General features: G+C 37.9%; 1 protein-coding gene and 2 long non-coding RNA genes across 6 annotated transcripts in view; 1 reads left to right on the top strand and 2 right to left on the bottom strand.

Moving 5' to 3' along the window:
• Positions 1 to 12,364, bottom strand: part of l(3)80Fj (lethal (3) 80Fj) — a 58,572-nt gene extending 46,208 nt beyond the window's left edge. The window contains exons 1-3 of one of the 3 annotated variants that reach the window (XM_022842321.2): positions 12,096 to 12,364; positions 11,129 to 11,288; positions 7,318 to 7,559 (exon numbers count right to left, since the gene is read on the bottom strand). In XM_022842321.2, the coding sequence (XP_022698056.1) occupies positions 7,318 to 7,559; positions 11,129 to 11,288; positions 12,096 to 12,134 (441 nt within the window). In that variant the 5' untranslated portion in view covers positions 12,135 to 12,364. The remainder of the gene's footprint in view (positions 1 to 7,317; positions 7,560 to 11,128; positions 11,289 to 12,095) is intronic. The other 2 variants (XM_022842318.2, XM_022842317.2) reach the window with 2 other exon arrangements.
• Positions 12,365 to 29,044: 16,680 nt separating this feature from the next.
• LOC111265550 (uncharacterized) lies at positions 29,045 to 71,895 on the top strand. Of its 2 annotated transcripts, XR_002683518.2 has the most exons (5): positions 29,045 to 29,462; positions 39,384 to 39,694; positions 51,159 to 51,258; positions 69,092 to 69,156; positions 69,650 to 71,895. It is a non-coding gene; the product is annotated as an uncharacterized LOC111265550 (long non-coding RNA). The 2 variants fall into 2 exon arrangements; XR_002683519.2 differs by lacking the exon at positions 51,159 to 51,258.
• LOC147752792 (uncharacterized) lies at positions 38,379 to 39,446 on the bottom strand. Its single transcript, XR_015313099.1, has 2 exons — positions 39,312 to 39,446; positions 38,379 to 38,803 (listed from the first exon to the last, which is right to left on the bottom strand). It is a non-coding gene; the product is annotated as an uncharacterized LOC147752792 (long non-coding RNA).
• Positions 71,896 to 72,089: the final 194 nt, after the last annotated feature.

Below are 72,089 nucleotides of genomic sequence, written 5' to 3'. Positions count from 1 at the left end.
ACGAACCGCCGCCACGCAACCTCTGTGGGATGCCCATTCCGCGGCCATTGTCTCTTCATGTGTTGAGCAATTTGTTGACCATTCGCTCAAACCAACACACTCCAAGCTCTTGTGGGACACGTTATTTAGCTGAATTCCCCGCGCTGAGTCTTTTGAATAGTCAGCGATACCCATCTTGGACAAACTCTCGTACCTTGGATACATCCCAGCTAAGTGCCTTCATATAGTGTAATTCAGGAACCTAATGTCCTACAAAATATGCGTTTAGCTTGTCGTAATGGTTGACGGCCGGTTCGACGGGGTTCCAGTCAGCTTACTTTCATTTTTACATGCAGCCAGCGGGAAAATACGGCAACTGTCGACCTCGGAGCAAGATTCCTCTTTCTGTACTACACTGTGTTTCGCAAAAAGCCTAAGAGTTACTCAGATTAACCTTATTAAAGTCTGAGAACGCCAGTGGCTTGGCCTGCAGGAAAAGCAACCCCTGTTTTCTGCTGCTGATTTTACACAGGCACACTTTCCAACATGTGAGCATACTTATTACCGTCAACCAATGCGAATACACCATTCCGTGTTGTCAAGAGTAGCTTTTCAACAAAGACTACCGGTTTACAAATGACACTTCCAACTTACGATTGGACTAGACACGATAAAGAGCTGGAATAATTTTTCGAACTTCCAGAAGTTGCCTTTGAGGACACAATGTTCTGAGCATCTACCTCACATTTTTAGCGTGAAGTGAATGCGAAGCCTATTAATCACGTCGGTTCTTTCTGGCAGCTAATCTCAAACCAAATAGATTAATTGCGCATGCAAATTAAGCCATGCTGTTGCGATAAAACTAATAAAGGTAAGTCGCATGTTTGCTATAAACACGAATTTTAGCCCCACCTCATCAAGCAATACTCCCTTGGCCTGCACAAAATTCGCAAATATTTCTCTTCTGGTCTAATCAGGGTTGAAGAATTTCTCTGGAGACCCGAGCTTTTGCTCCGGAAAGCGATCTGTAGGCTTGTCCTTCATTTTTTGCGACGCATTTGTCCAGCGCGGCTCTGACGTACCTTTTGATTTTTCGCACTGCTTGGTCTTCAGATTATTGTTCTTGGGCTCTTGCAGGTGAAGCTTGTTATGTACAAACGTAAAATAATAAATTGCCCGCTCATTTGCTCCTAAAAAAATTTTCTCACAAGTGTTTATATCAATCCGTTCATTTATCATCTTCGTTTACCTTCACTAGCCAGCATCGGTGTTATTTGAAAACTGATATCCGATGGAAGTGCAAATGCCAAAATTGCTGAAAAGCCTTTAAATTCAGATTTAGGGTAAGGCTTGAAAGTAAGTTTTGAAGATGAATGAACTTCCGCAAGAATTCGCTATGTTTTGCAATAAAGGCACAAGCGCTACCTATGCCAATTAAAAATTTGTGCTCTTCATTGTCAAGATACGTTCTTACAAGAAATGGCCTGAAGATGGTTCTATTGTTTTCCTTTTTGGGAATAATGGAAAAAATGCTTTGTGTAGTTACTGCAAAAGGTTGATAACGTATCGCGGAAGTTAAGCAAAATCGACACGTGAATAACCATGACATTGCCAAAAAACTGAACATCCGCCATTTTAAGAAAGCCGCCTACAGAAAAGGCTTTTCATCTGTCGATTATTTTCATCTGCAAAACCGCAACTAAATTGAACTATTTCTATTGATCACTGCTGATGAAAAGTGGGTCACAAATTACAATCATGTGCAAACAAAAACATAATCTCTGGGAAAGTTCAAACTAACCCCAAATGAAGTGATGTTATGTGTTTGGTGAGTCTGGAAAACAAGAGTGCAATTTTTGTTGTGTGAGTTGCTGTTATTTGGTAACACGATCTAGTCGGACATCTAGTGTCAATAGTCTACAGTATTGAAACAAACCGTTAAAAAAATCGACCGGACCGAGTAACCAGAAAAGGCGTGGTCTTCTACCGTGACAATGCATGGCAATTAAGCTGTCCAATAAGATACTGAGAAAAACTGAATATGAAATTTTAATCTATCCGCCGTATAGCCCAGATCATCTCACGTTTCTGTAGAATAAAGTGGTGTTAAATTAGTTTCAATAGAGGGATGCAAAAATAATTTGTTACAATTTTTCGCCCGGAAACTACAGTTTCTAACGGTACAGTGATGGAATTATGGTGTTATCGGAAAAATTGTAGTAGGTCATTGATCAAAATGGCACATGTTTAGTAATATTGTTATACTTTGGTATAGATTACTTGTATTGTGGCTGATCTTGAGCTCCTCCAACTCGCTCTCGAGTACTACAACCTCTCGTATTTGCCGCAATGAAAAGCCGCACTAGTGTTTTTCTGCCCTCAAGTATTACTCTGTCCGTTTTCTGAAGTAATAACGCCCCAATAACGTTTTTGTCTTGTGTTTCCTTTGAGTTTTTAAGCGTCTTTACTTCTTCGAAACTTCAGCAAGACCACGGCTTTGTGGATGATATGATGATGAAAGAATGCGTTTTCTTCGAATACTTGTAATGCTGGATGGCTGTCGGAGACTAAAAGGTTACGGTTTCCAATCCCCAAAATAAATCAAGTACCTTTAGCTACTAAGGTGTTAGGAGCTAACCAAATTAATTTTGAGATCTTTCAAAATATGCATTAATCAATAAGAGAGATTCATATTTCAATGGTCTTACGAAATCCTATGAAGGCTATCAAGTTTTTTCGCCGGAAAGGTTGTGATAGGGTCCAAATTTAATGCAAGGTTGACATGGTTTAATTATCTATACCTGTATCAACCCAGCGCTAATGTACACTTCATCAGTCTAGTCCTTTCATTACAGCATATCCTAGACCCCCTTTTTGCAATACTTGTGGTATCAGAATCGGCTACTCCATACAGATAGGCCAGCAATTATATCTAGTAGCATTGCACCTTGTAACAGATTTTCTGGCTTTTTTACGTCCTCTGCGGCATTGGGTAAGATGTTCGTTGCTTGTCGTAAGCGTGTATAAACTTCTACTTTAACACTAAATAAGTTCATCTTCAGAAATTTTTCAGCTGCCATAACCCTAGACAGCGCACGTGCTTATTTAGAATCGAAGTTTTTATATACCGAATATCGAAGTTACACTCAGAAGGTAACTCAACGTTGTAATCATGCTGCTACGCAAGCTGGTGTACCCACTGATAATCAAAAAGTATTAGTAGAGCCTTATGGTAGGTCAGGAGGGTAAATTTTCAACCGTGTATACCAGTAAGTTTTACTAAGCAAATAGTGTGTGCATCATTACTGCACCAAATTCATATTAACTTGCATCTGTAGCAATTGTAGTAGATCACGGAAAGTAAGCGACGAAAGGTTTGTATTCCCTCACATTCTTAGCAGAAAAAAGTGGTAGTAGCAATTTAATAGTTCTGGAGACTTGATCATTTCTGATATGCCTATGAATCTTTTACACTGAGTTCACCGCAGTTAAGCTTTTTGACATGCCTTTTGCAATTGAATTTTACAACGCAGGTTCAATAATCGTTATTTCAGAACCGCTATTTAAGCTCATTGATATTGAATGATCATGGTCGGGGGCAAACAATATCAGACAAACGTGTCCATAGTAATCTCCAAATCCTAGACCAAACCCACATAGAGGGGAATATCTTAAATTTACTGAAGAATGCTTATAATCTTCAACATAACTGCCCGCTTGATCAACGTGCGGGATAAACATTCCGGAATGGCATACACTAATGAGTAATAATACACTAATAATAATGTCACCGTAGTATGCACTACGTGTAACGTCTGGGTGGTCTCTTACCATTGTATTTATTGTCTTTGTAACATGTACTTAGTGAATGTGGTTCTGAATATTGGCACATGTGTTTTGTTGCAGTATCATGTCACCCTTTCGGGGTGAATAAAAATGTGTGACTGCGTATTTTGTATGATCGCATCGGTCTTGACTTCGCTGTGAAGAGTCTTTTTTTTGCAAGAGCGCAAATGTGCAAGCAATTTCACTTATCCCATCGTACTCGAGCATTTAAAACCCATAGGTATCGCGTTAGTCAGTTCAGCCATTTAGTGTAGACGATTTACATCACCCATATAATAATCAGATGTTCCGTCCTTGTTGTTTTTGCATAATATGCGTAAATATCTTGTCATTAGACAAACTCCAGACCAACAAATCATCTAGCATTCACACGATTCTGTGTTGTTAACTTCAGATGTTTTTGGGAGGAAAATATGGGTATATATGGGAAGGAAATATTTAGAATACCGACGCATCGAACTTTCGAACTAAAAACCGCAACTCCCCCTTCTCGTTTAGAATTATTCTACTGGATATCATATCCCTACACTTTGTTATCCAATTCTCGAATATTAATTCGTGATATGAAGTTCAAAGTCGTCTTATTGTAGTATTCGTTACGTACGTACATACCGGTGTGCCATTTTCAAGTAATTGAATCAGTCTTGTAATCTGATATTTTCTGCTGCTGACTCTTATTCCGTATCATTGCCGTACCTGGATTTAATACAGGATTCAAGAAGTACTGTAATTGATTTAGGTCGATCTCTCATCGCAAAATGTTATGCATTTTGTGACCCAGTAATCACGGAAATGTAATTAAATGACACAGCTCCATTGCATTTGGGACACAATTTAGAAGGGGAATGAATAATTGTATATTGTCACAGGCTTATGTGTGGGACTACACAGGTGGTGTTTACTATTTGCACAAACAGTTATATAAAATCTCTTACCAGCTTTTGGCATGCGCTTCAATATGCTACCAGCTACTTCACTCGTGCCTCTTCGTGTTTGCAAGAACGATAAGAAAAATCAAATATCACTGTTTTTTAATATGCAACATTTAAGTAATTATAAAACAAAAAGTTTTAGTCCACTTGGAAGCTCGATTAGTTTACAGGTCGGCTAAGTTACACCCTTGCAGTAATTTTCTTGTTCTTGCAAGTTTTGCAAAATTTTGTACGTAATGTGAATACACCACATAATGCGAAATATCGCACTTCGCGGTATGATTTTGGATCGCTTAGCTATTTCAAGTTAATTCAACCACGAAACTTTCTAACTTCCAACTTCTATACCAATGCATAAAATCTCTACGAAATGTAGAACCATATTCTAAAGATTGAAGGCTGAATGTCACTAGTTTGTACATGACAGCTTGTGATACCTGGATTAATGGGTTAGAAGAATATTAAAAGAGTATGCAAGGTTCCTTAAGAAATGGATACACCGAATGGATGAACCTTTTTTTCTATTCAGGATATATATTAATCGGAAATAAAAAGTAGATTAAATTAATTTTTAAAAATTTATTTTGAAATGCTACTGAAAATATGAATATATAACAGAAGTATAAAAGCAATACACACAATACTCACGGAACTTCAGATAGATCTACTTACGCTTAATTAGTCGAATAAAAGATAAGTTTTAAACCGTTCAGGAGGTTTATAGACAATGTTCTGGAAGGTTATGGTGAAACATCCTAAATATATGTATGAGAATTAAATAGACAAATTAATCCATCGAATGTGGAAAATTAGAAAATTACGTTTATATATGTTATTAAGGAAGATTATTTAGATCGCGGAAACAACTTTGCTAACAATTTTTGCAAAAACAAATTTGCTAAGTATTTAGCAAAATGTGAATAAAATGCATTGTTTTTGTGGAAGATTATTTGAACCGATGAAGCAATTGGAGACACATAATTGCACTTATAGGACGGCCATAAATTCACGTGTTACGCAAAAACACCATATAAATTTACCAGGAGCTGAGAGTAATGCGGTTTTTTTTGCAAAAAATTGAGCCACTTTTATATTACAGCGATAGGTGCCAATTACCTAAATTTACTGTAAAAATCAGTTTTACAAGGCATTCGAGAAACTTTAATAATGGCAAATTCAATTTTTAACAGAGCAAAGCACCTGCACACTATATTCATGACGACCACCTTGATCGTAAGAACTACCTTAATGAGAATTTTTCAAATGGGTGAGTTCGACAAGGTCTCATATAATGCACTGGCCATTTCCCCAAGCTTGACGTCAATGGATTTTTCTTGTGGACGTACCGTATAAAGCATACGCCAGACAGTTGACGACACTGGAAGATTTAAAACCCGCAATTACGCAAGAATATGTTACAATACCAAATGAATCATTTGTTGAAGTTTATGAATCAATAAATCCCCGATATCCGCAATATTATCGGTTATAATTGTGCATATCTGCAGTAGAAGGAAAAGTTATGCAATTTATGTAGATTCTTTTCCAATTTAAATATCATATTCCTTATGCTCAAATGAAAACTGATAATGCCTTGTAAATTTTCAAGTGTTTATGCGTTTTTGATTTCGCTCACAGGTCAGATAGTATCACATACGTAAGATTTTATCTAAATTACTTGTTACAAAACAAGTAAAGGTCGACCCATAACTTCTTGCATAATCCTCTCTTATCTCTATCCCCCGTTATATTCTTATTTTTTTCAATTGGATGAGGCACACTTCAAGTAGCTGGCAGCATATGAAAGCTCCCTCGACGAGCTATCAAAAAAGCATATACTGTAAATTTGATACGATAAAAAACATAATACATGCTGAACTTCTTACCTTTGGAAAATACCGCTTTGTGGCTTAAAGCCCTCAGTAACCCTATCCACGTATTTTTATAAATACAAATACTACTAAAATGTAACGCCTAAATGGGAGCAAAGTAAAAGTTGTAGATGTAATACTTAAAAGGATTTAAGAAGTCTTATAAACCCGAAGAAAGTGCAAATTTAGCGCAAAATGGAAATATAAAAATCCCTTTTTCGAATCTTTATCTTAATGGCCGAGTAGTTGGGTAGTGGAAGTTTGCTGCGGAGTAGCCTATATATGGACTACGTAACCAAAAAAATTAACCTGGGGATTGAATAATTATCTCGCGGAAAACAAATTTTGACCTTACCAATTTTCAGTGTTTAAAACAACCAAGCTTTAAATGGCTAGTACCCTCGTGAAGAAGGCTGTTTCTTCTTTTCAAAGTGGAATCTGCTGGTTTTATTTAGCTGAATCCAGCAGGATGCTCTAATCAGTAAAATTAACCCTTCTCTGACAACGGCTCCCAATATTAGCTGATGACAGCTAACTTTTGAGGAGATTTTTTAAACTCTTACTTGGCAAAAATAAAAAATCGTATCATCACACGTGCTCCCCGATACTTCCTCTATCACAGATACTAATTGAGTTATTTATAAATGTAAGCACATAATTTGTCGATTAGCGGTGCGCATTCTACCGACGAGTGGTTCTGCAGCCTCGTGATCCTCGCCGATAGCTTCTAATGTCACAATGGTGAGACGGACGGCGAAAACTCCAATTTTTGCAAATTTGGGTGCAACATGGCATTGACTCTTGCCGATCCCAGTGGCTGCTAATGCCTGACCTATATATGTAGCACCTTTGTCTGTTTCACGCGCACACACTCCGACTGTGTCGATCAGCCTGTCGCGGGAGCCTCCATCGAAGTAAGTAAACAGGGCACCTGTACACCACAAAATAAAGCTGCGATGAGAACTTTACAATCGTTAATCAAACATTTCAGTTAGTAATATGTTTACTTTGCAAATTCACGCATCAAAACTGACTTGTGACACCTCTATAGCAAACCGTTAGGTAAATATTTTCCAAGTATGCGTGTTCTGCCGCACGAACTGACCGTTCATTAGAAGTATAGATATTTGGGATTTACAATAGTTTAGATAAGACTTTTAGTGTTTATCGTAAGAGTCTAGAAGAACCCACATTGAAGTTACATAAGTTTTTGCAGCTTCTCCTGCAACCGGCAGTTATCCATAACGAAAGCAACAGGTTTAAAAAAATTAGCTCAGATATCGAGCTAACCATATTCAAAGCGTCCGAAAGCGGCTAGACTGCAGAACACCAAAAAAGAACTAACACGAAATATTTCTTTCAGGGAGACAAATAGAAATCGTCTGGCCATTACCATAGAATAAATGCTCTATTTTATACAAACACGTGAATAAAAGAGAGAACATTTTTTAAAAAGAGTGCAGGGCATTACAGGCGTTCAGTGTATACCAAAAGAAGTTCTGGTTCGTGTTTTAAGTTCAATCCGAATTTATTTTTTGTCTAGATTCGACCCTACGTAGAATCCAGTTTTATCTGATTTTTTCACCGCGACTGATTTTTATAACTTCAGCGACCTGTTTTTGACTAAGCTATAGAAGCCCGCTTATTGCAATGAAAATTGGAAAGGCGACTAGAAGGACTGCAATCAATGTTTTTTTTTTTTGGTATCGCTGTATGATAAACCGCGCCTACATTGGCAAAGATAGGAGTAGTATTTAAAACTACTACGCTGGACTTTTGCTAACTTTCAAAGCCCCATTTCTTCAAAACAAAGTTAAATTAAGGCAAATGCTTTATAATTTGCGGTGAAACCCTGTGCATCGCCCTTTTCATTAAGTTGAAATAATTTTAGTTTTGCAATAACTAAACAACAATTAAAAAAATACCCCAGTTTTATTGAAACATGCGCGTTGATAAAAAAAAACGAGCCGCTTTTTTCGTTAAATTGCTTTAAACGTTTCAGTTTTACTTTCTTTACAACTTTACTTTGAACAGAGAACGGTTATTGAATATTAAACGTGATGAATGGAGAAGATGTTGTAAGAAGGACATGTTATTTTTAGTGAAAGGCAAAACGTAGGCCAGTCTGTTGTTATTGCTGAGAAACAATGAGAGGCAATCTAAGTCTGCGACCTATTGCGCCGTTTGCACTTCAATAATCTTCTCCAATTTTTTTGGAGATACCCTGTCTTAATCGCAGAATTATGTGAAAAAATGAGAGTATTCCGATATTGCATTAATAATCATTCATTTAACGCTTTCCCCTTCTAATGTCTCCCGGAACTACATGTCTGTCTTTCAGATCTAACCATATTTTTCAAAACTAAGCCTTTACTTGCAATTTCCCGCTATACTTTTTATATTATAAAGTGTTTCAAAATTATATAATTCTTATAACTATCTTATAAAGTTATAAACATGGCGTAGACTTTGATCTCATTATCAGAGTGCTGAAAGCTTCTATAGAAAACATTTAGACCTAGAACACCCATGCCGACGTTGAAAGCAGAAAATAGGTGTATTTTGCCACTACTACTGTCTTAACCTTAATACTACTCTACTCTATAGTGCAAATACAAATTCAATGTTTGACATCATAGATTTATGGTTTTTGGTGTGAGCAAATCTCGTTTTAATTCCCATCGTGTTGAATCAAGCGTTCGAATTATCGAAGAGAACTGAATGAATTCTCGGAATTGACAAGTCTTCGAAACTAGATGTAACTAACATTATCTGATGTGTGATCTAGCCGCACATAAAGGCGTGCATACATAAGCGAGTTTGGAGAAAAGTTTGATCAGTCGATACCTGCACTCATTGTGCTACATTGTCATTCCTCGAAATCCACTGGCTTTACCCTTCAAATAGGTTTCGCAAGCAGCTATCAGAAGTAACAATGGCGACAACGTGGTCCCTCTACTACCTCTTTATACTGTCAATCTTTCTGCTTGCTCTCATCATACCAGCTACGCCCAGCTATATTAGTAAGTGTAGACACAAAGTTAATCTGTCATTCAACAATCAACAAGGAACTCCGAACAATGCGCAGGTCTGCTAGCGCCTACGTGTTCTTTTAACGGACAAAGTATTCGTATTTTATCAGGAAGCAAAGGTACCTTAACATGCCTATTTTTAAAACTTTTATCGAGAAGACGGCCAAGTCGAACATGGATTTTGCGCCCCCAGTATAACCAAAATTGATGGAAACTGTTTATGGAAAATTATTTATAATTTTGTAACGAGGCACATTATGCTTAACTTTGTGTGTAAGCTATATATCATGTATATTAGTTTCGAAACATTGAATTCCGTTCTTTAAAAAATTATAGATTTGATCAATAAAAAAATTGGAATCTACGCGGTCCAAGTGCAAACTTTTTCATGAAAATAAAACGAAACGCACCTAAATTATGTAGCCTGGCGACATTATCAGAACTTCTAGAATTCATAGACTGGCTCCTGTAGTGCCTCGTCCCTCTCATTTCGCGCATGAAAGCCCGAGACAACCAAAGCTGAAGATGTGTTTGTCTTACTTGAGGAGATAAACTCTGACCAATTCACTATTGAAGTAAGGGCTTTCTTTTACACGAAGATCTTGATACTATAGCAACGTCTTGGACAAAAAGAAACAATGACGTAAAACCGAGTTCTAAAGTGAGCCTGTTCAATAGCATTAAAAGCATTCGACTGATTGAATCGTTAAGAAGATTTATCCGTTAAAACTAGGTCTTCAGTTCTTTAAATGACAGTAATACTTCAGTTTTACCCTACGGGTATCTCTGATTCGAAGCTTGCCTAGGCAACGGCTGTTCAACCATGTCAACAATTGGAAGCAGCTAAGTACCTAACAATCTTTGTCATTCTATGAACCTAATTGCTAAAAATTAACCTTCTTAGCTTCATTCCAACCATAAATAATGTTACAAATTGCTTTGCAGGAAATATTTATCAAAAGTTATGCTACAATAACAAGAACTTTTCTCTTAAAAATTGATGAATATACCCAAGACTATGAAGTATTTTACGAACATTTACTAAACCCTGTGAGTCTCTGTTTAGGGCATAATTATTTAGATATTATAACTTCAGGCATGGGAGGACAGGAAATTGACTGCTTCCTAAATTACTAAACAGAATAAAGTACAACTAAAAATCAGAGTGCGGAATGCCGGTCGCTGAAGAGAGGCGCAGCTTTGAAAAGACACAAAAGAACCAGCTGTTGGAATTTTGCCAAGGTAATCTAAATTCTGTAACGGTAAACGGCCATGTTATCACGTCACTGTCCATATACGTTTAGTCGTTCTCAAATCATATTAAAACTATCACATATGCTATACCTATGTATGTTCAACTTTTTTCTCAATCCTAACTAAAATATGTAATGTCTCTGGCATTCTACTTCCTAATAATTACGCCGCATCTCCACATCATATATAAATCTTGTGTACAGAGTCAAGTTACCCTTCACAAAAAGCCCAAAGAGAACGAGTTTACTCTCTTCGATTAGCTTTCCATGTTTGGTAAAAAAATCCCGAAGTGATATCAGCGCCTCCTTGCGTTGTCGTTCAGATGAAGATCCTGCCAGCCGGATCCATTCAGAAAACATAGCGTCCATCTGTAACTAATACCGTATAATACACATAAGAATCTAATTTAAATAGGAAGCTTTTACTTCTTACCCTCCTTGACACGTTAATATTAATAATATTCACGTTGTTTACAATATTTACCTCATTATCTTTCTCTCCCTTTCTGAGATAAAGATCCAAATCTTGGTTGCCATTCTTTTCCAGATTCCTCTAATTGAACACCTCTGTCCTATATTAACTGTTCATATATTCTCAGTAAAAATTCCTTCATATATTTTAGAGTTTACTGATTTAGTAAGAACTTTTCCGGTCACGAATAAATAAAAAATTCTGAAGCATATCATTCACTAATTAATTTGTTCTAATAGGTTGGATCTCACGCTTTTTCGTAACTGAACACAATCTTACAAAAAGCAAGCTATAAGGTATACATATATACAATTATCTATCTGTCAGCGAACATATAGAATAAATAATTTTATATCTTCCTACAGAAATGACATCTGTTGACGCAATGAGGTAGAGAAAGCCACCACGAAGGTGTCACCGTAAAGGATTAGTTGTAATTATTTAAAGTACTCAATGAATTATTTTACATTTTTTCGTAGGTATACCGCTGATTGGTAGGGCATTTTCTAACCGATTTTCATATCAAAATTCTTTTATATAATTACTACAAAGCATAAAACGTAGTTAATATGCTACTGAAGGTAGAAAGAGAGGATCCACCAAACAGATAGCTTTAAGGTAAACTTATTTCACACCCTGTTGTTTTTCTTATGGCTGGTTCTCAACTAGAAATATTTACCTATGATGGCTATACATCAAGCGAACCTTACCCCGGAATGGTCTCCACCCATGTTCTCCTCGATCAACATGGCAATATCTTTTTTAACACCAGCACAGCTATATTCACCATGAGCAGTAGAAGCAAGAACCGGTACGCTTACGCAGACCGCAGAACGTGTGACAAGATGAATGCATTTGTTTTGTTTGTGCCCTCACTGGCGCAAGATTTTGGTGAGACGCAATGTTCTTTCCTGTTTTTGAAATTCAGCCCGCCTACTGCCTTTGTTGATATTTAAAGTGATTGTTTATCATATAGAAACGTATTTTTCTAATACATAATTACATAATCTTTGGGACCAGCGATGAATTCTGAGCAAAAGACTTGAACTTTCACAATCTATAAAATGTTGAGCGGTGTGGGTCGATTCAAGCAAAAAAGACTTCTATAATTTTTCCTTCATTCATTTGATTTTCAAAACTATGCGTTTTATAGGCGTCTACTTCGTACTATTCTTAATTTACACGATTTGGTTTGTGTTGAAGAAATGTGTATCACAACATATCTTTTCGACAGAGAATATTTTTTAAGTACAATATATAACTTAGAAAAAGAAAGGGCGATGCGCTAACCATAAATATAAGGGAACTAGAGTTGCCTTGACAGGCTAACGTTGGTAGATACGTTTTGTCTGATCTGTATAGTCTACAGTGCAGTCACTACAGTGGTAACGTGTTTAAGCTTAGGAACACGTAGTAGTTCAAGGGCGGGTATAAACAGGCTTCGTTTTGTGCTTAGGGTCAGTCGCCTGAAACACACGTCACGTCAGTACCGGGCGTAAAACACCAGTGTACCAGTATGCATTTGCATAAAATCTTTATCTACCTAATTCCACAGCGTGATGACAAGGCTTGCATGTCCAATGCTTCTTCCCAGTTGCATTATATCTATCACCGGTCTCTGCGATTGATGGCATGAACGACCCCCCTTTACGTAGATTTCTACGGAAGGGATGCCATTTGATCAGGAGGATATACACATGGGTACAAATTAAGAGATACTAAGAGTTCGCTTTCCAAGGTCAGCGTTAGTTTATCTGCAATCAAATTATTACATATTGTCGTTGGTAGTATCCGTCCGACCAATTGAGGTGTATTTCCCAAAAATTTTCCCAAATGTTTTTCCCAAACAATTTTTCAGCAGACTAACGCAATGAATAGCGACCTACCATAAAACTACATATGCACGACGCATATATACAAAGCATGACAAGTATTTGATATATCTTAGTTGGCATATTAATTCTGTTTTTGAGACGACACCAACAGAGTTTAGCAATTTTTGCTTAAAAGTTTTTTTTTACTTTCATTAAAAGTGTTTTTAGTAGTAAACATTTTTTAAGTATTCATAAGTTTCATTATTGTATTTTTATTCTTGTTCCTTGGAATCTATCGATTGACGCCAAGAAAATTAAAAAAAAACGCGAAAAAAACGCCAAGCAAACACATAATATCGAGTTTTCAGTGTCCAAACAGTTTTATGGACTGAAAAATTGAGCACCCAATATACGAATGTATACTGCACATTGATTCGCCTCATCTAGAGCCCTCCATTGTTACCAAATTATATTTTCCTTACATTAATTTCCATGTAAATATGTCCATCTTAGCATCACATAAAGGAAAAGCATATTTAATTGTTGGCCTTCGTTGCGCAAGAATGTTCATTTTAGCAATAGATAGATGTCTTGCATTTTACTCCGCTCGTGGAGATCGGCAGATTAATATAAAGTATTGGTGTCAAGTAAAATCGAAGAATTTTTTCGAAAAAAACTTATCATTTTAACTACTACAGAAAATTAGAAATTTCTCAGAGAAGTTGCCAAAAGTAGCTCGAAACACATTTTTGCATAATCTACTTATTGATATTTTCACCCTCACCAAAGCTTTAGAATTTTTTAAAATGTATTTTTTTTTCATAAGAAATATTTATGCATACTATTTATATCAAGTGAAGATTAATGCCGCCGCCATGACGTCGTCATCAAGGCTTAAAGATCTTTGATTTTTTTTATTTATTGAAAAATAGTTGCTCATATTCAATTAAATGGAAATATAATGCGCGTTGATAATTTTATGTTTTGGTTGAAGCATTGACCCTGTCCCTTAAACGCCATCAAGTATTTTTGATAATTAATAGCTACATATATTAAATGCAACTATTCGGTATGTACCGTTTGGCACACTGATTCTGTTTCTGAAACGTCACTAGTTTCGACGATTTTTCGTATTTTTAATACATTTTTCTATAAAAGTGAATTAAAAGTCAACTTTATTTGCTGTTTCAAGTCTTAAATTGACATTAGAAATTCGCTTAAATAACCATTCAAAACGCATTCTAACTTTGTTACATAGGGAAATAATTAAGAAAGGAAAATGTGTTTAAACCTACGTATATGTATTGCATTTTGATTAAGCTGATGGGGAGATTTCGGTTAGTACCAATAAATGTCTCCTCTGCAATTTTCGTGCAAAAAATGTTTGTCCCACTGTCATATTTATGAGAAAGCATATTAAATTTTTGGCTTTTTTCACGCCGAACTGTCCATTTGAGTTACAAAAAGCTGTATTTCATTTTTACTTAGACTTAAAAATTTATTCAAAAAGCCCATGAAAATAGCTCGAGATGCATTTTCAGCTTGTTGATACACAGGCTACGCAAACCTCGTAATGAGTTTTTGACTATTTTTACTTTTTTTTTTTTGATTATTTTGTATAAAGATACGCATAGTATTTTAATTTACCCCAGCGAAATCTATCAATTGGTGTCATTAAAAAGTCCACTCATATAGAACATCTCTTTTACCCCAGTTTTCATTTCTTAGGCGAATATTTTCAAGTTAAAGGTGAGGTTTAGGTATAATGCCATATATAATATATTGATCCAGTTCGCTGAGATCTTTCAGTTGGTATCAAGAACAACTTCTACATAAACTTCCATATAAAGGTCCGACTTTTTGCTAGTAGAAACAATTTTTTATAAAAACCCCATCAAAACCTTAGCTACTACGACATTTTCCAAAAACGCCCAAAACGGGCACATATTGCAAACACGAACAATTTTCGTAAATTACCGTTACGCTTTATGGAATGAAAAAAAAGAATTCCTTCTAGGTTCTACTTTATGCGTAGTTCCCTACAATATAAAGCCAGTTGCAAAATAACTCTGACCGCGTTTGATTTGACCAAGCAGATAGTCTTAGTAGTAGTAGTAGTAGTAGTAGCAGAACTTTGGTAGTAGTATAGCAGTGGACTAGAGAGACCGCTGGCTTTGCCTTGGGCCTGTTTTATGTGTATTGTGTTAATACGGTTCGTTTATCTAGGCTAACGAAAAGGTTGAACACAGAATTAGAATTAAAGTTACAACAAAAGGAACGATTCGAACCACCTTGTTCCGTCTCATCGGTTATCCCTCTGTAGATATTTCTACAACCCGTCCTAAAATGTTCCTCAGGAGGCTCAGGCAACCCCAGCTAACTTCCTCGCTCATGGTAAGTTGGCTTCTACAATAGTTCTACAATCAAATTATAAAGCTTTTTTAGCGTTGGCTGATTGACGATTTCCGGAAGGCACGAAAATAAGGTCGTCCATTAGCGGACTTCTAGAGGAGGTTGCTATTGATGAAGTCGGTTATCCTATTGACTCTGCTTCTGTGACGTCACCGCATTTCACGATTTTTTTTATAATGAACAATTACACATTATTCTAAATATATATATATTTCATTCAATTAATGTTTTGTTCGTATTCGGATTTCCAGGACGTCACCAAGGCTGAATGATTTTTATCTTGACAAATAGCTGCGTATTTGACATTTGATATGTTTGTCTGAAAATTAATCAGTAAAAAATTTTCACGACAATCGACCTTACACTTGCCACGAAGACTTTTCAATTGATAATTGATCTCAATAATAGAAATTCACTCAAAAGCCATTGAAAACGCATTGTCACTTCATTGATACATAGACAAACCAGTACAATCAATAAGGTTGAGAAATCAATTTTAGGTGTATGTAGATGTCTTACATTTTACTAATCTTGTCCAGATTTATAACTGGTGTAAAGAATTAGAGTCTATAAATTGGTACTTTGTTAAAAAAAAAATAAGTTTGATATTTTAGTATTCCCGTCAAAAATAAAATAAAAATTTTAACTACATATATGTTTTCTATTTTTTGAAAAAGTTGTTAATATATTTGCCATACCAGGCGCTGAAACCTATTAATTGATATGTCTTAGATATACATTTGAAAAAGAAGATACTTTTAGGTGCATTTTGCAGCTACTATCTCGTGGGCTCAGTGAGCCTTTCGATAAGCTTTCGATTATTTTTAATTTTAGGTATACAAACATCTATTGCATTGTTATTCAGCTTGTCAAAATTTATCGGGTGCTTTCAAGAACTGCTTCCTTTACATAGAACGCCATGTCAAGTTGCTGCCCTTTAGGGGTACTCTCAGTCTCAAAACAAATTTGGGTGTAAAAGAATGCGTTGCATTTTCAGGTACGCAACAACTTTCGATTGGTATCAAAAGCATCCCTACATAGACGTCCATCTTTCGCAACCATATTGAAACCATATTGCAAATCTTTGGCGAAAGTTACGCTAATATTAGATCATTTTTTTACTGCCTATAAACATACTTTGCGAAAAACTTACTAAATTAGCACTTTGGTCTATGGGATGAAAAATGCAACTTGAACACCCAAATTAGCATAGACTAAAACATGTACATCAAAAATTATCCCACTACAAGCTCCAACTAACCCGCTACCTTTACATAATTATGCTATAATCCTTGCATGATATGTGCCAGGAAGCTCAATGAACTCTTTTTGTTTCTCTCAATGTCCCTGTGTGCTTTTCGTGGAAAGTAGTTAAAGTCTTAGCTGAATGACACTTTTCCTTTAACTCAACGCAGCATATCGTTGATATTAAATACGGTTTTTAAAAGGTGAGAACGTCTTATGGTTTCTACTTCTACTCTGTAACTCAGCAAAGCTTGACGCTGCCAAAATAGAAATTTCAGGCCTTTTGAATGATTGTAAGATTGTAGTTATCAGAATCACAACAAGGTGGCCTTTAAGTTTATCAGTTGTCACCATTGCTACAATAGGACAGTTGAATAAATTATGAACAAGTTGGTTTATATCATCATCCTCGTGCCTTTGAAGTTCGAGAAAATTTGCGAGGATGATTAACAAACCTCTTTCCTTTTTTAATTGTAAATTATGAAGCAGTAGCAGTCCAGGAATCGCTAGGTTGTTGAAGACATCTGTAAGGAAATGCGTAACATGGTATCCTTCAATACTTGGTTGAACGAATGATATTTTTCCGGATCTTTAGAGGACCGTTCAATTTAAATATTGTTGATACTCCGAATCATTCTATTCACAGGGGCTAATACGAATGTTGGTATATATGTAAAAATATGAAGTGTCCAAAAGAAGTGTTCGAAGAGCTTCATTATATTGTGCAACAAAATTTCGTTAATTCAATTATGTTATGTTTAGCATCCTTTGGAAATTTATCTTTACCGATGTTTAACAAACACCGCGAATACCCTGCGCCAGTTCTATTCAATCGCATGTTAACGGTCAAGCTGTACATTTTCCAGGCGTTTCGATAGGTACGATTTTTTGACCCAAGCGCTTCCGGTATCGGTATTGCTACCTTTTAATTACTGGTAACAGGAGAACACTGACAGAAATTATTGAACATATTTTTTTCGAATAATTCTTTACTGCATATATCGCGTAGTGTTCAATCAACGACTTCGAAGCGTCTCGTCTAATAATGAGGCATTCGTTTCACTGACGTCGTGCTGAGGGGTGCAGATTGACCACTTCTAACTCAGCATTTCTTGATTAACACTCCAATCAGTTTCTTACATGATGGGCGTAAGCGATAGGAAGAGCGTCAGTCGTCTTCATAGTGGTACATTTAGTTATCGTATACATAGGCTTGAAGTAGCCTGAGGCATTTTGGTTTATTCGGAGTTCACCATGATCTTCTGTCAATGATCTTTAAGAACTAGTGAATAAGCAAGATTTTTTGAAGTTGCAAAAAGGACGCCTTACGCATTTTAGTGAATCGAACGATGAGTCCACGAATAAAACGAACGACTTGAAGTACTTCCTTCAGCATGCATTCATCGAGAGCATATTTTTAATTTAAGTAAGAAATTTACAATTTTTTCTCTTACCTTTGATTCCATTTATTATTGGTCCAGGTATGTACATCAACGTAAATGGACGTTTCTGCAAATATGTCTAAGTTGCAAAGAGCCATAGGTCGCGTCGATTTTCTCCTTTTGCTTTATTTCCAATTGCGCAGCGATTTCCGAATTTTCAATGAACAGTTTGCAACATAGTAGTGTTCAATGTAAAGCATATTAATACGTCGTACCACTGCTTATCTGGAACAGAATGGCGACGATGACCAGCTCAAAGAGAGCAGCGTGTTCATCCGTAACCTATTTTTAGGAGGTTTGAACTTACAACTATAAGAGCTGCCTCCTTTATCTGTCGATATTGAGACAACTATCGACATGGATGGCACCAGCTTAACAAATAGACATGTCTTTTAATCAGTTTAATTCTCAATTTGACCGGATAATAAGCGAGCGAATTACTTGTAACTTGATTCATGACGAAATTGAAGAGATAGTATGAAAAATTCCATAAATCGAGGAAGCCTATCCAACGGTGTTGAATGCTACCTGAGAGATGTAAATGTTGAAGTGGTAGTGTATAATACTCTATAGAAATTCTCAGTAGCCAAAATTGTAAGGAATAAGACGAGAGTACGGTGCGTGGGCTGGTGAAATTAGTAAAGCTTAGCTGATGCTTCGAGTGCACCCAGGGAAACTTGTGCTTTCTCCTGTGTACTGATTAAAAGGCCTTGACGGGGGGGGGGGGGGGGGCAACCGAATTAGGTCCACCTCGTTGCGTGTGAAAGATAGTCTGCACAATATCACCGCAATTCAGAAGCATTCTAAGTACCAGGGTAGACACTCTAAGGCCAGTCGCAAACTCCACACAAATTTTTACATGTTTAATTGTCTGCCAACTACGTACAGTGTCCGATTATGACGACCAGTATGGAGATCCTGCAGGCGGCTAAAATCTAAATGAAGGAGCTTTAAAGTAACTGCCAGTCCAAGGGAGATTATTCTCAGAAGGTTAGACGTGCTAACTTGAGCACAAGAAATCAAGGTACTCGGGGTGGCATGGAATTCGGTGTCGTTTTCGTCTGCACAGTATGCAATCGTTCACCGCTAGCGTATTTCCAACGATGCTGGCGTTCATGGGAAAAGGCGCAAGGCTATATGCTTTACAGGGATTACTAGCTCCGTTTCCGATAAAGTTCACACGACACTACCATCTGAACCGCTTAACATTAGCCAGGCTGATGTCGTGAGATAAAAGAGTTCCCAGGGTTCGAAGCACCGAAATAACTAAACCTCAGGTTGGAAGCTGGACGTGGTGAATGGTGAAATCTACACTGCCGCTAGGTATCGCTAATCAAGTAAGAGTCGCTGGTAACGGTTAAGGCTATGCTGGTGCCACTAAATGAAATCAAAGCTTCCATGATTTCCAATAAGAAGGATGGTGGCTACGCTTGCGGTACAGTTATTGCGAAAGGTAAGAAGTATTTAGAACTTTAAGAGTACACGGTACTTCTCGTCGGATGCAGAAATAGTGTTGTACTGGATCTGCTCGATTTAATCTGAGAGGTGGAGTGTGTTCGTACAAAACTGGTGCTAGTCTCACTGCACGGGTAAAATGAATCCAGCTGACCGACCACCTTAAGGTTATGATGAACAAGCTTAAAGATACGCACTTATGGCTGAAGGGCGCTGAATTTTTATCAGAATCGTGTGACACTTATCCCACGTGTGGTCTCACACCGTTCGAGTCATTACTTGAAGCGAGAGTTCTAATTACATTTGTAGCAGGCCCAGTTATCGATATAGCTGGTTTCTGTTTGCTGCAGCGTTTCTGCTACTTGGGTCCAGCGGGTCGTAGTAGTAACAGAGCCCGCTAATAACTGCGGACAATAGCAGCATCAGCAGCACGTAAGATAACAGCAATGAAGCAGCGAGTATCAATTAGAAGTGCAGCACGTTTTTAAAGAGTGTGGCGGGAAGTCTGAAACGTGGTGATAGGCCGAATGCAGTGTTATTACTCGTTCTTCAACTATTGTCTAGGTGACATTGAACTCGTTGACCAACAGCACCAGACAGTTAACGAAGCATCAGGAAGACCTGGATTCAGTAGTAGCGTGTCGTTGTGTGAGTTAAATTGTTAAAGAATAAAATTTTAATCATTCGTTAGTTCAGCGTTAATAAAACTGCCAGAAATTTTCGCATTTTTGACTCGCATCTGATAACACTGGTATCTTCAATACCAGCATCTGTACCTTATAGAACAACGGGCAGTAGTTCGCGAAAACTATTTGAGCACGGAGTTAAGATTCTGTTGAAAACGGTCATCAGCGCATATCATCGAACGATCAATCAACGGCCTTAGAGGCCTCGGCTTATCATGGATCACTCATCCCAAACAATGATCGTCCTTAAGCAAACCAGGTCAGCAGTTTTTCATTTTTTTTTGTTGCGCATAAATCATTACTGAACCTTAATCGAGATTTTAAAGTGGAAGTGGACAGTGCGACCGCCAAACATTAATACTGTTGCGACGCCGGATGGTGCAACGGCACAGGCCATTTTTGCGTCTGCACGTACTCGTGCCCGGATTAATCTAGTTAGGTCTTCCCTGTACCACCAGGTGCACTGATGAAAATTTTCCTGTGCGTTAAGCACTCGCAGACACAAATGAATCTCTGCTATTTATTTATGAAACGTCCGCAACTCACACTTTCGGATTGTTCGAATCATATTAAAGTTCGTAGGATCATTTTGTTGTCTATATACTCCTCGGCTCTACGTGCTCTATTTAGTCACGGCTAGGCAGACTAAAATAGGTCAACTTAGTCTGCAAGTGCTTAGAATCTATCTTCAGGGGAAGGATCGTGGCTAAGTGGGTTTATAGAAAAAATCACGCCGCGGTACGTCCGGGGAGCTGCTTAGTGGCACTCTTCAACCACAACATAGGTGTGCAGATTTTACAAGTCTAATGGGTTCGTAACTATTCCGTCCATTAGAAAGATGATAAAGAGGCTTCGAATAGCTTTCGGCATCTGGCCCTGCAGCCGATGTTCATCGTTTACAAGTAAATCTTTTTCATGCACTATTCTTTGAAATTAACAAGAAGGATGCCGTCGTATCTTTAGTGCGTCAAAGCATGCACGACGGTGTCACTGTGTGGAATAGTCCGTAAATCAAGGTTTATGAATTAACCTTATGAGGTATTTCAGCTTGAGCGAATTTGCACGTATGCATGCGGGACTTTGTATTCTCGTCAACCCAAGGATGTGCATATGCGGAAGCCCTTGCTTTTGGTACTTCTTGATTACCTAGTATGCAATGAAGAACCCCAATGCAACCCCAATGCATGTCATATGAATAGTTGCAATCAGTTCGAGAACGCAATCGAGAGTTTTTAATTGGAAGTATTTCAAAGTTAAGGAGACTCCCCAGCGACCCAGCTGGCTTTTAGTAATTTCGGTTACTACGGCTTGTAAGTTATAGTAAAAAAAAGAGGCGTATTGTAGATGTAAATGTACACTATAGGATCGTGGAGTAACTCCCCATGTATTGGAGGGACTCTTTAAAAAAGATGAGTTACCCGAAATTAGATCTTAAAAGTGTACGGTAGTCGTGGTTGTTCCTTCGAAACACCCTAGGTGCAAGTACGTTGCTTGCCCATTAATGGTTAAATTTTCGGCATGCAGCAGGAATTGGTTATTTTGCCATTAAAGAGAAAGGCGTTTCAACGACGACAAAGTCTGCACATGGTGCTGACATTGGCGGGTGCGCTAACCCATTTTGCTTACGCCGAGCCATTGGCCGCAGCAGGCCTCTTCCCAGGTTAATAATTCACAGCATAGATCGGTTAGTCCTTGTCGCCATCTGTCTCACTGTCTGATGGGTGCGCATCATTACGATCCATGTGCCCCAATCCCGAAGTGCAACTAGGCTCCTGGTCAAGTAGCAGTCGCCCTTGACCAAAGGGTATACTTACTAAGGGTGCCTGTTCGACGTACTGAAGGATCCCTCTAGTCTCTCGTCCGCGGTACTAAAGAGTAAGTTTACGTCTTATGATTGCTGTGAGGGAAATGGGTTGTTACCAACAAGTTAAGCAAAAATGCAAGTTCGCAAAGTTGACGCATGGCTGGGTTCTCGTGGCGGAGGCAACGACGAACTCAGCCATGTTAAATTGGGACAGAACGACGGACGTCTCGAGGCCGTTTTAGTATTATCGTCAGTGTTAGGGGAATAATCCTCTAGTAGTTCAGTTCAATTAAAGGCTCCAGAGAATCGCGCTCGGCTGAAGTGTGTGACCTGTCGCTGTTCTTCAGGCAACGGGGTTCAGGTTTGTTGGCGGTCATGGTTTGTCATGTTTCTTAAAAGAGGTAATTTCTGACCAGCCTCATCCGAATATAATTAAGCAGGCTAAATAGGGCGACTTATTTAAGTTGACTTAAATGAAACAGGTATTAGAGTGTTACAGACGCAGTGTTGACATATCAAGTCGGCTTGATACATGCAGCGGAATATCAACCTAGCTAGCCCAACCTCGGGCTTCGCCCCGCAGTTGTTTTGCTATTTCACACATTCTATTTATTCTACGTAAAAGTAGTAGGCGAGTTATATAATAGGTTTGACTAGACTGCGAAACCCCAGGTGGAGCGTTTTTGAGCTCCTACGTACGCTTACATAAGACTCTGTCCGAGTTCCACAATGTGATGACACGATCCTTGCGATCATACTGCCAGTTGTCGTAATCATGTAATTCAGTTGCTTTCTTTTGGTGGTATAAGTAATCCACCTGCACGTAGACTTCAATGGCAAAAATGTCATTTAGTCAGAAGAACTGGTTCGAAAGAATTGTCAAAAAATTAGCTTTTTTCGTCCCCTACAACTTGGAGTTTGTTAACAGTTTGTATAGCATTTTTGCAAATAATGAAGGATACCATATTACGGGCAAACATGAAATATGTTAATAATATGTTACCTGGAACACTGCTCAAATACGGTTTTTTCATACTATACACGTTGAGTACTTGTTAACGTAGCAAAATTTTCATACTAGTGGTATTAGCGCAGACGATGCTGGTAATCGCTTTTGTGCTTGTAATACTGGTGCAGCGCTGTTTTCAACTAAAAAAAAAGAATGGCCTTCGTGGACTCATGACAAACCAAATTCACATTACGTTTTATGGGGAAAAAATGTTCTAGGGGAAAAATATTTACTTAATCGGCTCTATCTTCAGCACTGCTTTTTAGCATTGCACGGCGGAAGAATATGGGGTCCGTTTACACTAGGAAGACCAGCTACACAAGACCATAGTTAGACGAGTAAACTGGAATGACCTGACGTACTTCGGCGCGGCCCGTCAAGTACATCTGCAGAAAGATAGAGGAATCACTGGTGCAGTTGTTGTAATGCGCTTGGAAGTGCTTACTCGCCAGAATTACGACTTTGTAACCCTGGTGCCTATGAACAAGTAGTTCGCAATTTGCCAATAATATTACGAATTCTCATTCGCACCACTTAAGACGCCCAGACAGGGTTAGGTTATCCAAATTAGTATTACGCACAACAGGAGAAAGGAGATCTCCTTGCAAAAGAATACGCATCCAAGTGGGTCCACGTTACGCGCAGATTACTCTAGGATGATACTTTTGCGAGCCACAGATTAGAGCGAGCACTATGTAGACTATTGAGGTGCAACATTCAAATAGTGCTTATTAATTTTATATAATTCCCGTTGGCTACGTTCCGCACCTCAGTTGTCGTTACTAATGCGATCCTTAAATAGTACTCTGACAGGAACTTCAACTCTAGCTCGAGTACGCGTCAACAGTTGTCTCGCCCTGCTCCCCGCCATAATCTACAGAAGTTGTTTTTCTTCTGTAGTTATTCCATGAGCCTGTATTAATATAAACGATTGTGAGGCTAGTTAGACAGCTGATTGTAAACAACACTCCGTTGTCATTTTGAGGTATTACAACTGTAACTGCGCTATCACAATGCTACCATCCGTTGCAGTATTTGTACCCTCCTGGTATAGCCGTTCGCAAAACGTACCGTGCTGTGGTTACCATGCTCCACGTGTTCCATTTTCCCGTTGTAACTACTCCATACTCTTCTAATATTTGTATCAAATAGATCAGCACGATAGAGTAATTATGCCTAACCGAACATATTAATTGCAAAGAGACATATTGGCTGGCGTCCGGTTCCACCCTTATTAAGACGACCTTGCATTAATTATGTTATCCTGTGGCAATTAGCTTCAGTAACCATATATTATATCTCGTCTGTTCGAGCACTAAATGGCTATCCTAATGGAATAATATCGTTTTCCTATAGAAACGTCTTATAAACATCGTGACGGTAGTATAAATGCGGGAACACTCTCAGCATGTATCGTGCTGTAGCTCGACCTCGAAATTATCAACGTAAGATCATACAAATTTTTCTCTGCTAGTACGCCAGTTATTCCTAACTATCTCCCAGTAACCTTAATGGGCGTAAAACCTAGTGGTCCCTTTCATAATATAGCTTTAGAGATTAATTACGTAACACGTTGGGCACACAAAGTTCACAGAAATTTGTCCGAAACTAAACTTTCGGCCCTGTGCGTGGCACCCATCAGATTTCACCGAGAACTCGTGTTCGTCTAAGATCATTCCAGACGCCTACGATTTCAATTCGGCTATAATTTTGATACCTCGTTATATATACTCTGCTCCTCCATTCCAATTAATCCTATTCACGTTTTTTCGTTTTCTCCTTCCACTGGAATTCTTAACGTCTATTATAATGTCTGATTCGAATTGCACATTACCACCACAGATTTAATGTTGCAGTCTCAGGAAGTTTCACAAACACCAATTGGGTAAATCTACCTATGCCACATAATTTGCATGTGCTACAATTTGTACTCACGGACGCCTCGGTCGATTTTATGTACGATTTGACACAGTACAGGTCGTTCTGAGAGACAAAGCGCATTGACGACGTACTTTGGTCGGCCTCATTATCCTTGGCAAGCTGTGGTCATGTGCAGTGAGTAAAATACATTAACATTACAGACTTTGAGCCGGCCAGAGAACCCGGCCAATCGGTACCCTCTAAAGGGGCATTTTGTGTCCGAAGAGCACGAACGTGCTCTTTAGGATTTTTACTGGTATAGATAGGTTAAAATGGCTCGTGGATTTTGCCCTTACTTTGCTATTAAACACATTTTACCGGTATAGAAAGCTAGAAATAGCTAAAAAGTTAACTGTATTGATAACGTAGATATTACTACTATTATATGAGGAAGCATTTGGAATAAGTTGCTTTAATATAGCATCAGGGATTTGCCTTCACTAGAAGACTTAGCCGGGGTGAATCTTGCTACACTTACTTAAAATTTCTCGAAAGGGTATTATGTTTATATTTTATGACAACAATTTGCCAAAGCTGAAATTTAAACCAGCGTTGGTCGCACGTTCATTGTGACCATAACAAACTGACAACTTAGACGCTATATAAGCAAGATCCAGCTAAAATCATACCAACCTGCCATTAATTATATTCACATATACATATTGCCAAAAAAATCGAATCCCTTGTTTCGAATTCCATACCGTATTGTAATCTCTGACAAACTAACACGATGTTTTTGTGTAACTGTTTTCAGTTGCCCAATAAGTGTAATTAGTACTGAAAACTGTACACGTTACTCACATTTTGCAAGTACCATTCGCAAAATTGATTCTTTCGGTCCGAACCATCTTTGTTGATAGCATGTACCATTGTTGGAGGGTAGCTTTTTCATTTATAACATCTTAAAATAAGATGAACATTTGATTTGCTGATATAAAGCTTACAATCGAGTTGCCTTCCAAGTTCTTAGGAGGTTCATTAAGGTTGTTGTTCTTCCGAAACGCTATGTTTGAACATCTTAAATTGTTCCATCCATTTCCATCCGAAGAAAACTGATCCCTTACCAGATTAATTGTAAATCACATGGGTGGATCTGTCTAAAGCTCCCTGTGCTATTGTCTTCGTGCTTCTACTGTATTTTCATATTTCAGTTACATTTTAAAATTAATCCCTGTTCACTCATTATTTGTAATGAAATACACCGTAAAAAGAAAGAACAATCAAAAAGCTGTGACTCCCAAAGGATGTATGGATTTTTTGTAAGCAACCCACAGGTGCTAGTTTCTACCCGATTAGGATATAAAAGCCCGAACCGCTAGCCAATATATTGTCAGTTTTCGACTAACCAAATTACTACAAGAGAGAGGTGGGTTAGGGACTGAGTTGACACAGCAGTCAAGCTGGTTAAAGAAAGTATTTCCGCAACAGACAAGTCGGCTAACGCAATTGTTACTATTGGTAGCGCACAAGGTCACATCAACTCGAATTTATAGAAGAAGATTCCTAGAAGGTAGAAGTAGGAAAATTTTTGTACTTAGACCTGAGTCGGCCAGGGGATTGAAGAGATTCCTGGGCCTAGCCCACAATCAACAGGAGATTTTGTGCGAATTGCGAGGTCGCTCTATGCCTTGGTCAATGCGTACGGCTTGTTTGGGTGCGAACTATGATGAAGGCTATAGGCTGTTGCGAGTCACAGAAGGGGAAATCGGTTGATTTCCCCAAGTAGAACTAGGAGGAGTTCTAATCCAAAGACGAAAATGGCTCGTCGCGCACGCTTGCCGCCATTGACCAACGCCAAAGCCAGATATTTTCCAAGATCGAGTTTTTGTCCATAATGCGTGCTGCATGGACACAGTATTCGCCTGTCCCCCGTGTTGCTGCGCTTTTCGCAGTGTACCATGTTATCGCGTCCTTGCTCACCGTCACTACAGTTTTCCAATAGTCCTGGCACTGTTGCCTTCGTGAGTCTTTAAGGTCCCAATCTGGCGACTTTGTGCAGTACGACAAGTGCGTCATTTGATGTCGGACAACCTTTGGCAATCTATTTATTGTAGCGGGAATGGCTTCTTTCGTTATTTCTTTTAAAAACTCAGTATTTTCCGGAAAAAAAAGCAAGAACGCATCATCGCGAAAAACAACGCATTGTAAGCTACTACCTAATGTCTTTATTGGAAAAACCATGACAAAAAAGAAACAGTGCGGACTTGATTAGTTATTATTAATCATCGATGCTGTGCAAAAGTGCATGTTCAATGATTCTTCTGTTTCTATCAGGGTGCTAGTAAAAAAAATTAGACGCTAGTAAGCGTACCATACAAGATGATCAACACAATTTTTTACTGAAAAAAAATCGTCATCTCACCTATGGTGAGATTTTTTTCACCTATGTGAAATCATCGGAAAATCAAATCCCGTGGAATACCTGCATTTGGTAATAAGACGATAGAGATAAGTTAACAAAGTCACTGAAAAACGATATTATGTTTATCAAAAAAAAAAATGCTTGTAACGCAATTCAACAATAGGCGTAGTCCAATAATGGTTTTAAAAGAGTTACGAGATAACTAAGCCTAAGTAAAAAAATAAGTGGATCACGTAAGAATTTCAGTTAAACGGCTAGAGCTTTTGAAGATAGCTCAGCGGCAAGGTGGATGCTTAGCATTCTTACGAACCTTGTTTAATACCGCGTATTGTCAAAAATAAAATATTCAAGAATGAGCTGTTTACGCTATGACACTTAAAGTACTTGAAATGAGTGGAACAACTCTAAAATAAGAACTGGGTTACTTGCAAAAATTATGGTGATACAAGGAGGCTACTTTATCAGAGTAAAAGAAGAAATTCTAGGCATGTGTAGATAACTAGAGACTGGGATAATTAACTATAATAATTGTACGTCTGCAGCTGAGCTACAGGTTAAGTTCGCTGCAACATCAGTCAATGGTATCTCGGTAAACCAACTGCAAAATAGGCGCCGATAATATACTTAAAGCTGAGCTCTTTTTCATTTTCTATCAGAAACGTTAAGGTTGATGGCATTAATTATAGCGAGAAAACCAATTCAGTTTTATTGAAAAACTAGAAACCTAAAACTAGAAATGATACAACTGCAACTGAGCAACAAAAAAGCTTAATGAGATGACCGCTTAAAGCGAATATAGTGGTAAGTAATCGTCGAGCTCAATATCATCATCCGAAATGCCGACCTGTGGTGGTCGTGAAGTTGAAAGGAAAACATGTGTGCCTGATCTGCTTAATGCAAATTCACCCGTAAGCATTCGCGTAGTACAAAAAGCAGTAGAGGAATAACGTTGGCAGGTAAGTTGTAGCTAGTGTGTTTGGTTTTTCTCACAAGCTTTCGAGGAATGCAGACACGTAGTGCCTAAAACGGCGCTATTTTCTTAACAATATCATGATCCACAACACATATAACCTATACGGGGTGAGCTCAACTGTTCAGAAGTATTCATCTGTATACGCTTACCAGTTCTTCGCAATCTGAAAATGACTTTATTGAAGCTTGCTAAAAGAGTGCGGATGGTTGGCCCTTACTTATAGTTCTTACTTACCTGCTTCACAATCCCGGCTACCTACCGCACTGTTGAGGGAAAGAGTTTATTATCTTATCCCCTACCTCTCGCTCCTTCGTCGATTTAGAAAAAAACAAAAGTAGACAAACGTGGCAATGATGCCACGCATTTAGAACATAGCTCAAAACATTATGATTCATTCTTATACACAAATTTGAGGCAGAGCGTTTCTCACACGTGCGTAGCTAATGATTGGGTACTGCTGTTCAAATCATTTGAGTTGGTCAAGTTCGGCACCACCAGGTGACGCTATACATGATGAGAATGTAAGTCGTCTGCTTTTAATGTTTACCGGTCCTTCAATGAGTCCCTTTCCTCCGTGAGACCCCTTATCCCCTTCCCCGTCGCCTCCCCAAGTCAGCTGTCGAGCTACCCTGGATGTGCGGGTCTCGCTAGTCCCTGTCAGGAACATTGGTGATGATCGCGCTGTTTGCCATTAACGCCCATTCACGAAAAAAAAAACAGATGTGCGCATCAGGTGAAGTGGCCTGTTTATTATGCTTTGAGGCAATAGAGGTGCAGGAAATATAATAGTACATTACGGAAAGTTAGTGTGAGCTTCGATTCTCCAAACGTAGCCAGGTAGCCGGGAAATGTAAAAGGCTACGCTGCCACCTGCTTGCTAGGAGGTTTGCTAAGTGTTTCGAGCTAGACGAAATTGCCACCTCAAAAGAATCCTCAAGTGCTACGCATCATCAAGGTACGTTTAATTTAGAAATGCGGAACAGATTCCCTTTGTCAGATGTGCTTTTATCTTCCGACATTAACATAGGGGCCATGGCAGCATTTGTAAGCAGTGCGGTCAAATCATGCGTGCACGGACGCGAGAAAGGGGACATGGGTTGGAAGCCAAGCTTGGAGTGCAAGTATAATCGTGGTCAAGCGTGCCTTTCCCCCGCCGTGTCCTCTCCCCTCTCCCTCATAAATAATAACTCACGTGCGCTGCGAACATGGTCGCGCTAGTTAAACAGCTATCGTTAAGTGACTGTACAGGTACCCAAGAACTGCGGTTTTTTTCAAATTTTCCTTATACAAAGATAATATCTGAGCGGATTGCTGCAGAGGATTTGAGTTACTCTCTATCAGTAACCGTTCAACAGGAATTAGCCACTATTGAGGGACCAATATACAGAACTGTTTCGTGCCTCATCTTGCAAGTACTTGTGGTTGTAGATTGAGAAGAATAACTGACAAATGATGTGGTGGCAGTGCAAGAGACCTAATTGTAAACCATATATTGGGTTATCTCCTTCGAAGCTGCGTGCCTCTAAACTAATACATCTAGTTCTCGCATTGCAGTTGTTTTTTGTGCGATTTAGAAGTAGTCTTAGCCATTATCTGTACCTTATCAGTAATCTTTCATAGCATAAGTTTATAATTTTGCTTAATTCTTGGTAACATTTGTTGTATAATAATTATAACAATTACGACATTTTATGCGTAGGGTAGCTATCGTCGTCCTATAGGCTCAAGCAACTATATCAGGCGCTAGCACTGAAATGCTTGTTTTGCCTTGTCTATGCCAATATTTGCGAAGATCCCTCTCATGACGTCTACACGGATTGACACACGCCTTTTCCAGTGATATTTTTTTCTTGTTCTCATAATTTCCTCCCTCAAGCTTATTTCAGGATTGACTAAGCCCTTCATATAATAAATACTTTGTTCTAGATCTTCTATCTAGTTTTCGATTTAACTATATTGATTTTTTTAGAGGACCTAATTTTCCCGTAATAGCTTCAACTCGCTGTCTTGGCATGATCTTTATATATCATTTGCCCGTTAGTAAATTGCCGACGTTCTCTAGTTCAACCACGTACTTTCGCCTTGTGTAAGATAATTTGGTAAAAAGCGGTCCATTACTAATTTTATTTCTCCTACAGTGCACTGGCTTCAGTGCGCACAATGAATGAAACAACGCAGAATTAGTTCTGTTTAGATTATTAGTTTGTCTGGAAGCCATCCACAGCTCCGATGTCCAATTATGGTACTTTATGTGCTACGACATTAATATTTTTCCCAAAGACTTCCTTGTGGGTGTTCTATGTAATGCTTGTGCCGTCATGCATAATTTATTTTATCTCTGAAGTTAGGTTAATTTTTGCCCGTTTCTGCTAACGCTGATCTCAGAGATCACAACCACTACTATCACACAGAATTTTGATATAAAAATGAAGATCAGGCAAAAACGAGTAATTAAAAGTCTTATATGATTTGATGCAATTAATCATCGTCTTTGAACGAAAGTCAACTTCAAATGCTCTAGCCGTTGTTGCCCAGTCTTCATTGACATAATTAATCTTAACTGATATAATATACGGTATCTCACAAAAAATAACATTTTTATCTTTTAGCGTAATTTTTGTAATCGCCGTTTTTGAATAGCTTAGAGTATTTTTTTTCATGGAATAGATCTACTGTAATAATTTGAAAAGTCTCGATGAGCTTCAGGCGTAATATATGTGGTCACAAGCATCATGAGCTTTTGCGCTTTAAAACAACATGCTGATCCCCTTGATATGCATATAGAACAACTTAATTAACTAAATTCTCCAAAACAACATCGATACCTTATTGATAACTTCAACCTCATGGCTTCTTTGAGCTTCTTGCCATTCATATTTAATCTAGGTCACCTTCTCCTCGTCGAGTTTCATTTCGGAGAGCGTCACTCCTTATGCTCTATCGGTTAACTAACTCACAACAAATTTACAACAATTTTGATAATTGCGAGAAAATGCAAAATTGGCTTTTTTAGCCTACTTGTAAACAGAGGTGTGGAAACTAATAGTTTTTTGGACTTAGCATAGCAGTCGTTTATAACAAACAAAATGTTGGTGAAGAATAAAATGTGTACATTATACATCTATACAATTACACGACACAACAGAAAAGTGAGTACAGCGGTGAAATATCGCTCAGGCGTTAGGTTGATACACATCGTGCGGCTCTCGTTGACCTCTTTAATTATACGTCAAGCGAAAATATTGTTGAAATATTTTATATGTGCAATGATTTGGATCTAATGGGCTGTTGATTTGTGAGTTACTCAACCTAAGACTTGAGAAAAGCGTCCTAGCATGTTGGCTCGTTGCAGTAAGGCTAGTACACAAAGAAAATGTTTCTCAAAAGGCAAAACAAAAAGTAAGGTAAAAAAACGTCAGGATATTTGTACCACGCTTTTGGAGTTTGGGGATTCTGACACCACACCCAGACAGGCTTTTATGGTTTTTGATGTGCGGCTCCTATACCGGAATGCAATGTATGACGTTGGATTAAATTAACCATCTGTATGGCTTTAGATAAACGTTATTCTTATTCATTTCAAAACAACAATTGAAATACAGTATTTATTAAGAATGGAAGTACATGCCCGAAGTATTTCATTTTCAGTGGTTTCTGTTTGTTTATGTCCAAAAAAACTGCATATAACACTAGTGAGATGTAGTCTACCCGAATAGCGCCAAAGGAAACTGGCAACAGCGGGCGAACTTCGCCTTGACACGGGACGATCCATGGTTTCGAAAGGACCTAAACTAGTCCAGTGTCAATGTATAGATATTCAAGTGGCTCTTTCTCAAGTAATAAACCTAATTCGAAAGCACATTTTAATCTATATACATAAATCAACTCTGGGTCATCTCCAGCAGCTAAGTACAGCTAGATTGCGACGCAAAAAATCATAGTTGTGCTGGGATAAGAAGATTGTTTTTTGAGAGATAACTGGTTATCTGCGATGCGATCGTTAGTTCGAAGATGTTACGAAAATTAAGCTTTGCAGGATATGTTGAAGGTCTTAACGTGGAAACTGTTGTGTTTTATATGAACAAGTCAGGTATGCTTTCCTTATTGTACTGTATTGTATTGTATAAAGAATCGGTTTAAGAATTTTAGCGAGTAAAACGATTAAACATTTAAAAGGTAAGAGTTTTATATTGTCTGCAATTCGATTATGTTTAGGTTTCAAATTCTACAAAATTTGTAGAAAACTTGCTTTTTGAACTACATTGACTGTTCAAGACGAATAAAGAGTAGACAACCTAAAGAAGATTCGAGCAAAAAAAAAGAAGCGGGTCTTCGATAGAGGGCCGAGAAGGTCAGCTTTTTGAGGACTGATAAGTGTTGTTCATAGACCAACCGTTGAAACGGAAACCTTTTCTTTCTAGCTGACTGTGCGTACAGTGAAAAACGCTGGAGTATTCTTGATCGAGTTCAGCTTCAGAAAAAATCCTTAGTGAAGCCTCATTCGATTTGCAACTAACTCTTATGTTTTACGTAAGCGGACTGAAACACTAAGTGAATATAATGAATTGATATTCCTCATAATATGGGCTTGTTATAAGGTTTATTTATTAGTGGACGTAACATCATAATCAATTTTATAGTGGAAATGTGGGCGGTAGATCCTCCGGAAAATTCAGTTTGGTGCCCATCGCGTAGAACTCGGAAAACTAAACGAATTTACACCTTTCAAGAACTTTCGACAGTTGCTTGATTACTAAAATTTGCCTGTTTCTTTCTCTCAGTTTACACAGGAGAAAAACTATGGGCCTTTCTCGAAAGAAGAATGCCTTTCTCGAGAAAGACTCGCTATTGTTTTAAAAACAGTGCTTTGAAAAATATTGCCGAGTTTACCTGCCAACAAACGATAATATTATTTGAGCAGCTGTTGGGGTGTTATGTATGCAAGTCAAATATCTATTATGCTTCTATGTTATTTTCGTTTACACCGTAGCTTAACGCCAAGACCCCAATTGAAAAAGACTAGATGACATTGCTGCAGGTCCCGCCAACGACGTACCATTTGTTAAAAAAAAAGAAAATTATTAATTAAAGGCACGTATTTCATTCCAAAAATTAATTTTTTTATATTTTAGATTTTTCAGTTTGATGAAAAATGCTTTTTAAGACTGTAGGACAAAAAAAAAACATTTAAATTAGCTTTTTTAAAAGAAATGTATTTTAATCTACCATAGACAAGTGATCGAACTACAGCGACGGCAGGTTTTGCCGCAATCGTCCACTTAACAATAATTCATGTTTTATTTTAGGAGTGGGGTTAGATATAAGTACCTGTATCAGAAAATTTGACATACGGTGAACCAGTTAACAACAGGTGATGCTAATGACATCATCGAAAGGCTGAAAATGTAAATTTAATCTAGTTACTAAAAACCTATCAACACCATAATGGATTCTCCACAATAGCTTTACTCAATACGCCAGGTGAACGATATAAAATAGATTACCAACCACTGAAAATCTATAGTTACGTTGCAAAAGAATGAACTTGATGACATTCAGGGAATACAGCAGAATTACTTAGATTAATCGATGAGGCTCAGACAAATTCTCAAAACAGATACCCCTTTGGTAGATCTTAAAATACCAACACTACTATCAGATATCATCGCAGCAGCAGATACATACTCCATATTCTTGATTATATAAGAGTCATAATCCAGTGGCATAACTGCCTTTAGATTGTTTAGGCCTTTTAGTAACGCTTCCGTTTCTTTGGATGCACTGAGGATAGCTGTGTTGCCATTTGTTAAAAGCGCAAATCAGATCATCACTAACAAAATTTCGAAATATCGATCTGCTCTATGATCTTCGGGCATAACAGCAAATGGCATAACGTCTCATATCACTAAATCAATCAACAGTCCTCTGTACGGCAATTACTATGTGTAAACTGCGTAACAGTAACACGTTTGTTTGATAGAACTGCAGACACCGGTGGAGGTCAATGTGATAAGAACGCAAACGACGTAGTGCAGTCCCCAAAAGAAAATAATAATGCCTACTGTCAGTAACGTTACACCCCTTTGTGTTAAAATTTAACCTATGCATACTTTTGCCTAACTGGTGTCTGGCCCAGTCTGAACTGTTCCTATACATTAATGCAGTACATTAACATCAGCTACATTATACCTATATTAGAGTAAATATGAATAACGAGAGCAATCAGTGACAAAAGGCGGAACAAAGTGTTATTCAGCATCATATGAATGTGTCTAAGTTATAAAGTACCATTTATGGCGTCGGTCAACTGAGTGTGGCATTACAGTTTGAATTTGCCCCAACAACCGTCAAAACTGTCAAGGACTGGATTGGTCGATGATATAGTTATAACATTGTTTTTAGTTATACCAATACAAATCTACTAATCGTAGACTTATCTGCAGAATAGATTTCGTGTCCCTCTTGCAAGAATTTCGTCTTCGCAATTGATGATATAGTAGGGAACCAATCTAAAACTTTTATAGATCACATAATTCTACTGCTTACCTGTGGTTGTGATTATCAGTACCACAGACGCTAGATGTTACCTAGAGAGGATACCAAGATAAATATTTAGTTGTTTAAATTCCGCATATGTTATTTCATAAACAATAATTTCGCTGCTCCAATTGTTCTACACTTCACACGGATGTCATAGAGCAAGCTCGCCCACATAAACTTCAATTGCTTTCCAATTTCGAAACACGTGCGTTCTCCATGGGTCGTCGTTGCTTCTAAACATATCATTTGTAATTCGTATCACTATAAATTAGAGTATGTTCTAGCTTTTACGGCGGCCGCACGTGCACGCTGTAAACAATCATTACGTGTTAGTTCTTGTTGAATTCGTTAGTAATGCCGTACTACCACGATGTCAGTCTTTTGCCGCACATTGCATAAGCCCGTGACATGCAAATATTTCGTTAAGTTGTAATTCAAAAATCACAATAATTTATACCAATGTAATAAAATAGTAACTATTTTAACAATACGGTTATTTTTATAGTTAACGCTATCTAGTAATACATGATCTGCATCGCCTTGTACACCACAAACGGCCGCCAGCGCAATGATTACAATACGAAATGTTTAAAGGTTGGAATGTTGTGTCCTTATCTTCTTGTATATCCCAGCATAACTTCTCAACCATGAAGTAGCAATTAGTCTAGTCTATGGAAAACCATAATTAGCGTCGATATCATTTATCATACTCTTAGGGCCCATCCATATTTGTTTAGAGTGGAATGTAAGTTTTTATTCCCCTTTTCAATGTATATTTATGGAAGAATCTAATCCCATATCTCAATATTTGATCAAACCTGAGCTTAATTGCTATAGATCTTCTCCCACAGTAAAATCATTAATTTTACATAACTGTCAAACAGCCTGTAAGACGCTGCCATTCTGAAAGATGCAAACATCTCCGATTCGCAGTGGTCTTTCTCCAACGGGGGGTTTAATATACTCAAAGCAAAAAACACTCCAAGCATTCGTGCTTAACGCGTGCGTAAAACGAATCAAGTATAAAAATTTTCAGTATTAGAAAAGATTGATCGTCGTTTTATTAGCAAGCGCAGTTTATTACTGGTAAAGTCATTTTGCAGAGAAAACCAAACGAATGATAAGCTGGCATAAAAAATCGAACGACCAATCACATGATCAAACCTCATATGGTCTTTTATGGTAAAAAAATCTGAAAATAGTAGAAGTTCTATTACAACCTGATAAAAACAAAATGAGAATAAATTTGAACTTCCGTAGTTCTCGTTATATCCGATAATCACACCTTGCACACAACATAAGAAATGAACTGAAATAGGTACTGTATTGGTGAATTGCAGGTGATGTGCGCACAGTGGCCCATGAACACTTCAACTCGACAAAGCTTTTTGATCCCCCCTACACTCTGTTTTAAATTATTTTAAAATTCTTCTTAGTTTAAAATTTAACTGAAATTAAAAATTATCAGTTATAATTAATTTATTGCAGCCCTTCTACACCCTGCTTTAGTGTATTCGCTACAGCAATCTGTTTCTATTATCCCAATATCTTGATTCAGTCAATTTGTATCCTTTTTTATTCTCATTTCAATACATTGTAGTTCTGCCATCAACATACATGACACAACTAGTGTAGACATTGATTTCAAAACGCTATGGTGTTTATTGAATCATAGCCTAACTAATGGGTAATAAAGTAATGACAAGCCAGAGTATAACAAGCAATATCTGTAGATTTTTCATAAATAATCACTCAATATTATAATCATGAAAATATTTAGCATTAATTAAATAATTAACTATACAGCAAGAATCTAGTTAGCAAGCCCTATCGGTCTCATTAGATGAATGAGTGAAACGACCAAATCTTTCTTAATACCTACGCAAGGATCTCGGACGTAGGACACCGCTCCAACTTTAAAACACTATATATAACACTTAACAGCATTAACCAAATTTTAAGGATTAAGGACACCAAAAAAAATACAACAGTTTTGTCCCCCCGGTGTGGCAAAACAGGCGTTATATGGGTTAAAGGACTATAACCAGACAGAATTGACGAATAAACAACTGGACATTTAAGTTTCAAAACTAAATGTTCTAAGCTTAACGTCCGGTACCGCCGTTAAGTATTTCATCTGACACTTCGCTGATTCACCTTATTAAAACTTACCAATTACTCAAAGCAGACCACTTTAATATTTAGGTTCAAAAACATCTCTTTTATGATAGCGATACACCACATCGGTGTGGTGCTACCATAGAAGCTCTCAGCCGAGATAATTAGAGTAACCACAATTTCTCACCGTAAACTAATTGGTTCGTACGGCTAAAAACGTGAAGCTGACGAAAATTAAGAACAAACTGAATTCAATGGTTTTTCTTAGTCGGCACCCGTATATCTCGATTGACCTATAAAAGCGATACCGCTTGTCTGTAAGAAAATATGTTACTGAAAAAGCTGGGGTAACCCAAGGCCCAAACGAAACCAAACACGACAGGTAGAATTGAACACTAGCAGTGAACGTGTTTCAATGATAATTTTTAACAAAACATACAAGAACGAACATTGTCTGATTGGCTGAGCACGGGCAATGAAAGGTGCATACCAATGATTAAGCATAGCGAATGGGTATAGAAGAAGTGCACTGACATATCGACCGTGCGCTACTGCAAGTCGACACTGCAAAGGTCAGGGACCGGTGTATATCTATGTACGGAATACGTTAAAAGTGTCAAGTAAATTTTGTTCCTCCTGCCTGTATTGGTAAACAAGTAAGTTCTAGTAGACTGTCAGGTATTAACCATAGGAGCACGTACGTTTGTGATAAGAAAAATCCACCGTTTGAAGCAGTATTTTTTTTATCCTAGATACTTACTATGGAAATATTTTATCGAAATGGAAAGTCCACTAGGGGACACCCCGTAAATGATGTACAGTATCGGACGACACTTCTTATTGAAACTGAAGTGATTGATTAAGAAATTCAACTGACTCATTCGTAGATAGAAGGAAGATCATGAATCGAACGAGCAAGTCACAACATATCTAATTTATTGAGCAATGTGTATGCCCAGACAACCACTTTAATACAATGTTGTATTCAAGAACCCAAGTTATCAACAAGCGCCTCACAATTTATTTCGAAGTAAGAATTGTACCGAAATGTAGATATTGGGTGCAAGTAGTCTTTGATTTCCACAAAACAGAAGCGACGCAAAAAATAGTGAAACAATACGCTTGAAACCATGTTTTTAGACCCGCTAATGTCGATATTAGGCGAATGAGTGTGATAACATCACAAATAGGTAAATAAGAGTCTATTCTATATATATCTAAAGAACGCTTCGGTGAGTTATATTCTCTATAAGACCCGAGGAAGCATTAATTATCTCGAGTTAGTGTCTAAAACTCGAGCTAGATGTAGAATAGCTCTTCGAATATTACCCGTACCACCCTGAATTTATTTTACAAGGGTGTCCTCTTTGTCTTTCTTCCGTGTTAGGGTCTGATTTTGGAACAACTGTGCAACCCTGGACTATCTTGTGGCTGTTTCCAATGTATCATCTTACGGTCACACGATAAGCTCCTTCTATCGATGCCGTAAGCTCCGACTTTCTTTGACCTTAAAGCCAGAATATGTTTTTACTCTCTAGGATGCTAGACGGTTCATCTATTGCGTCTTATTTAAAATGCTTCACCAATTTCTTTTTGATATGCTGATGTTCTGGTGAGACGAACGTCCTCATTTCATATCTGTTAAGGAAACGGCAGATAGCAATAAAAGTCAATTTAACTGTGTAATAATATATTTGTAACAGCGGCACGTTAATACGATTTCTGTATTTCTATGTCATTGTACTTAATTATAACAGGCGTTTCTGATATGACTCTTGCTTTATATAAAAATAAAATTTCTTCCAGGAATAGCAAAGCTCATTCAGCTAATATACTCAAAATATTAAAAGCCATCCATCACTGGGAAGAAAAAGCACTGAGTTTTCTTGCTATGTATGCAGTTGAGAATAATCGCTGGCCGATCTGCCATTTTTTAACATGATTTCCTGAAAATTCAGACTATTTGCATTCTTATATCCCACTTTTTCATTAATATTAGTCTACAAGTAATATATATGTTAGTGAACTTGCTGATCGGCGTCGTTTTTAAGCCGTAATGAGTACTACTAGTGAACCAGGTTAACCTGACAAAATGCACAAAAGCGGTTTTCGAACAGATTGGGTAACTCAATGAACGGTCTATCACCATTATGCAGTTGCCTCGGTTGCGATAGTTAACACCGTTATTTTGTCTATTGGTTGGTCCGTTTGTCACTAGGTTGTCTGCGCATTCGCTCTTGTTCTGACGGTGACCCAGATTGCGTCCAGGAAAGCAGTTGAACAGTAGCGCAGACCATATAATACCCGACTGATCGGCGAAACGTTTGTGTCGTCCAGCCGTGGAAAGCGCGCGGGGCACGTCGAGTTTTTGGGGCCGTTTTGGGGCCGTTGGGACTCTGCCATTGGAGCGACAACAGGCACATTGCTACTACTAGCACGTCAGATACATCACGGTGGTACTTGCTGCTTTTGGCCACGGTGACGGCTTGACTAAAGGCGTGGCAGCAGTAAAGGGAGTTAACAGCAGCAGTAAGTTTACTCCGTCATTCCCGTACTCTGGTCCGCTTTCGTGTAGCGGATTCAGCTTTGTGTGGTACTATGAGGCAAACGAGGTTTAGACAGTTTTTCACGAGCAGCGTGCGAACCCTACTGTTACATTTATCGTTTTCTCTCACTAAAAACAGTAAATCGAAATGAACTGGCTGGGTTAGCGGGTCCTCTTAGCTTGCTTGATCCGAATTAACAGAATCATCGATCACTTGACGGATATCATTGATTGACTCTTCTCATTGTCACTTTATTCTGGGGATACTCACTATAACATTTAAGCTAGTCAGTTTGGGCAATCGAAATGCTTAATATAAAGTCCTATTTTAGTGTGAATATAGTAAATGCTGTTTGAAGAACGGAGCTAGTATACAGAACGATCGAACACAGTTGCAATGGCTCCCGTTGAGGCTTTTGGATGTGTCAAAACTCTCATATGCTTTACAGGCCTAGTAGGGGCTTACGTCGAAACAAGATTGTATCTAATATTATCTGTGGATTTGCCAATTAACTACATAGGGCCACTCCATTTCAAATTGAGCAAATCAATCTTTTTGCTTTTTAAATGTTTCATTGATAGAGAGCGTCAGCGAAAAATATTCTAGTATTTGCGTATTTCAAATGTATACTGCTTTCCTCATCATTCGCTGTCTGAGCAAAAAATCTAGATTATGAGGTAAAACAAAGTACAGAACTTGGCTAAGACCAAAAGAACTTCTACTTTCGCATTTATGCAGGTTTTTATCTGTACATATAAATTATTTATTGGACAAAATGTGCTTACAATATAAAAAGGGTAGACTAAAAAATTATTTACCAATATATTTGGAGTCAATTGATTCGATCGACAATTATATCTCTATTGCTTTGAGCTCCCTACCACCTCTCTTCCTTTTCAACAGAGACGTTTTTCAATTATATTTCCAAGAAAATGTCGATTGTGAAATATCTTTTATGTGTTAAACTCACAAAATATGGTTTTTATAAGAAGAAAATCGATATTAGCAAGACTAAACGTTTTGTCGAATCGGTTTTTTTCATTCATTCAAAGTTCGTTGGCTCTCTAGCACGATCAAAAAAGCCAAGTTGCAAATATCATTAATGCTCAAGAAAAGAGTGCAGGGAAACGATCTTTTTCGCTTGCTAGTACTAACGCAGACCTTGCCGCATTGTAGAAGCTACAAGTAGTTTAGAAGGTCATTTTCAGCTAGGCTCATTTCCCATTGACTCTCGAACATTACAGAAACCTGCGAACTTTATATTTGGCTATATTGTAAGGATAATAATCCGAAAAAGAGACGTATGTTATTGTGAAATTGGACGACAGATCTCTGGTCGTGCTAATGCTTTGGTGCAATTTCTTTAGTATGAAATAGATATGGAATAATGACGTTAATGACCATCGTGCCCTGCCATTTTTTGTAATAGAAAGTATTAGTTTCAAAAAAGAATGTGGTCAAGTTCGTAGCTTCTTTGAGACGCACACAGGTCAAAAAATGTATTTAATACGGTTACTATACTATTTTTACCGATTAAAGCTCAAAGGTCAAGCTATTTGGGTCAACTTTGTATATTCTGCATTTTTATCTAGGGCAAGTATCCCTTTATAAGGGCAGTACGTTTTAAGTTTTGTCTGATTAATGTCATCATCTTCTCGCAGATGACGCCATCTATCTATGCATGCTCAATAAGCTGGAAGATTAATACAATTTTGTTCGGAAAGTTTAATATCTAATATTCCAATTGAAGTTTTGGATTTCTGTAAATACAGCCAAGACCTAGAATATTTTATCACAATATTTTCTCCACAACTTATGCGCTCGGGTTAATAGAAACACTTAGAAAGAAGAAACCTGAGTAAGATTGAATAAACTGCGTTGACCAGAAACTGCAAATAAGTCTTTACTATGCCAGCAACAATCGCGACTTTATACTTTCGAAACTGGAATAACGGTTTCGTTATTTAAGGGAATAAGTGGTCGTACTATACAATAGTCATGGGCATAACAGCTAATGATTTGAAACCCATGACACAAAGAAGTGCATCTGTTTTGTGCTCACATGTCAAATATAATCCTGCAAATAATTTTCTTATCGTTATTGACATTTTACACGAATTGTGTCTGCAACAATGGATAATAAGTGTTGTTACTATTTTTCTCATTGCAGTTGCTATTATCCTGCCGTTTGTAGAGACAAGCAAGCAAAATAATATTTTTATTATATACTGCAGACTAGTGTTTTACCTTGCAAGTACTACAGGGAAATACCTGAGCACAAAATGCGTTAGCCAAATGGTTTCGTTTCATACATTTCGAACATGTATTTTGTCGCCTAATTAATTGTTTGCGCTTAGTCATAAATATTTTCCTTTCACATTTGCTGCTAAAATGGTTACTGCCACAGAATGGTTGGCCTACTCAGTGATTACGTTAAATGCATGCCCCTGATTTATAATCGTGTTGCTTGCCGACGTTCCTTATCTGATAAAAGTCTACCAACATTGAGTTTATGAGATAAGCTGCTCTAACCTTGAAACATAATGTTATGGCTCTCACCAAGTGTACATCTGACCTCTATCACTTTTAGCAAAAATCTCAGCAAAATATTTAGTTTAAACTTTTTACATTTCTCGCTTTGTCTCTTCCCGGCCACTCAAATCTCTCTCTTTTGACGAATAGTCTTGTGGGATAAAACATCATAACGATTATAACAGTGAGAATATTTCTTGCAAACGATCCAGATCTTAATACCTTGATTTAACGCCGAAACGAACTATTATAACATAAGCTAGTTAGCCAGTATAGATAACGGTAGGTGTACGGTCTCTGGAGATTTTGGTCCTTTTTTCGACAATTTTTCGTTAACAGTTAGCGAGTCAAACCGCTTACTTAGAGCAGACGGATGTGGTAACATTGTACCTACTAAAACCGTTTTCCCTCTCAAGCTTCATCTTCTCATTCAGCCTCAGATTTTCTTTAATAGTATTACAGGACCCTGAAAACAGATGCCTACCAGGTTCTCTTCCTCACCAGATGCGCTACGTCTCATAACCCGCGAAAATGGATCAACAACTGCAACGTGTGGGTCCTCCGTACTAAACCAGGCTTTTCTCAGCCCTCCCAATGGTCATTTTTCTCTCAGGAATTCTGCAATCGTGCAAGCCGATCGCCCACCCACTTGTGAAGTCGCATATGAAACCCACCAATTGTTTCATGCCATCTCTTGGTTTATTTCGAGGGGCGCTACTCCTTATGTCGTGGTTGCGAGCTTTCTTTGTTACCACCTTTCTTTTTTACTGTTGCTCTGGCTTCTTCAAGAAGTTCTGTACATCAATATGGTGTCGTCTACATCCACATTAAAATAAACGCATATTCTTGACGAAACTATACGGATTCAGTAGGCTTCCAAGTCTTCACACCCCGTAATTTGAGCGAGAAAATGATCAGTGTCTACCTCCGAGAGACCTAACGACTTATAGATGTTTAATATAAAATCCTTGACATATAACACCTGAGCTGTTTTTTGGGGGAGGACCCCACTTGACTGTAAGAATTCCATTAGCTAGTATTCCATTTCGCCTTCCTCTTTTATCATACAGTCGTTTTTCTTCTTTAACCTTTAAAATCCAGGATGGGGTTCCGGTGAAGACCAGTACTGTAGCTGTGCTAACCGTGCAGTAGGCACAATGCAACCAACTGTGAGTCTTTTGGAGAGGTTTCTGTTTAACTCCATATTCACAGCCTTCTTCGTCCATACAAAAAAAGCTATTGACTCGGCGACAGACATGAGCAATTCGTAGCCGCTTACCTGTCTCCGTACATACATGTTCGGGGAATTCCGTCTATCGAACTTGCTGTTTTGTTTATGTTGCTTATAATCATCTTTATAAATAGCCTGTCACTATCTGATCCAGGTAACATATTCAGGTGCATCCCCAAATATCTTACCCCGTTTATCATGTTGACTTGCCTTAGGTTGATTGGCCTTATCTTTTCCCTCCGGTGAATAGAATTCTATCGCTCTTTTCTGGGGCCAGTTCAAGGCATTAAGTCAGCATCCACTTCGAGACAATGCTTAGAGTCTTATTAACGGATAGTTTCGTCTCTAGTACGGACCTGGCCCTGACATTGATAGCCAGATCGTTCACATAAACCAGTGTTTCTAACTCCCGGGGTTGACTCCGAAGATGGAAAACATCGTCTTATATTATATTCCACAAAAAGGGGCTAAGAATAGAACTTTGTGAGATGCCCACCTTTGTGTCTATGGAACTTTACGCTTTCGTGACCTTTCTGTCCCGTAAGTAATTAGAGAAAAACCGGGTCAGATATGCAAGCATCTTTTTTCTTACCGTGATAGATAAAATAATACTTCTTGGAAGGCTTTTGAGAGCATTTCGTCCATCCAAAAGCACTATCAAGATATTACCTGTGTTTAGCGTAAAGGTGTGGGCTAGCTCGGTTTCTTAGACCACTCCCTGGACATTAGCATATAACACTTGTGATCCATTCTGCCTGTTTGAGAGTGAGTCAGACTTTTTTTTTGTAAATTTTGAAATCGTTCTCTTATTACGTCGTTACATCGTTTAAGCTTTTGGCGATGAATTTGCTTGAACAAATGGATTTATACCTAGGATTTTTTTTATCATCAACTCCACTTCTGCCTTCTCACAGTCTTTTGGGGATCTGCTTTCTCTAAGGACCCTTCTAGCTGTGTTCGCTGTTCTTTCTAGGAGCACTTTCAAAAGGACTTTTGCTGCTTTTGGAAGATGCCATTTATTCCTAAACTAGACTTTTACTTTTTTAATCCGCTTTGCAATACTTAAATTTTTCCCGGTTGTGATAGAAGGCATTTCACCTGTATCATCTCTTTGGAGCTAGGCTTTCTCATAGGCCTCGCGTTGAATGCCCTCATGCTGTACAATAGTTTCCACAGTATATGAGCTTTTCTTTGCCTAGGAAAAGCAATGTGCATATAATGAACGTTTTTTAGCTCATGCCTGATAATGTCCTACAGCACTTTGGGATGCTGTTCGCAATGGAGCATCTTAGTTTGGCTGTACATTATTGATATGCAGTTACCAGCTCAAGTGTCACTTGCTAACCTATTCTAGCTTTTTTGACAAATGCTCAAGGCCGTAAAGAAGCCTTTCTGTTCCTACAATGTTGGGATTCCACCAATATTTTGATTTTATTGATTTCGCTCTATTGAGGTACATGGCTAAGGTACTAATCAATATGCAAGCTTTATTCGCCGCCATTGAAAGAGCCGTGCTTTTCCTAGCCCTGAATAATGCCGCCTTTAAGTCCTTCGAATACTTTAATCTAAATCTATAAAGTTATCTAACTCATAGTCTGTAGAGTCTCCCTAACAATCGGATATATCATGCAGTGATGATATAAAATACCTTTCAGTTCATGATTTTTTTGATCATGTTCGCATTTGTCATAGGTTCACGAAAGGATCCCTTTCTACTGGATGGAAGGAAACCTCCATCGCATCGTTGATAATCGTTCATTTGTTAGTAGCAGTCCTATTCTAAAGCAGCTTTTCTGCTACCCGTTTCTTTCTGCTGAGAACTTTGCTCGGGTTAAATGCATCACCCATTGGCTTTGTGGGGCCATTCAAGAAATTAAACTTTCAAACAAGATATTAAAAAGAAGTTAAGATCACTCATTTTAAGTCAGCTTATGTAGAGCCAGTAAGCTTGGCCTAATCCGTTTTATTCATCCAAATAAAACACTTACCTGGTCCCTATTAGAAAAATGAGACAGAGCGGTCGGTAATGATGCGTGCGCTTTTCTCCATGTCCACTACCCGTTCTATTTTCCTATACATTAGTACTAAGTTCGGTTCGCTAATAAGTCTGAGTCGTCTTTTCTTTTGTTAACTGTTTCCTTTACCATTTTGTGGGAAGATCGGCTGCGGTTGCAGTTGACCTGTATTATCTTAAATGGTCATTGCGTACAGAGAAAGCTCTATTCGCTAAGGCGCCCTGAGCACCGATGGGAGAGCCTCTAGTCGACATCTTTTACTATCAGTCATTACCCTTTTTGCATCTTTTGGGTGTTGTTTCCTTTTGAAAACATTATCTTTTAATTAAACATTGGTCCTGTCCAGTTTTTCTGGCATAGCTTTTTCGAGGTCCCTACAACCCTCTCGTACTTCGGGGATCGCAGAGGAACGGCTGCATACTTTTCTGAATTACATTGGTAGGCTACGATCTTTCTCCATGTGGCCAACTTGCCCTTGCATTTATAATATCATTTTTCTTCTAGCTTGTCATGCTCGCACTCTCGCGGGATATGCCTGAACCTTTGGCAACTGAAATACGTACGAAGTGATACCCATTGTTCCAGTCGGCGGCAAGAATCGCTGATCTAAAGTTTTCTATGTTCCAGGAACTTTTTAGTAGCAATGCGTGGCATAGTGCCAAAATAGTACTATAAGCCGTCCATTTGCCAATTTTCAATATAAATTCTTGTGCGCTCAGGCAATTTCAACGCTGATAATAGTTCTTTATTAGTATGTCTAGCTTTTGTAAAAGGATTCACGTCGTGGATAACTTGTAGGTGTGGGACGCGTCACACACACCAATTTCCGCATTAATTCTTTTCCGAATAATTTCGGCAAAAGTTGCCACTCTCCAGAAGTTATCTCAGCTACTCTGAAGGTGATGTCACCGTTTTTGGTTTTGGCGATTGAATCATCGTCATCAGCATTAGCTTGTTGTAAGTTGATTTACTAGGTCGTTGAGGGTGGCATCGAGCGTCGGACGCTCCTCAACCTTAATTCTGACCGTACGCTGCAGTTTGCCTTTTCTATTTTGCGCAGCCGAATTCACTGGTAGGCAATAGGAATCTCAGCTTTTTTTGGCCTAGATCTTGATATAGCAGTTGCTCAGCCGACACAATACCTCGATTCAACGGCTTAGCGACAAGCTCTCGAACCCTTCTGAGATATGAGGGGCCAGAGGTCTCATTTCCTTCGCAGTACCGCTACTCTCAATGACTTTTTCTAGGACGCCCAGAGACCTCGCGGGTGACTCTCCCGCGGCCACCATGCTTACCGTCAGAGACCTGATGCTAAGTCTATGTTAAACGGTAGAGTAATCGCCGAGCTCATTGATTAGATCAACAGCATCGCTGTTGCAAAGAATGACTGTTCTCCCAGCGAGCAGTTTTGTTACACCTACTGCTGAGACATATTGTGCTGTGAGCTGTTCTAAAAAAAGCCTGATCTTTTTCTTATCCGTGCACGATTAATATGATACTTGTGTCACATGTTGCCAGGATACCTTTCCTCCCTAACCTTGTGCATTTGAAAGAACATTCGGGACTCTGGCAATTACCGCTGCTGCTTTCTTGAGAGTTTAGTTTGGCCGGGGTCATTTTCTGTTGCCTGTTCTTCCTTTTCGGTTCTAAACTCCGCAAGGCGTTATCTGTCCAGTTGATGTTACATTTGGTACATATAATGGGTTCCTGCGCGTCGAGAGACTGGGCCGACTTTTCTGACTTTTCTTCAACTTGGTATCCTCCTACAAAAGCGATTCCTCGCAGCTACGAAAATGTTCTAACTGTGCAATTTGTGCTGAGAATAGCACCTGCAGTTCGTCGTTTCTTCCTTGCAGGTTCCTGCTTTTTTCTTTGCATCTTCTTCCGCTAGTCAGTGAGTTATTTTCTCTAGTCTCGTTATCTTGACTTTATTGGTACTTGTGTGATTTCCTTAGATCTTTTAGGGTTTCAATTACCACGTTCAGTTCTCGAAACAGTCTTCGTAGCTTAATGGCGGGTCACCAGCCAATTTTTGTGTCTTCTTCTTTCTTGTTCTTTTTTTTTTGTTCTCTTCTCATGTTGTGCAACAGATGCGACGGTAGCCTAGGGTTGTTGCTTGTTATCTCAAGAGACGCCATTGCCAGTGTCTTGGTTTCCGTTTTCATTGTGGGCACATAGCTATTACCTAGAGCCGACCACATAGCTATATTCTTTTATCCTATCTTCCAGGATGTGTACGTCTTCGTCTTCCGCCTCCTGTTCTTTATATAGGTCTATCACCGTGCTGGATGAAGACAAAAAAGTGGGAAGGTTCCACCAGTTTCTTGAATCCTCTTTTTCGAGATTTTCATCCGTTCCTGAGTTTCTGAATTTCATCCCGATTAATCTTTTTCTCAGGCGCAGGAATTCTCGGAACAGGATGTGCTCTTGCAAAGAAATATATATCTAGGGTGGTTGTTGCACCAACTCGTTTGGCTCTATTAGCAGCCACTCTACCTGAATTAATATCTTGGTAATGGTTATAGTATTCAGAAACTTTTGCTTTCTACTGTACCGAAAACTCGAAAAAAACAACTATGAATGGCTGTAGTCTGTGGAACCGATTTCCGTCACTTTCGTTGCCATGGTCGAGCTTGTCGGACGCATTTTCTAGGCTCCGCAAGTAGTCATCGAAAGTGTCGCCCTCGAAACTTATTTGACAATAATCTGTCTTTGGCGACCTTAGCGAATTCAAACCTTCACTTGGAAAATCCTAATCTAATGTTGAACTGCTCCGGTTTAACGTTGATATGTGCAATCTCCCAAGGCGTGGCTTCAACTAGGCTTATCCAAATGCAGATGAACTTTTCGATCGTCAAGTGAATGCCTCGACGCCTTCCTAGGTTTTGATTTCTGCTATCGGCTGATCTCTAACCAACCGGCCCTTCTTCTTGCTACTACAATTAATTCTCGTCGATCCCTAAAATAAATGTGATGCACTGTAAGCAATTTATTCACGTTTTCCGTCAGAATTCCTAAACTGTTCTCCAATTTTCGAAAATTAGCAAATACCGACGGTTCACAATTGTCTCTATAAAATGAGCTGGGGCTGTATAAAGCACTATGTTTCAAGCCGGTATGAAATCGAATGCCGTTGATGTTAATTTCACTTCGAATTGAATAATTGAATGAACAAGTTGTGTCAGAGTACAACTTAGCTGAATAGGAATGTATATATATCAAACTAAACTATCATAATTAACCTCTAATAACCTCCAGCATGGATGGTTTGAGGCTGCGTCACCTAAAAAGCTATCCCACATCGAAAATAAAATGAGTTTTTGCCGGTCTTAAGAAAATATACGATAAAACCAATATCGTCGTAAGAGGCCAAAAAGTAGAAAAATTTCACCACACCATTCGACGAAAGACATTAGTCCTGAAAGATAGCATACTTCTGTTCGATACGTTGCGTATTCGATATCCGTAAGCAATCATTTATAAAATGTTAAGAAAAAGGTGTCAGATGCCTCGGCCCATGGCAACTGGGCTCTAGATCGGGTGGTAATCAAGAAGCACCCTTCGCATGCACATCATTCGTTTAAAAGAAGAAATTGTTACCTTTAGGGAGGATTGTTACTGGATTTTTTCTTGATAAAATGGAGTGTTGTACATATGAGGCAATGCATAACTGCATATTTATATAATTATATGCACTGGTGAAACTTGACAGGTTGTTTTTCAAAAGCGTTTCTATGACACCGCGTTGCTTTCGAAACGCTCATATTTATAGTTGTTGTTGTATTAGGAAACGAGGATTAACTAGTGTGGCTACACGGAGAGCTTATTTTTTATGAAATGGGTAAAAATTTACGACAAAATGATTACATTGTACACTGTAAATTCGAAACTGTGAGTTAACTTGTGCTTAATACATTCAATAAGCCGACAACATATAGTTACCTAATTCAGTCAAGAAAGATGTCTTCCTATAAGGACCGAGCGAAGGTGCCATCTATAGCAATAAAAGGGGTAAAAAAACGGCTAGCCGATAGCAATTTATCGCTCGAAAGAGGGAATCGCACGAATTGGAAAAATACAGGAAGCCAAAAAGGGTAGCCGTGACTGAACAAAACGTTTACGAGGTAATTCGCGACAAGAGCCGATAGCTTAGGAAATCATGATAGTGTTAATAACAGAAGTAACAACACACACCTGCCTAACTCAATAAATCCCGGCCTAATCAATCTCATTAGGAGACCACGAAAGCGGTGTTTCTCAGGGGTCTCAACTAGTATACCACATACAGGTTTTGTGTTGCTCAGGGTCAACTTTGACCACAATAAGATTCAAACCAGTATATTTTGAATATTTAAATGAAAGCCTTGGATTACTTAAAAATACTTGAACGTAATAGCAAGTCAAAAATCTGGTTTTACACAAGATTTAAATTTACGATTTATCTTAACTATAGATTGTTAAAGTTAGAGAGGTTTTATTTTTTTTAGGTCATTGTTAAAACAAGTTTTGGCGGTATTCCTGTGAAACCACAGTTCTAGAAGCTGGCAATCATAAAAGTCCTTGACTGTGATATTTTGTCATAGAGCAGCCCACTCAATATAACTCTTCACGTTAATAAAAGCCGAGAAAGTACATTGCCGGGGTATTTTGGTGGCGCCAGTGCATGAGTGCAGCCGGTCGGTCAGGGGTGGAATGCCTCCTATGAGAGAAAAGACGCTACTATATGCCAATGAATGTAGAGGTTTTACAAATAGAGGTTGCGTGATTGTGGGGAGCGCGCATTTCACGATTTCCGTTGTAGTGTTGAGCGTTTTTCAAGCAAAGGAGGATCTGCGACATCTATTTGACACCGGCAGACCGTAAAATTTACACGCAGCGTTCGTAATGGTGAACACGTGGCAGCAAAACCCAAAAAGCCTGTAAGCTGCGCGCCACGAATATAAGCGAGTAAAAACGCGTTACACGTTTGACTAGATTACAATCACTTATTGCTTCTCCGTGCGCCTCGCGCAACCCTTCGTCATTAGACTTTGATTCCGGATACTTATTGACTTTTACCCGAATTAACTTATTTATGATTTATTTATTACAATAATAATTGAGATGTTCTAGATTGTCGTACAGTTGAATCATTCGGCTGGTAGGTAATCTTAAGGCACGAACCTGAGCCACGCTCACGTGACAGGTCAACCCACATGTGTGCGCGAATATATAGACAGAGGTTTTATTACATCGGGAATTTAATAAGATCTATCAAATAGGAAATTTTCGAAAAATATTTGACAAAACGTAAAGTTTGATTGATCTATATCACAAACGATATAAAATATTGTGGATCGACGGGAAATATGTCATATCATATTAAGGAACGACATGATCATGTTCGGGCTTTTTAAAACGAGAAACAATCTACCTTGTAGATTATACATCCTCCCCAAATAATCTGTATGCCTTTTAACAGGGTAGCTTCGTTTTAAGAGTAAAAAGTGAATTAATAGTATCACTTTTATAGGAATTTCTAAAAACTTCTCAAAATATTTGTGGCTTTATTTCCCATTGCGAGGACATTGACCCTGAGAGGTCTTACCGCGCAGAAATTCGGCGATGGGTTCAGTTATGCACACCTTGGGTGCCTTACGTAACCTGCGCTTTTTCAACGTCCTTTTCAGAGAACCTCTGAAGCCAAAGGGACCAACCAAAGAGCCGGTGGATTTGATGGCCAACCCTCCACCAACAGCATTATTCCTATGTTTCTCGAGGATGTATTTGGTATGAGATACGATACAACGGGCTTTTTGAATTGAGAGCTACCCTGTTTTGTCTTCATATTTTCTCTAAACCTCCTTTTTTTCGCACTTATACGTCTACTAGGATACGATAATTGCGTTTGCTTGGATAATATGCCAAATATAATGGCGCAAGCCATTGTTGTTATCAATAGGTTTAAATAGGTGGGATTTCAATAAGTGATAAGTTTACTGCTAATGCTAGAAATTATTGTCGGAGCTAAATAAACCTTTTCTACTGTTTCGCAACCGTTTGGGGCACCCTAGCGCCATATACCAAACACAACCTGCAAGAAAGGCTGGAGTCGTTGCCGCTTGAGCATAAGGGCGCAGAGGGCGAATATTTGTTTAGCCGTTTACTACCACAAGGGTAGGTGCAATGGAAAAATAATCTGCAGGGACCCTTATTTAGCAATAGTGAATGATAGTAAAAAAAAGTCAGGTTTTTTGCCTTCTAAGATTTTTCATAGGGGTACAAAGCAGCAGTAGTAACATCGGTGCTTGAGACCCTGTCTTTGAAAGACACTTACCTGTTCTGTAGTACCAAAAGCGTACAACATTATACAGCTATAAGTGAACAATTCGCAATCATTGGGGTGAAATAAAATGTCAAACATTATTTATATATTCGGCTGTGAAACAATAAAAAAAGGTTTACTTAGCTCGGGCAATCATTTTTAAAAAGCTTTAGCGATAACTTTATCATTTATTGAGATCCTACCTATTTAAACCGATTGACAACAGAAATGGTTTTTTCAGTCATATTTAGCATATTATCTAAATAAAGACAATCATCGTACCCTAGTAGATGTAGAATTATGAAAAAAAGATATCTAGAGATAAAAGTAAATAAAACATGACAGCTCTCGGTTCAAAGATCCCGTTGTATCTTTTTTTCCCACTTAGACCGCCATCTGAAGTCCACCAATCATTCCATGATATTGAAGAAAAAGATAAAGCAACTTTACGTTAGCATTTTTGTGGAGCGGTATCTGACTACGAGAAGCAACAGGCACGCAAGAACAATTTATGTACAACATATTAGAAGGCAACAATGATTCTTTATTAAGAGATAAAAGGCTTGGTCACCAAGCATTGTGGTTAACACGGTAGACGGCAATCACCAGTCTATCAAAAATAACATATGTTGCGAGGGGTGTTTTAGAAAAGCCATTTGAGGTCAAGTAATAGCCAACTCTAGGTGAACATTGCATCGGAGGAAGGTCGTTAGCAAAGACGCTCCTAAGATTAAGAGAATCGGTAAAAATGAAAATGCGATAATTTTCCTTAAAGACAATAAACAAGAACCTTTGAAAAAGAATTCTTCATTGAGATCACACTAGGAGGGCCAGAAGGCATTTCAAGCCATTGTGCAAGAAATGTTCGGAGCTCAGAAAACCTTCGTGGAAGGCGTATGGGTTCGTGCAAAGAACGGAACACCAGGAGCATCATCAACCTTACAATCTGCGTGTACTCCAGCACGCGAACATACCAAACAGCGAAAATGGTATTAGATTTTAATTTGATAAGACACAAGAAAGAAGGAATGCAGATGATTGTTATCAGTAATAATAAGAGTAATAAGCTTTTCGATAATATTAATTTTGGTAGCACTAAACGTTAAAGTCAAAATTCTCAAAGACAGTAATTTGGTGCGAATGATTTAAACCATTATTTCGCTACTAGTGGATGGCAAGCTAGCGTTGCATGTGCTGCAACGAGAAACCTAGCGCAATGGCATCTGATAAAACAATAACTATTGGCGCAATAGAACGGTCGAGAATGGTAAAGCCTGTTATGTTTCTAGCCTAATTACTTTGCAAGAGACTATAAGATCAAGATAATTGCAAGAGCGCAATCGCAAGATATGTACCACAAGACATGGTAAACTACCATGTGAGAAGTCGGTAGCTAATTTTAACGTTAACCATTCAGATAATCCCGCTCTATTTTTGCGTGTACATTCTGCTTCAGACGGTTTCAAGCAAGAGCAGTCCATTTGAGGCTCACTCACTATCTAACTACTCGCGGGTCTATTGTTCGGCGCATTCTAAAAAATATTGGTCCATAAGCACTAATTTAGAGAGTTTTCGGTAAGATCTCTTACTTGGCTCCCATATTTGTTTTAACCCTAACGGGTACTAAGGCTATGCAGGGCAGCAACGTCTGACAACAGCCCGATACCAAAAAATGACGGAAGTCACGTTTTAATTTGTGTGTGGGCAGCGTAACCTTTGCTAGAGCTTCAAGACTTCAAGAAATTAAGACATCCTCGTCATGATTGCTTTTTTCAAGCATTGAACCATCAGTCTGTTCCTGGCTTTTTTGAGAATGACCATAGAAAAACATTTGCGGCGTTTAAGATCAGACCAGGAAAACAAGTCTAACAGAGAAGAGGCCCTGTCAGGCAGCGGACCTGCTCAGCGTTAGCAAAAATTATTACCAGATAATAATAATCAGGGAAATAAGGAATGAGAAAAGCATAAAAAATTAGGAAAAATTAGATATTATTAAAATGGTCAGCTGATTATATGGTTACTATGCCAATTCGTAAGTCTGTTGAGGAATACCCAGATAAGCCAAGCATAGTTACAGTTCTAATGGGCACAAGCCTTTGATGCTACAAAAAAAATAAACGATTGCGAGAACTTGGTTACATAGGATAGACAGTTAGTAATGCTAAAAGGTAAAAAACAAAGTAGGGCACGTTTGTTCATTCAAAGATTCAGTCTTTCTTCTAGCCGTTTTAAACTTTACCTCGTATCTTAAATCTTGTACAATTTAAATTATAAGCTGTGTTACAACCACGAGGGAGGTTAGCAGGAACTGAGAACCGGATAAAATGAAATTACTTGTAAAGATTAAGCCACCATTTACAATAGCTGAGTATCTCTATGAAAAGAAAATTCGAAAATCAATCTTAGCTTCCTGACCTTTTCTTAACATTTCGCCAATAAGGATATCACGCGTGTTTCTGTATTCAGCATATTGAATACAATATAGAAAACTGTGTTTCCTTTTCATAATAACCGCATGAAAAACATTTAAATAAAAAAAAACTGCGCACCATTAACAGACGGATTCTAATAAGTGTTAAAGCCTTTAGTTAACTAATTAGGTGTTGACGGAAAATAATGACTTTAGAAGAGAGGATACCATTTTGTGTCGGAACTTTAAGCTCATAGACTTCAGAGATTGTCAAAAAAATGGAAGCGTTGATGGAACCCGTCATGCATTGGCAAAAACACTAGGCAAGAAGGTCGCTGACGAATGAACGGATCATTACTGGTGTAATGGTTTTAAAAATATAAATTAGCAGATGAGGCTAACGGAGGATATGACTACACCTCTAGAAGCTCCAGGCTTTGTCGAAGGTGATTTCACCAACGCTAAACAAGTGAATACTCAAACAGGCTTTTATCTCAAATGGACCTATGTTTATAAAATCATATGTAAGCGTCAAACGAAGAAATGAGTAGTAACCACAGAAGTTTTTGATGAAAAGGGAGCATGTCCTTGTCGGCTTAACACAAGGTTTCTTTACGACGATTAACAGAACTATAACGAAAGCACAGAAGATAAAAAAAAAAAAAAGCGAAAACGTCAACTCCTCAAAAACTGAGCTTAGGTGGTTCACTCGAAAAATTGTTGCAACTAATACTTAATTGTGCATAATAATTGTGCAGTTTGTGTGGGTCGCTGTCTGCTTTTTCCCAACCTCGCTTCGATTAAGGGAGATGCTAAATTAGCCGCATGCACGGCCATGCCACGGTTGTAGCAGTTGGAAGTACCGTGACATTCGATGTGGTTGATAACGCCATATTTGTAGCATCTGTGCTATCACTATTTCGTTTAGACACTCCTTTGTCATTCCTTGGCATTTCAGGCAGAATCGCACGCACATCTATTTTGACGTTGACAAAAACGCTTATCCTAAGATAACCCGTGCCACTCTCTAACCTTTCAATTAACCCCAAGTTAACAAAATGGACTACGCTGCCCACCGATCATTGACCTTCCTTATTGACGTGTCAATTGTATCGCTGGCGCAAGTGATCTCGTGTTCATGTGAAACCACTTCAATGTGAAGAGCCAAATTTTAAAACCTGCAACATAGCGAGTATCGCGCTTCAAAGTTTTATGAAGCCAGGCGAAAAAGGTGCCACTCTTTCCTGGCCAATAATTGGAATCGTATCTTATCAGCTTCCCAGAAAGACAAACGAGATCTTCAATTATCAACTGTTCTGTATGAATGCTTTAACTCCTAACCATATCTATCTTAACAAATGTAGTGTAACCGATTGTTTACTGGAGATAGCTGCGCGTCTGTAAATTAATTGGCCGTAAGGTTCGTGGTATAAGCATAGTTCAACCCATTGGTACTAATTTAAAACTGGCTTCCACTTGCATCGTCGCCAAAATTCTAGGGTAAAACTTCGTCTTACAGTTTAGATCTACCAGTCATTCTCATTATTCTTTTTTATGGACGCCATAAACACCTTGTAGGGTCAACATGTAGCGGAGCTGCAGTGTGAATATCACCGTAATCCTTTAGCAGATTTATTGTCATCTCCTCATCCCTTCAGAGATCAAAAATCCATACTGGCCCCCCGAATCCCTCGACCAGAAGAGATTCAGAATGAATTCGATACAATTACTAGACTTGGTTGAAATTATGAACACACGTTTGTGTGTCCCGGTTGATTGCAAAGTCTAGAGCCTCAAATACGCACCAAAAATATTGTACTTTTGTCTCTATTGATATTATATCCTGATATTATATTCAAGTCTAACATGGGCCGTAAGCTATTTTTGAACAAAAAGTTCTTTGTATTTTATCATGACAGACCTGCTCGTGATGATGATATTCGTATTATGGTGCAAAAATCCTTAATGCTCTTCCGTTTTAGTAGTAGTATAGATACTACTTGATATATTTATTGTCGCTTGAATCATACCCTTTACCTACTATTATGTGTCAGATTTCTTGATTAAAATCGGGTCTTTTAGTGGTACTTTATAAATCGTATTTTTTTTCTTTTCCAATTTCAGGTGATGCATTTCGCAACACTTTTTTTTTATATTCGAAATGCACTTGTACTTTTTAAATTTGCACTCGGATATCGTCACTGGGCTTTAAGCAGACCAGTTGTACCGAGGCATGAAATAAGAATATTCTTGGTTGACGAATATGAGCTTCATTATGAGACTATAGCTGCGGGACTTCCATTATATATATATATATATAAGTTTATAATATATATATATATATTATAAGCTCCTGGAAAAATGTATTTCACAAAGGTTTTACTCAAAAGCATCGTGAATTATTGGTTCGAAAAATTCTGGGAAAGAAACGTTGCATTTGAATATGTATTATAAAAAATTCCCCGAGAATGCATAACGAAAAGTTGAGGCCTGTAGTAGAAGCCGACCAAGATATCCATTCTCAGCAGAGTAGAAAATGGCATACTTCTGCGGCCTGATCCCGCAAATCAGCATATGCCGCAGTTGCATACGTACGCACGCGCTCTACCCCAAATACCTTTATCCGGAAAATAGCACGCCATTATACGCCAAACTGTACGTTTTCTGTACGTTTGGGTCACCTTAATTATATTCGGCCATAAACACGAATGCCTCAACCGCTCGCGGAAGTTCGAGTCTTTCTTTGGATCGGAACGGTAGAGGGTGGCTTACTTAATTGACTTGGAAGTAAAAAATTAAGTAGAAATCTGACAAAATCATTTCCTAATCTTCTCATAGTATACTAATTACCGATGGCTTGGTAGTTGATGCACGTCAAAGTTGTAAAGGTTTGTAGTGGTTGAGCTGGTTAGCTAGCCAGTGATTCGAGCTGTACTTTCGTCGTCGAACCTAATAATACTCACATAATGCGGAACAAATACAGTAGGGATGCTTCGACCAGAAAGAGCTAACTTTTTCCGGTATACAGCATACAAGTTTTACCATTCAGGTCGGGTTTATGTAGAAATGTTATATGTGTTCACTTCGGTTAAATTATTAACCTTAAAAAAATAATATTTGAAAAATAATACATGATACATGAGCGAAGATCAAAAACAGACAGAGACGCTTGATACTTACTGCTCTAAAATTGCAACAGTAATTCATTCTAAACGGAACTGTGAAATTTGGTGAAAAATTAATCGTGTGCGGTAATCGCAGACTCACATCAGTGGGTGGACGCGACCTAACCGGTGACGCGTTTTAAAGCAAATGTAGAGCTATAAAGGCTTATGAGCTTTGTTTGGTAGTCTATAGCCTCATGAGTATAGTTCCTAAATTACTGTTGAAATGTACTGCTAACAGTTGGAGGAGATGATAAAAAAATTTGACATTAAGTAGCGAAGTTTAGTGAATAGAGGTGAAATGTTTTTATTACATGATAATGCTCCACTTCACACCCGGAGAACCACAGTAGCAAAAATGGATGAGTTGACCATACTTGATACATTGACCACACTTGCTGGATAATGTTTCCACAGGTTACGATTTTTTTTAAATCTCGACAATTTAATAGGGAAATTATTATCACCATGATATAAAATTACTCTTGAAAACGATTTCTGCAGCAGCGGAATAAATAAACCGTCTAAATGACAGGTCATAAATAACAACGGTAGATACTTCTGAAAACTTAAGAAACTAAATTTGCAAAACGTTCAAAAATGTATAGCTTACTATACTACGTTTTATACACAGCGACCTAATAATTTGATATCGACTGATCGATATAGTACAATAATTACCCTATAGATATTTTTCGAACGGATATTTTTCCTTGGCTCAATAAGAACGCAAAAAGGATAAATCGTGTACTGGGGCAATATTAGTGTTGATCGACGGTCAACAAAATATTCCTACACTTCGCCTGTTGATATAGACATGTGCAAATAGTAAAATAAACTACCAGATGTCCATCTTCTCACCACTAGCCCATGGAAACTTAGTTCGACAAGATCGCACCCGCGTAATCCAAAATGCAATTTGATCACTGATGATGTCCGCCGATTGTCGTTCAAGCAACTCACTCAATGTAAAACATACGTTTGGATAATTTCTATAGGATATTTATGGTATTGTTGGCACACGCCACGTAGATCACAAATTTAAATTTTTACCATGCGAATGAAAACTTCTCCATATAATCGCGTATTCTATAACGTAACCGTTTAGATTACTAGAATTAAGCAAAAACCAAATCCACATCTGCACATATAAATACTAAAGCAACTATACTATTACGTTCTCATCACTACTTCTAATCGCCACGAAACGTAATGTTTACTCTGTCGGAATTTCCAAGCTGTGAGTATCGGTAGAGCTGTATGGCCGATTTCGACATTAGCAAAGAACTCATTGGGCATGTTGAGATATCCTGTTGAAGATGCTTATATTAGCTCTAATGTGATGTACTGGGATAAAAGGTTAAGTGATGATACACCTACCTAAAAAAAGTGATATATACCTCAGTATATCACTAAGGGTTTTGGAGAAATTTCTTTGGATTTTGAAATGGAGGGATTTCTTGCCGTTGATTTATTCAACTAATCTGATTCGTCGCACCTGGCTTAACGTAAATTATAGGTCGAATACACATCAACTGTTATCTTATTGCAATTATCCTACTGATAAATGTTTCACTAATTATCAACTGTTGCTAAGCAAAGTGCCACAAATGGGCCCAACTTGCCCGCATTAGAGTTATGCTCTACAAGAGCTAGAAGCTACCCCGACAAGAGGTTGATGTGCATGAATACATCTAATCAGTTACATCTTACGTGCAATTCTTTCTGGGATGAAACTTTATGAACTCTTGGAGAATCAGTCCACTCAAATCATTCTAAAGGATCGTTTTGGATCAAACAAACAGTGCCAATATCTCATATGTGTTCTATAATAAAAAGAATAATTGACAGGCATGATCGAATAGTGCCACCGAAAAACTGCCTTACAAAAATCGATTGTCGTTGTGTATTCATCGTGCCTATTACTAGGAAACTAGATTTCAGTAAATTGCTGTTCATATATGCATTGGTGGCCAGGTATCGATTGTGACAAATCCCATATCCGGGTATAATGTTTGTCATAGGCGACTTTATTTATGCGTAGGAGTTTAAGATGAGTATTTCAGGGAACTCTGAACGATATTCAAGTATTGGGTTGCAGTGTGTCGGTTATGAATTTCAATAATTTTGAAGGGTAGACTAGAATACTGCGTTCTATAGGTCTATATCCTGTGAAACAGGCCAGATAGCCAACAACCGATAAAGAGAAATATGGCATATTGTACTTTGCATCAAGACGTACACTCCTCAGAGTAAACCTATTCTCCGCAGGTTTTGGTGAAAGACTTGAGCCGTATGCCCCTCATGTATGACTCCCGCAATATCTTAAATTAAAATCCAAGGTGACTTGATATACAGAGAATAGTAGCTAAGAGTTAGCCGAACGTTAAAAACCTTTAAATTGAACTTTAGATGGTTTCAACCAAACAGTCAAGTATAGCGCTAGGCTATTCTTGGCTGTTTGGTTGGTACAACCCATGCTACAACGGATTGGATTCCGGATAAGCTGTCACATCTTAAGGTTAAGCGGTCTAATTGGGTTGTAAAAGAACATAATGGAATCAGTGTAGATATAGAGAGCAAAATGTCTAAAAAATACAATAAAAACCGAAAAAATAAAAAGACGTAGGGCAATTAGGGTTGAATTTTTCGTTCTAGAAATAAAAAATGCGTGTAACAGAAAAGCAGTTTGAGCAAGTAATGCTTCGTATAGGTGGTACAGTTTGTAAAATAATGACTGAAAGAAAGTTGAAATGTTAGGCTCTTGATAAGGAAATCAGCTGCTCTATTACAAAGCAGTAACTATTTCAACGATGTGTGCAGACTGACCACATTTCAGATATTTTGTGCCATTGTACATACCAGTCGGCTATTTATGGCCGCATTTACTGCAAACCCTAAATTAATCAGCAATCGCTGCATGTATAATAGGAATAGGCTTATGAACGTCAAATGAATTTTCCGAGTAGTAAAAGAATATACGTTTTTGGTGGACACGGAATTTTGATATTTTGTTATTTTGACAAAAGTATTAAGTGAGGCTGTTTAACTGAGACTCAATTTGGGAGGCTATAGGTGCAGGTCAACCCTAGCTATTCCATGAAAAGAATTCCATTGCAAAGCTTCCAATTCTGTGACTCTAGTGATAGTCCACCATCATCACCAAAACTTCGTGTATATGATCTGTCTAAATCTACATTTATTATTTGGTTAAAATAGTGTCTATAAAACAGCAAACTTTCGTTTTTTAAATAGCAGTTTGTGACTCGGCGAATACTCTTCTTTCTGTTAAACAAGCCAAATTTCGGGGCATTCACGTGCGGGTCTTCGAACGTAAATATTATTTTAAAAACGATTCCATACCGACGCACGATCTAGCTAAAAAAAACAGGCTTCTTCCTCTTTCGCAAGAGCTTTGAAGGAAGTAATTTTGGGTTATGTTTCGTTTTTTAGGAAGGAAAAAAAATGTGTACAAAAGGTGTCTATGATGATCTGTATTAAAGATCTTGTAGATTCAAGTTGTGGAAATGCTGCACGAGGCTTTTGAGGACCAGGCTAATATCGAATAAACAAGTACAATCGTACATGTGCCGCTGCAAAGACGCATCCAAGCGGAAACAAGCTGAAAGATCCGGATCAAGAATCACACTTCTCCCCCTTCGACTATTGGGCGAGTTGTGTATCATGAACTTATGTTGAGTAGTTCTACTATTACTATGAGGAATAATCATGTTGAGTACTGTTCTCTATAATAGGCTTGAGTTTGAGAAGAATAATTCGTGGGTTTGTCACAAGATTGTCCCAGCTTGCGCCCCTGAATATTACTTGCATTGCGTTTTTTGCTGAAGAACTCGATTACCAAGTTCTGCGGTAATCAGGTTTTAATTTAAGTAATTTCTTTAAGGATGCAAATGACTGCCTTTTAAATATAATCTGACGCCTGACTTATTTCCACATATATCTTAAAATTAGCTAGATGTACAATTTCTAAACTGTTATTTCTTTTATTACCTTATAGATTTTACGAAAATGAGAAGAGTTCTGGAATACCTTAGAAGCTTTGTAATATCGCCAATTCAAGAAATAAACTAAGCCTATGTAAATAAAGTAATAGAAAATCGATTGCCCGATCTTTTATGACATATATTACTTATTTTTTTCACTTAATTAAAAGGATACTGGTGGATCGTATTTTTACCTTTTAGTTGAGAGGCCGCTACATGAAGAATGGGATAATCCTATGAACAAACAAGCTATCACTAGAAAACTAGCCACCAAACTAGCTATGCAAACTAAATATGAGCCGAAATTAGGAGACTTTTACCAACTGCTTGATTGTATTTATTTTGACTTTTCTATGCAACTAGGAAAGTCTATTACTTTTACATTCTTACGTTTATAAAAGCTGAAGCACTTGAATATCAATGTGTATTCGTCTACTAATGATGATCTTAACAAACGTATATTTCTTATGCGAGTGAATAGCAGTTGTAGCATATATTGTGCCTTCCACTATAGCATGGAGCGAACATGTTGCCTTAGGTACCATTTTATTTAAACTACTACTATGCCACTTTATGGTTCGAGTTTTTATTTTACAAAGCACATTTATAATGTCAATTTCATCATAAAGATAAAAATATTACACAAGACCTTCAAACTGTTTTCTAAAACGAGTGGCATGGAAATGTGGCGTCCTTCATGAATTTGCTGAGTTACAATACATTGCATTTCTTCAGCAACAAAAATTATCTACAAATTCTCGGCAAACTAAATCAGGACGACTTCTTTAGTAGCTTATTTGAAATCAAGAGAGATGATCTGCGTTAAGTGTATTCATCAGGGCTCTCGAAACAGTTACTTTTGACACTGTTAATAAGTTGTTTTCGTGGCGGGTTGCAATATTGGTCCGCAAAAAGCTGCTTATTATTTTATAAGCTCTTTGTAGTAAAAAAAATGTTCTGAAGCTGGTTTTGTTGTTGGTTTTCACAGAGATGCTGATATACGTATGTACATTAGGTTTTAAATCCAATTAGAGCCCAATAGCTATAACGGAGCGTATTAACCACACACTTCTCTTTCAAGTTACCAGAATATTAAGCAGGCAGAAATTGTGAATCTGGTTTTAATGCTGAAAATGTTTGCTCACAAACCATCATCACATTTTTCAATTGATTAGACTTTGTAATCGATTATTATATATATTATAACTACACGGAATCTACGACGGTAATGTTGCATAATTGTGTAAAACGTTTACATAAAGCTGCTATACATAGTGAATGCGTTACGTATGATCATTAGTCACTTCTTAATCTCACCTTAGCTTACCCTAGTTATTCTTCCCTCGTCGGTTCTGTTGACAATCTATTTAGCGTTTTTTGGTAAAGGTTTAAAGTTAATTCGTTTGACGTATTAGTTTTTGATTGCAAACATAGCTTGCGAACGTTCACTGGGGCTGAGCTTCTTTTGAGCTACAAGGCAATACGGACTCTGCGTCGAAACTAACTGGTTTTGTTGATCACTAAACATAACTGGCTGCTGGTAACAAAGCAATGGATGAAAAAAAACTACACAATAAATCAATCGACAAATGCACAATTTTAGGATATATGCAGAGATTCTACTAATTTATTTTAGTAAAAAAACAATGTAAATAGGCAGAGCCTTGTACGTATTAGAAGCCGAGAAATGAAGTGCTCTGCGCACTAATAGTGGTAAGTTCTCTTTAGCCAGGGAGCAGTTTGTTATAACGTCAGAAAGTTTAAGCAAGATCAATAATTTTGATCAATACGCCACCTTAAAGACTGATAGCAAAACTACAAATTCAATCACATGACCCGCAACCAGCCTTGTCAAAAGTGACTCAAATAATAAAATTTCACAATATTTGGACGGTATTCAAGTGGTTAGCAGCAAAAAATGTTCGTACAGGTTTGTTCTGTGAATCCATCCATATCGTTCCAGTTTGAAGCACATGCGACGTGCTATTATGTGATCGCGGGAGTCATCCATTCGAAACGTCACAAAACGACTTTTTGAGAAAGCGCAGGGCACAAAAAGGTTGCACCAAAGCGATATTCAAGATTTATATAAGTCAAAACTTGCTGGTAAATTTGTTTCCTATTCTACGTAAAAGAAATCTGGTTTTAAAGCTTTACCCCTAGTGAGTCAGGTTTAACCAGGTGATCGCCGGGAGTCCAGGGATTACTTAACGTTGAATCTTCAATCAGTTCTAACACACTGTTACAAACGGGATTCATGTCTGATATATTAAGTGCGATACAAAAATTGCGCACAGGATTATCTTACTTCAGGGAATATTGAGTTCCAGGCTGCAATAAGGCTAATTAGGTGAAATAGGTGGACGTGCCCCGTTCTTCAAAGAACCATATAATTCTTAAACAATATCGAGACTTCTAGCGAAAGTTCTAGGTAGAGCAGAACTTGGTGAACAAATGGGTGTTATTTCTTTAAGGAAAATATCAATCGTAACAACGCGTCGCTCGGTTGTGAGACCCAGAGAAGGACAACCGCTAAACCATTTTGACAAGGAATTAGGTTCCTATATGAAAAAAGGATAAACGGAAGCAATAAATAAGACTAGATTGTCTTATCTATTGTTTTTTATCGGAAAATTCGTATCTCTTGGAAATCACTTTTAGTTTAAATTAACTGAAAGTGATTCCCAGCCTCGATGCAGCCAGCACGAAATGAGGACTGGTCAAATATGCCGGTGGTGCTCAAAAATAACCTTTCTAAATGACGTCATTCACCGAGCTCCCCGCTTTGTAATGTTTGATATGTTTACAGGATTAATAAGTCGAAAAAAAAGCTATTGCCATGTCCACCTGCATAAAAAATCCTCTGCAGTTGAAAACAAACTATGAACAACGCATAATCTTAACGGTTTTCTGACCTATAGAAATATGAAGGCTTTCGGTTATCACTAAAAAGTTGTAGGCCAATATACGCAATCTTGAGTGGATTGGCTTACTATGGCTTTACTACCAAAGTATTAACTGCTCTCCTAAGCAAGAAGCAATAAACTGGCCAGTAGACACGAGCTATACATCCATATGCAGGTTCTCAAACTATGGTGCAGCGCAGTCATTAAAAGGATGTATCGCTTCATACATACGAACGATGTTCGGCTATCTAGGCTATTTTAATTATGAGAAATAATCTAATTCGTAGAAACTGCTTGATGCAATCGTCACTCAATGACGATGAGCGATTAATTCCACGTATATATTCGAATCTAGTTAGCCTGCTAAGCTAAATGTGTTTTTCAATTTAGCTAGAATTAAGCTACCCGAAGGGTTCACACAAAAAACAAGTCCGGATCCTTCATCTCTCATGTTTAGTATGCTTTGTACGCCTAATAACAAAAACGTTTTCGCGAGAAAAAGCTGCTGGGACACCAATTTGTCGGCAGTCTGGCGCCTCTGTAGTTCAGCACTTACTCGAAAAGACCTCATTGCTTCCACGACGCGAGCTCAACGAACTTCAGCTGCTTTATCTACTATTGCTTCGTTCCGCTGAATCCACAATAGCTTTTGCTTTTCTCAATAAGGCTTCTCTAAACGTGTATAGAGTTCCAGTATACTGTACATACGGCTGACCTATTCCGTGCACTCATCGCACGTCGCCAGCAAACTTAAAGTCGACGTAGATTAAATAGATTCCACAACTTATGACTACGCAACGATTGCCAGTTGAATAAGAATAACCGGAAGTCATTCCTCGCTAACCTTACCGAGCAAATTGCACTTACCATATGAAAATATGGAAACCGAGTAAAAATCGTGCCGACATCCTGTCACCGGGTTCTATTTCCTAAAGACATATACACAGTCTAGCCGATAACGCTTGTTTGGTTTGCGCAATTTGGATTACTCGGGGCCCACCAAAAGCCCTCACGAAGCGAGCCTCTTAGCAGGTGGTGCAGTCGCAAGCAAGAAACGCAAGCCTGCTTAAAGCATTACATTTCTATTAACTTCATATAACCCAACAGACCTGTAACGTTAGAGTTCGGTAATTTTTTTTCTTTTTTGAAAGCAACAGCATCGCTCATTCGATTTGTAAGGTTTTGCACAAAACAACTACATATACAAGAAAAGTTTGTCTTCTGAAACGAATTCACCGAAATACGCACATTTGTGATCAGACAGATCCAAAAGATTAGCTTGATGGAAGACTGGGCCATAATGGGTACAAGAATATCCAGGCATCGATTACGTTACGATCAGGAGACAAAAATAAGAAAAATGACACGGTGTCATCCGATGCAGGTCCAAGCTATGAAACTCCACCGAACTGTCAAAAGAAAGTTCCTGTCCTAGATCCTAAGAGGCAATGATGCTTTGATTTCGCAAGAAGCAAGAAAAACATTTTATATCATTCAGATACTGAAAACAGTGAAAATGTTTAGAAGGTTATGTACGGAAAATATTGAGTGAAATTTGCGGTTATAAATTCTTCTTTTATCAAACTTCAGATTGTATCTAAAAACCTTCTCAAAATATATGGATTCATTTGCCCCTTTAACGGCATATTTCCCATTTTGCAGAGTTTTTGTAGCTCTGGTGGAAGATATATGACGGCCATAGGCAAACATGCATTACCAACCTAGTGTCAAGACTATTGTAGTATAACGTTGTGGCGTCCAATACGCCTACTGGACCCGTTAAAATATTTAACCCGTTAATTTAAATCTAGCAAAAAATTAATTTGTGTAGGTTGAAAATAACATCGGCCCATTCTGGCCAAAAGGGATACAGTGGTATACTTTTAACCAAACCTTTTCGAACATGGCTTGATTTGCCAAAAGCTCAGGACGCTTTTACGGGAAATATAACGAAACCTATTTATGCATCTCTCTCTCTGCATTTGCAAATATGCGATGGCGAGCAGATTGTGTATTAGTAAAACAGTAGATTTAAGGGCTTGCAATGCTGAAAAGCCATTATTCGGAGTAGTATTTGGTTTCGTAAAAAATTACAATCCAAATGGGGAATCGATTACGGTGACTCTCCGCGTAGAACATGAATGCTTCTCGTTCACGGAAGTCATATTGAAGCGATGGATCGAGAAAGTCAACGAAATTCTAGATGAAAGTGAGGCCATGGAGACTACGACCGAAAAAAGAAATTAGTAAAAAGACCACAAATCGGAGGAAATATTAATGCAGCAGTACGGGGCAGTGCCGATGCCAGTTCAAAAACCTCAACGCGACGTGGCGATTAACAACACCACTTATCGAGAAGCCGTTTGCAAAGCTTTTCGTAGCACAGGTTGCGTCTTTATCCCCATAGGATTCAGGAATCAGGGACCCAGAACTATCACAAAAATCGTTGATTTGCTGATCAGATGCTGAAGCTGGAGGCACGAGCTAGCAAATTCTTCGAAATTCGAAAAAATTATCTTTTTTGATGAAACTCACTTTCAGTTGAATGGCTGAATAAATTAAATAGACTGTCAACCTATGGTCTAAGGATGAGTGTTCAGCAAGCATTTTACTAAAAGTCACTGCCAGGTAAAGCTTGTGAAACAAAGTTTTCATTAGATTTGTATGGAACGACAGCAGCAATCAATGGAGAGCGCTATCGTGAGATGCGGCAAATATTTTTGGATAGAATCGAAGGCCTGGATGCGACCTTTAGCTTTAACAAGATTGGGCAACTTTCCGCATCGCGCGGGGAATGATCAGTCTGCTGAAAACTATGTACCGGCGTTGATTGGCTTCAAGTGGCCGCTCGAGCCCTGTGATTTAACTTACCTCACTTTTTCCTTTACGATTAGGGGCAGTATGTATCAAACAGTGCCGGAATAATCCATAATCCGAAACGCCGTATTCAAAAATTGATTTGTTAAACTGATTCTGGAATACGGAATGACGTGACTCAGGAAATGTCACGAAATTAGGTCATGTAAGCGGCCCATGAGACGATATTTGACTGAAATTGCTTTTATGAGAAATGCAAATTGAACCTTTGAATAAAGTGAGAAGAAAGATATGGATGAACAAAACACCGTTGTTTCCATATCGGTGGGCTTAAAATTCGATGCAGGTTTTAAGACTACTTTTTTAAGATAAGCACGCTAAAGGGATCCACTGAGTGGACACCTGGTTTGTGACAATGCTTGATCACAAATTCAATTTACCGCGTATTTGTTAGCTACGCTTTGTAGTACTTATCAAGTCATTTAAAAAATGCTATATACGCAGAACATGTGTAGTAGAATAACTAATTTTTTTTAATTGCTACATACCGCATTATTGTTTGAACTACGTAAGTGCAGCGTTGAAAATAACGCACAGTATTGTAAAAATAAAATGGGAAGGATCGTCTCAAACGTTAAAATTAGTATAATCGTAATTAGATAGGGGAAGTACTCGGAATATAGTTCCCCTGTTTTAGTTTCCACATAACATTCAAACCGCTTCCATCAGGTAGCTTGGTAAGTATGAATTTTGTCGTCGACACACAAATTTTGTTTACCTATTTACGACGGTGCTGCTATAACGTATGCATAGTTTTTGAAACATTTTTTTTTAAGAAATTTGTGATGCGACACAATGACATATCTTATATGGAAATTGTTTGTTTTTCAGATCGACCATTCGTATAGTTTCTCTGAAATGCTTGCACGGTTAAAAAAACTACATGTTTAAAGGAAACTCAACTAATACAACGCGTTTAACGTGTCAATTAAAGTACTTGCAATGCAAATAATTCAGCTTTCATAGAAAACTATTTTTCAACTATGATTTGCGAATATTTTTCATAAAGCGTAATACTAGTATTTATATATCTATATATAATAAAAATAATAAATTTTTTATTTGACATTTGCTTAACTCTAGGAAGTTGACTTCAAAAATTTAATTTAAAAACTTTAGAAATTGTGCCTAGCCACGGATATGGAAATTAAGTTTAGCTAAAAGCCACACCGACATTTAATACTCAATAATAGTAAAGGGTGCTCTTTAGAGTGAGAGACTTTACTATTACCAAGTTGGTCTTTCTATGCGCTTCAAATGATAAAGGGTAGGTACAGGACATGGAAGTGTACCACAAAATAGAACATTCAAGAATACAAGAATCACACATGAATATGTGCTGTTATTATTTCTAGAGTCGCGGCAAGAGCTTCTTAGTTTCGCAAAACTAAATGCGAAATATATACAAAATATAATATCATTCATACATGGCACTTAATGTCTACAACTTCGTACTCAACATTTTTAAATTTACTGAATTGACGGCAGTTGCCTTGTTAGGATCAGTATAAGTTCCTCGTGCAGGATTTATATATAAAAATATACTGATGCTGACTATTCAGAAGGTGGTTTAAACGATCTTGTGATAATCAGTGTGTATGCTGGAAAAAGCACTGAAAAAAATGTCCGGTGAAAAAAATGTACACAAGTAAAGTGTAATAATAATTATCGTCATATGTATAAAAACTGAATATGTAATCTAGTCTCATAGGAAGGTTCCCGTCATATGTTCCTTATGTCCCTCCCTAAACGAAACGATATACATCGTTTCATATATACATAGTATATACATAATTTGTTATGCCACACCACAAACTACTTATTTACTAAACATAAGCCACCCTCTTGAAATTATACATCGTACTAGCCGTGAGGGATAATTTTTTAGCTCTGTGCGAATTAAATAATACAACGCTATTATACTTGTTATCCTGCAGGTCTATAAAGTTATGTGTCTTCACTGCAAACTATGGAACCATAAACTAAAGGATCATAACGAAACGTGAGTAATACAAAATTTTGATTTTTTTTTATGAAATCTAATGAAATACAATTATTTTGAAGGTGGGTGGTTATCTGTTGACGTCAGGCTGCAATCTCGACGATGAACTCATATCTTTCTCGTTGTAGGCTTTGTCGTTTTACATACGGGTTATTGATATCGGAATATTTAAAGTACGTATTCTAATTTCTTAAAAATAGTTATTTAAAGTATGTATATAAAGTTGAATACTAAGAACACCGGGTTGTTCTTAAATGCTCCTTTATCGTTTTATCTCTTCACTCTATTTACATCTATATACCACCCAAACGTGCTCCCTCCTCCTTAAACCCTTTCGAAGCTTATTTAACAGTAGATGAAATTTTATCTGGAATTCAGACTTGAAAACTAGTGTTCCCGGTTAAAGAAGCGCTCTTTTAATTCAAATATCTGCTCTGTTTCGCCCTTTGTCGAGGTAAAACTACTAAAGCAACCCAAAGAGATATTTTTGCAGTAATCTGGATTTAGAGGGCTCAAGGACGGTTTGCAAGACTTAATAATAATATCCTGGACCTAGACGATGCTACCCGCCCCAGTCGGTTATCCGAGAACGATGAGGACATCCTGAAATCACTTTTAAATGAAGACGGTCAATAAACAACTCGTAAATCAGCCTAGAAGAACTGTGATCATATAATAATCAGTATTGAGTGAATAGAATTTCCCCAAAGATTAAAAGCTTGACTGCCTTATAAATAAGTAAAAAACAATGCGGAACATAGCTTCTCAGCAGTTTGTCCAACACTAATATAACAGGAATATTACAGTGACACGTCCTTATACAGAATTGGTACTAGTAGTGAGAAACAGTGCCTATGAGTCTGTAAGATCCTATAAAAGAAATAACTTATTTGGTAAGGCTTGAACAGTTACACCGCGAAATAGTTGGAAAAAAAGCAGATTTCAATGTTGCATCGAGTAAACAAAGTTATCCAGCACAAAAAACCCCACAAACATGGCCAAGTCGCCCTCTTTCAGGACCACACCAGACCACATACGGCAAGAATTTTTAATCCCGCTCTGCAAAATTTTAGTCTGAGCACTACATTCTTCAGACATCGCGCAGACGGTTACTAACTTTTGTGATCAATGACAAACAAAATTCGTTACACTACATTTAGCTTTCAAGAATATCAAAAAGTGGTTCGACAGCTGCCTGAACATTAGACATAAGTGTCAGGCGGGGTGGAATAAATTGACTGATAAATAAGAAAAAGACGTGTAGGATAATAGCGATACAGATGTTGTTAGAATTCCAGTGATGTGAAAAAACGCCATAATTCAACTACTAATATATATTTAATGAGTTCTTTACATATTGGTGCCCATTCACGTACACAGTGTAGCTCTTAAAATCTTCGACCAATCCGTTATGACTTTTTATTTGCCCGAATCATAGAGAATCATAAAAAGCAAGTGACTGCTGAACAAAATTTTTTAATATGTAATCATGATGTCCGCCGCGATACTTGGATATCTTAATTCACGGTTTCAAAGCAAAAGGCACCTGTTCGAAAAGGATAAATGCTGCCGAGCTTTGAGCTTGATGGCTATGGCTAAATACATACAGTATTAGAAACTACAATTCTAAGAGTCAAATTACATTTATATATATTTATTATGAACGACGGCATTCGGAAATATTCCTTCTGAAGTGTGCCAAAGGCAATTGTTTACCGACGAAGTTGTAAATTCTAACATTTACTTAGTGTGATACAGCGACTCTGTTCGCTATAATGTGTGCGCACAAGTGTTATATTGGCTGCTTGCATTTTATCTTTTTGCTCAGTGCTGGACTCTACCTAAACTGTGGAGGAAAATGCAAAAAGAGAAGCTTGTTGAAATATTGCGGTTATATTGATATATATTATATAAAATATTGCGCCAAATGTAGGACGAGTATTTCTAATAAAATGGATATGTATCCAGCGATCAATGACAGAGTCTTGACAAGGTTCCGAGTTTCAAAAAAACAAGACAAAAGCCTTGTGGATGAATACTTCGGTAAATAAAAGTATTGCTGAATTACTGGGAAAAGAACCCATGAAGAAGGCCAAATATAAGATAACGAGCTATTACAGCCAACTGGACTGTAAATATCGGATAAATATGGGAAACCGAATGAAACATCTAAAGTATTGTGCCCAGAAAAGCAAGTTTCAGGATTCTTATAGAGAGTATATAGAGCCTTAATAATGGAAGCTCTACCTTCCTTGTTTTTATTATAGCCGAATTGTAAACTTCAGCAGTTGCTTCCGATTCCTCACATTCACTCACAATTTGACACATGCTGAGTAGCAGTGATAGCTCGTTTCACCGAAGATTCACAAATTATTCATTCTGCACCGAAGGAACTCTGCCATTTTTTCACGGCTGAATCGCGTTTTCGTTGTCTTAAACTGTTAGATATCTAAGCATGTCATAGTTGGTACATTAGCCCTTTATTGGACGCAATCATTTACCTTGATCGTACGGCTGTAATATTATCTATAGATGCCTCCATCAATACCGTTACCTTGCTCTTGCGATTCGTTTTTTGTACCACACTGAGCAAAAAAAGGAAGTGCAGATGGTACAATCAGCTACTCTATCTCTTCGTGTAGCATTTCAGCGTTTGTATCACAAGGTCACTCTATCATATAACGCAGATATTGAAACCTACATTTCAGTCAGTAAACGTATGTGTTGGAATTCATTTTATTTTCGCTTTTTTTTTTCATAAGTATTCCTGTTAATTCAATCTTTATTACGTAGTTGTAGTATGTGATGATTGATTCTTTGAAAAGTATACTTTTTCGAACATATTGCTCTCTAGTTCATCATTTAGGTGAGTATGTTAAAACTGAAAGGTGGACAAATACTTTTAGAAACCATTATATATATATATATCACAT

This window comes from Varroa jacobsoni, unplaced genomic scaffold, assembly GCF_002532875.2.
Source record: "Varroa jacobsoni isolate VJ856 unplaced genomic scaffold, vjacob_1.0 scaffold_984, whole genome shotgun sequence".
Classification (NCBI taxonomy): Eukaryota; Metazoa; Arthropoda; class Arachnida; order Mesostigmata; family Varroidae; genus Varroa; species Varroa jacobsoni.
The sequence above is the reverse complement of the archived record's forward strand: the minus strand, read 5'-3'. Positions and strand labels throughout refer to the sequence as shown.